General features: G+C 51.8%; 1 protein-coding gene across 1 annotated transcript; it reads left to right on the forward strand.

Annotated features, from left to right (window-relative positions):
* Positions 1–4,544: 4,544 nt before the first annotated feature.
* Positions 4,545–45,034, forward strand: SORL1 (sortilin related receptor 1). Its single transcript, XM_084301658.1, has 48 exons — positions 4,545–4,790; positions 11,275–11,391; positions 11,693–11,818; positions 12,087–12,248; positions 13,132–13,199; positions 13,840–14,020; positions 15,870–15,971; positions 16,097–16,266; positions 16,356–16,548; positions 16,627–16,744; positions 17,313–17,386; positions 19,117–19,205; positions 19,311–19,489; positions 20,049–20,235; positions 21,236–21,364; positions 21,555–21,640; positions 22,770–22,942; positions 23,149–23,280; positions 23,967–24,058; positions 24,542–24,788; positions 25,121–25,259; positions 25,436–25,609; positions 25,764–25,877; positions 26,258–26,380; positions 27,024–27,143; positions 29,324–29,446; positions 29,601–29,708; positions 29,953–30,084; positions 30,295–30,426; positions 31,082–31,216; positions 31,456–31,611; positions 31,826–31,975; positions 32,452–32,580; positions 33,103–33,229; positions 33,803–33,972; positions 34,170–34,282; positions 34,541–34,645; positions 35,617–35,689; positions 36,498–36,580; positions 36,847–36,943; positions 37,542–37,726; positions 37,989–38,108; positions 38,209–38,373; positions 38,832–39,006; positions 39,230–39,336; positions 40,013–40,205; positions 40,500–40,712; positions 41,135–45,034. The coding sequence occupies exons 1-48, from the start codon at positions 4,575–4,577 to the stop codon at positions 41,200–41,202; spliced, it is 6,570 nt and encodes a 2,189-aa protein (XP_084157784.1). The 5' UTR covers positions 4,545–4,574; the 3' UTR covers positions 41,203–45,034.
* The last annotated feature ends 25,477 nt before the right edge of the window (positions 45,035–70,511 follow it).

Genomic DNA, 70,511 nt, shown 5'->3' on the forward strand with positions numbered 1-70,511 from the left:
TTTTTAATCATTCTTTCCCCCATCAGAGGGCTCAGTGCCTTCGGGGAGCACCTGCCTGGGTCGGTGCCACGCGGGGTGACCGTATGGCACTTTGCTTCTTGGGGTGCTGTGGTGTGCAGGGACGTGGACAGACACCTGCACCCATTCTGGGACCAAATACCCCACTGATGGGCACCACAGTCCCTCTGCTCCCCAAACAACGTGTTTCCCTGCCCCCACAGCACGCTCCCATCTCCCTGCTCTCCCCTCCCCGCGCTTTCTCAATCCCCCCACGTGCACGCGAACTCTGCCCCTGCACAATTTGGAGTCCAGACAAGCACCAAGGGTCAAGGCAAAGCCTGGATCGAGCACAGGGACAACAGCACGGGGCTGGGCACGAAAGCTGGGGGGGCCCTCCTCCCTCGGGAAAAGCCTGGCACCCGTCTCCCTGCCCTAGCACGTGGCACCCCTGGGGATTTGCCACCCACTGGCCCCACCAGGCGTGGGTGGGTGTTCTTGCAAAGCAGGCTGCTGCTGATAAATCGGTGGGATGACCCATACCAACCCCCTTTGCATCCCTCGGGGCTCACACCCAGCAGCCTTGGCCCCAGACACCGAGTCCCAGCTCGTTAAAGGACCTCAGCTTTTCCCACCTGCTGCCACTCCATGGGCTGCGAGGGCTGAATAATGCCTCCTGGGCTGCTTCTTGGGGCTGAGATCTCCTAGCCAGTTAGTCAGCAATGCCTCTGGGGGTTTGTCAGGGGAAAAAATAACAGGAGCCTGTGGGAAAAAAACAATTACAGCAGAGCAACTTAATTGTGTTTGCAAGGGCAGCGCCTCTGCTGGTGTGGCTGCAAGGGTGGTGGGGTGGGGAGACATCAAGGGGTGATGATAAAAGTAATAATTACAATCAGCCAGCCTCATGCAAAGCACTGGGTCTATATGGATTTTGTGCGTTCCCCAACACATTCATTGCTACTCAACAGGAGGTGCAGACACAGGAGAGGGTGATACTGTGTGTGTTTCGTGTGCTTGGTCCTGCTGGGGAAAGGCTGCTGGAGAACGTGTGTCCCCCCCACCCTGGGATGCCACCTGCTTTGTTTTGAGCAGACAGCCCAGAAGTTGGCTGGGGGAAAAAAATAAAATAAAATAAAATATAAAATAAAATAAAATAAAATAAAATAAAATAAAATAAAATAAAATAAAATAAAATAAAATAAAATAAAATAAAATAAAATAAAATAAAATAAAATAATTAAAATAAAAGAGGGGACTATGGCATGGAGCACCCACATTTTCCTCCAGCTGAGCCTGGGATTGGTGCCACCTGCAAAACCAAGGGAAGAGCTCAAAGCCACGATGCTGTTACGATCACCACGAGGGTTACTGCCATAGCTATTCCCTGCAAAACAGCCCCACAACAGGCACCACGTCCCCTTGTCCCCCTACCCAGCTCCCAGCCCCTTTGGGGAGAGCCCCGGGGATGCGTGGCAGCATGCAAAGCCACTACAACCCGTGAGCCCGCCGGGGAACACAGCCCTGAGCTGGAACTCTCCACACAGCCAGGCCTGAAGGCTGTAGGAAATGATTTTTCCTCTGGGTTTCCAGCCAGGGATTCTTGGCGTGAGAGTGCAGAGAGGGGAGCGGAAAGGATTAGTGACCCGCAGGGCTCCGTCCGTGCCCCATTGAGAAGTCTGGCTCCCCGGCACAACAGCAGCTAATTCTTCATCTAAAAGCTAGGTGGCCTAGGAAATAGATGCAGAACTGACTGCTTGGGTCTGTACCTTGCAGGATTTCCCAAAGGACGGGCACTTTTCACAGTCCCCATGTGCCCACAGCACCCTGGCTGAGCACCAGGCTCAGCCCAAGCTTTACAGCGCGGCTCCTTGGGGTTCTGCTCTCTGGCCTGTGTGTAGGGATGGGATCGCTCTGCAAGGCTTGGGGTCTGCTCTCGAGTCCAGCAACATGCAAGGCATCCCTTAAATAACGGGGAGGAAGCAGGAGGCAGGGGCTCCTTACCTCCACTCGGCGTTCCCAGCCCCTGCTGCTGATGAACTCCAGATGTCCCTTAAAATAAACTCTGCTGCTCCCCCTCCCCTCGACAGCAGGGGACGGATCATTATGATTGTTATTATTTCAAAACCTTACCTTGGCAGAGGAGAACCCTATATTCCCTGCTGCAAAGAAAGGGCCATTCATCTGTTCCCAGTTACCAGCGCTCAGCCCCCTCGAGGGGTCCTCACTACTGCACGACACGGGGGCCGGGAGGACGAGGGGGAGCCCGATGCACACCCGTTTCCTTGCTTTGGAAACCGTGACCAAGCCAGTTCCTCATTTCCTACCTGTTCCTATTTCTTTATTATTTATTATTTTATCATGTTCAGCTGCTGCTTTGTCCGGGAATTCAGGGCAGCTCTTTCGGGATGGGCTCCCACAGCCTTTTGGGATTCCTCTCCAGCCAGAAACCCATTTTATGGGTTTGTTCAAAACCAGAATCTCCCGCAGTCTCTGCCCTTACCCCGGTGACCTGTGATCCTCCGGAGGCACATTACACGGAGTCAAGATAGCTAAAAGCTTTATTAGGAGGGCTTATAATTGTATCGACTCCGTAATTGAAACACGTTAACTAGGTTTCTAGGTGAAAGGTTCCTCAGGGAAAGCTCCGGGCAGCACTGCTGCTATTAAAGCCAGCGAGATGTGGGGGTCCCAGATTGCCTGGGGGCTGGTCGAGGGACTGATGAGCATTCCTCCCCGCATGGTTAGTCCACAGCCATGGGCTTTGAGGGTTTTCTCATGGCGTTAGGAATGGGGTTTAGGTGCCCTGCACCTAAAAACCCATCCAGCACAACATTGCCCATCAATATGGCCACACGAGCCCTTGGCAAGGACGAGTGGGATGCTATCTGGAAAGGATGCTCCAGAATTTCTCCTTGCAGCTTGCGGGCACCTCGAGTGAAATCCCCGCTCCCAAGAGCCAAATCCTTCTCCTGCACCAATAAATCCGGGTTGCTGCCACGGGCAGCAGCTCTGCACCATCCCCGTGTAGCTGTACATCATCTCTGCCACAGGGATGAGCTATGAGGGCCACGCAGGCACATCACCTGTGCCGAGTATTTTATGGGGGTGCGCACGGCCAGCTGGCTTGGCCCTGCACAGAAGGAGCTGCTCCGGCAGCACATCGTGCTGGAAACCTCCTGCTGGGGTGCTGAGGGGCTGGGGATGAGGAGGGGACCCAGGGCTGTGGCTCCTCATCGCACCCCCTCTGCATCCAGGACCTGCACCTATGCCACCGTGCGCCCTGCTGGCCCTTTCTCCTCGTGCCAGGGCCAACGGGTTCCCTACAAAACTGCTTGCCCCAAAAAGCCCCCAGCACAAGGATGGGGCTGGAGATAGGCGAGACACAAAGCTCTTCGGTTGGCAGACGAGGTAACCTCCACAACACACAGACGCTGCACGGCCTTCATAAATCTTCTGTTAACCCTCCCTACAGGTGGCACCAGTGACAGCCTGGGCCCAGCTCCCAGTAAACCACAGCCCAGATGCAAGCGGCACTGCCCACAGACACCGGGGTGCCCCAGGACCACATCCTGCTAGGGGTGGGCAGAGGAAATGTGCACCTCGTTTTTTTTTGGGGTGGTAGGGAAAACTTATGCACCCCCAGAGAGAAAACCCCGCAACCCTTTCTTTACACATAGATGTGTTTATTTATTTATCGCTGGTTCTTGGTTGTGGTTGTGATTGTATGTTTTTGATTGGGGTTTTGATTGTGCATTTTGATTGCTGGGCTCTTGATTGCTTATTCTTATCGAGTTCTTATTATTATTTTTCAGTGTGCATTTCTGACTGCTTATAATCTCTTGCTGCTTTCTGACCACTTTTTTCTCACCGCTTTCTGACCACTTAATTTTTACCACCCCTGTCTGACTGCTTATTTATTCTTGCAGCTTTCTGACCCCTTATTTTTTCTGTTTTTTTTTTTTTTTTTTTTTTTTCTTTTTTGACCCATTATTTTTTCTCTGTTTTTTGACCCATTATTTTTTCCGACCACTTTCTGACCCCTTATTTTCTCTCTGCTTTCTGCCTCCTTATTTTTTCTGACCTCTTTCTGCCCCCTTATTTTTTCTCTCCACTTTCTGCCCCTTTATTTTTTCTCACTACTTTCTGCCCCCTTATTTTTTTCTCACCGCTTTATGCCCCCTTACTTTTTCTCACCGCTTTCTGCCCTCTTATTTTTTCTCTCTGCTTTCTGACCGTTCCTTTTCTCTTGCCGCTTTCTGCCCAGCTCTCCTCACCACTTCCCACCCTCTTACTGATTTACCCTCACCTCTTTCTACCCCCTTATTATTCCCCACCTCTCTCCCCCCTCCGCGCACCCCTTACCACCTAGCTATTTAAATCCATTTTCACCGCTCCTTTTCGAGCATCCCCGGCCTGAAAGCCCCTCGGGCCGACCCCCGGATCCCCGAGCATCCCCGAGGGGGGCAGCGCTCCGGGGGCGGGGATGCGGAGCCCGTTGCACATTCTCTCCGGGCGGCGGCGCGGCGCTCCGCTCCTCCCGGCTCCGCACGGCTCCGCACGGCCCCGGCGGCACGAAGATGGCGACGGCGAGCAAAGCCGGGGCTCGCCGGGCCTGGGGGCTCCTCCTGCCGCTGCTGCTTCTCTTCACGACGCCGGGAAGCCGAGGGAACCGGGGGAACCGGGGGGGACCCGCGGCGCTGCTCCGCGCCCCGCCGCCCGCCGCCGCCGAAGCCCCGCGGAGCCGCCGCGCAGCGCAGCAGCGCCCGCCGGAGCCCATCCAGGTGTACGGACAGGTGAGCCCTGCTGACCCCCAGCCCCTCCCCGACACCCCCAACCCCACCCGGAGACCCCCACCCACACTTAAAAAAAATATATATTTAAAAAAAAAAAAAAAAGCGATTCAATGAACCAAGCGGCGGAGCGCCGCGTTACATCACCCCCTGCGCTCCCCCCCGCTGCCGGTGTCCCCGTCCCTCTGTACCCCCCCCCCGCATGTCCCCAGGCCTGGGGACACAACGCTCCCCCCCCTCACCTCCACCTTCCCCCCGCGTGATTTTTTCCCCGTGCTCTGGCCCCGGGGATCCCCCTGGAGCAGTGGGCACCCCCCCATGGGGACCACGACCACCCCCCTCCCCAGCCCAAGCCCTCCCCCCCCATGAGAAGGGGCTGGGACATGCTCGCAGGCAAAGCATCCCCACGCAAAATCATCTCCGTGCACGGGGTCTGCCCCGCTGAGAGAGGCCGGCAGCGAGATGCTGGGCGCTGTTGCCACCGATTTCCACCTCTCCTGTTGTTCTCAGCCACCTTGCCCTTCTCAGTGCATGCTCACGGGCTCCATCCCACCCAAATGAGCAGCAGGAGATGCTGGTGGCCAAGGGCAAGCAGCGGTGACACCGCCAGGTAGCCCCTTGGCTAGCGCACGGATGGGACAGCGAGGCCCTGGGGTGGGTGGCATCACCTAAACGTGCCCGTGTTAAACATCCTAACATGCAGAACCCAGGTGGAAGGGGTGACCTTTGATAGAAAACCTTGCTGTGTGATGCGCCGTGCCCTTCTCTGTAAGGATTTCGTGTTTCTGAGCCGTTCCCCGTGGCTTTTCTAAAAGAGGGGGAGAGGAGCTGCTCCTCAGCACAGCCCAGGAATTGCTGCTGCTGGAAGCGCCCCTGCTCGGGGCTCAGCTCCTTGGCAAGTTTTGCAACTGGGACCACAGCCCCCCTCCCCCTTTTTCCATCACTTGAGGGATGTGAAGGAATTACACCCAGCAGGCTGCCTGCCGCGGGAGGCTTCGGGCTGAAACAGCCCATCCTCTTTCTTGTTGTTTTTAATCTCCATACGTCAGACTAAATGATGTTGCCTCGTTTGACCCTCCTTGCTTCCGCTGCCCGTGTCCCACCACAGCCCCAAAAGACTGCCCTGGGGTGCACAGATGAGGCACGCTGCAGGTGAGGCTCCCTGTCCTCAGCCACATCTGTTTGCCTCCTTAGCTAGCACTTAACCTTCCCCAGACCCTATAATTTCCCCTTCTTCCTACTTCTAGGATAGGCAAGAGCCAGCCAGGGGGCAGGCCAGGCTCCAGAGGGGCACGAACAGTGCCTGTGCTGCTCCTAAAGCCCTGCTCCCTGATTTTCAGGCCAGGAAAGCAACTTCTACCCCCACCTTGAGCAATTCCTACCCCTCCTTGAAACCCTGCTTCGCCTCCTCTTGCCTCAACATTTGGCTGCTTTAAAAAATAAATAAATAAATAAAAATTTTGCGACCCTATTTCAGAAAGAAAAACATTATATTTGCCTCTCATTTTCAGTAAGAGGCATTTTCCCCCCAGCCTCCCCCCACCTGCATGGCTCGGGCATGAGCAGCCTTGACACATACAGCGAATTTGGGAGGCTGTGGTAAGCCCAGTGACACCCAGAATGGGACAGAGGGGAAGCAGTGGGAGCTACACATCAAAGTTTGCCTCCGTTGGGTGATTTCTTGTTGCTTTAAGCTTTCAGAAGGGATTTGCCTGGAGAATTAAGTTGCTCTCACCAGCAGTTTCATGTGCAGGTTGAATACCAAAATTTGCCCTTTTGCTGCTTTGGGGTAGGACGTGAAAATGTTAAAGCTTTGATACCGGACATCACTGAGTTTATTAGCTCAAGAAACCACTTTTGAGTGGTTTGGGATGCAGCCCCTCTCCCAGGCCGTGCAGTGCTTTAAATCGTGGTCTACTTTAGAAAAGAAAGGAGAAAGGGATGTGCAGTTATCACATCCCAGCACAGAAGAAAAAAAAAGCCTTGTACAACGATGCTCCTGCTTCATCACAAACACCACACGAGCCCCATCCCTCCCATGTCTCTGGTGCTCCTCTAATGCCAGAGGAAAATCGCGTGTTCAGACAAGCAGCCTGTAAAGGAGGGACACCAGCAAGGGGACAGTGCTTGGAGCGAGCCACCGACAGCACGGCAGGGGACCCTTATCTGGGGCGCATCCTGCTCCTGTGCGCTTGGCAGGTCGCTCGGCCATATGCTGCACCTTGGCTCCTGCCCCGAAGCTCCCTGCTCTGCCCCAGCCCCGAAGCAGCCTCGTGTGGAGGTGAAGGGCAGCGTGGTGTGAGGCTGGTGCTGCCTGTCACCGCTGCAGGTGACATGGCCAGGGGACCAGAGCAAGAGGGACGCACCGCGACAGCTAGAAACAAGGTGGAGAAAGCAGTCCAAAGCCCTCGTTGCTGCTCAGGAGCCAGACGCAGCTTGCTCAGCACCTTCAGGAACAGGCTCGGACACCTCTTGCCCTAAACGCCAACAAAGACAGAAGCACAATTCGTTATGTGGATTTCCCTCAGCTCACCACCAGCAGTCTCCTCCTCACCCAGGCTGCACACACGGCTACAAGCAAAAGCTTTCCAGCAGCTCAGCACCCTCAGGCCCCAACCCCTGGGACCTTCCAGGCTTCTCTCCAGCTTTTCTTACTCCAAAGCCTCAACTTTGTGCAGTGCAAGAACAAGAGGCAGAAGAAGCTGCAGCACCGGCTGCCTACCTGTGTGCTGGCTCCAAGCCTGCCGGGGTCTCAGCAGCAGCAGATGATGATGATGATGATGAGAAGTGGTGGGGCAGGATGTTAATTAACCCCATCTGCTAGTCCTGGGAGGCAAAGGAGAGGATCAGGGCTAGGGACAGCATTTCCCCTGCAACTCCAGCACAAACACACTTTGAGCGCTGAGCTGCAGAGCGCCCTTTCCTGTCTCGATGGGGTTTATCAGCCCTCCCTCACCAGAAGCAAGCAGAAACCTTTGCTGGAAGCCACGATGGGACATGAAACATCTCACCTAACCACAACTGCTCCACCACAGCCACTCGTGCTGCTTGCTGTCACCGCCAGGCCCCGTGCCTCTCCCCATGCTCCTGCAAGCCCCTGGCACCCCCTGCCCCTCTCCACAGCCATGGGGACCCCAAAGGACACCCTCAGCTGGTAGCACACATCCCTCCGACACACAGTGCTCTTACAGATCGCCAAGAATAACAGTTTTCCCTGGAGGGCAGCCTCCTCCCTGGCTGGAGGGACCTCTGGTGCCAGTGGGCAGAGCTGCATCGAGGTATCTGGAGCCCCTTGGTGCCTCCATGTCCTGATAACACGCAGCCAAAGTGGCCCCCGAGCACAGAGGGCGAGAGATTTTTTTTCTTCTGATGCCATTAGCACGTCCCTGAATGCGAGCTCACCTAGCCCCTGATGACCTGCAAAGTGCCAAAGAGCCGTTCTTCTTCCCGAGGACAGAGAAAAGTGCTTCGCAGGGTAAAGCCACCCAGCTATGTGAGCGGAGAAATCAATTGCACTACATCGGATTTGAACCGTACTTAATTTTGACCTAGATTGCTGGCCCTGCGGAGACCTTCCCGGATCAGACGGGGACCTTCTGGTGGCATCCAGGACAACACATCCTGGCACTGGTCCCCAGGCCCCCTGTCCCTTCCTTCCCAACCCCAATTTTCCCCCCTCCATTCCCCCTTTGCCTTTCTTTTAGGCACAGCAGCAAAAGGAGAGCTCTGTTGGTGGTAGCAGAGAGAAAACAGCTCTGCAAGCAGATGATTTCGGTATTAGCAGAATTAACATGGGCCTGGCACTCTCTGAAATGAGTCACCCGTGTTTCATATCAATGATTTCAGGCCCTGGCATTTTCAGTCCAAGCCACAAGCAGCGCCACGGCAGGCACAGAAGGTATTTTAAAATACCGTGGCAGGGATAGAAGCAGATGCTCGGGAGCCGAGCAGAAGGAACGGTAACGGAGCTTCAGGGGGAGCACACGAGGAGCTCAGCGTGCCGTGGATGCAGCAGGCACACGGGGTGGGTGCTGCCTTGTGGCTCCCCGTGATGCCAGACCATGGCACAAACCTTGCTGGGGGCACGGGGAGGGACAGGCTAGCACCAGCCCACTGCAGCTTCCAGCAAGCCGTGGGGCAAGAGGTGCAGATCCTACACTTTCAAAGCCCTGAGCTACCTGAGCAGCAGCTTTGCTTCTGATCCCACTTGCTGTGTCCCCATTTTACGGCTAACAGGAGCAAAATATTTAGCCAGGGCCTTTTCTGCAACCTTTGGCATTGCTCTCTGAGCACCCTAAGCAAGCAGTGGCTCATGGCTCATGGCCACAGCTTGCTGGGGGTTGCACAAAGGCTTCAGCCGAACCAGCAGAGCACCCACACCATGCCTGCAGGGCCATGTGAAGCTCGTGTCCCCCCTCCTGCCAAGAAACCTTGAAAGTTTCGGCAGCAGCTCAAAACCGCAGAGGCCAATGGCTCTCCAACGGGCTCGCTTATCAAGCCTATTAATTATTCAGAAATTTTCTAGGAACCGCATTTGTTTTTAAGCATCTCATTTTCATTACATAACAAGGACGGGGAAAAAAACATAACCCTAGGAGGCTTTTAGGCTTTTTTTTTTTTTTTTTTTTTTGCCTTGTGCAGCCCCATTTTTTCAGCACCGAGGGCTCGCACCACGTCACTTCTTCATGAAAAGCACGTGCTGAGGTCTGACACCAGCCAGGCCTGAGAAGCTCCTGCTCATACAAGGTGTCCGTGCTGTGGTCACGCATCCCATGGCAGTGCCACCCCCCTAGCACAGCCAGCACCTGAGCTCGGGGTCAGGCTCTGCCCTTCACACCCCAAGGAAGCTCCTGCCTGCTTGGCCAGACATCAGCTCCAAGGGATGCCCTCTTGTCCCTTCCCAGCTTCCACGTGTTGGGGGATGCTGTTAACAGGAGGAAAACCAAACGGGAGCAACTCTAGCAGCAGGAACTGCATTAACCGCACACCCAAGCGGCCTCCGTTGTGCTTTGGCTCCAGTTCTCCCCTCCCGGACTTCATCTGGCACCTCACGTACTGGGAGGACAAATTAGAATTTCATGCATATTTCATATACACTTAATCACTTGGCAGAGCCCAAAACACAGCCCCATTAAGAGGAAATTACGCTAAATGCTGCTTCCATTAGGCACCGGCCATTGCCTCCTTTTAGGATCGAGCAGCTCCTGGGGAAGGTTCCTGCACCAGGGGAGCCAGGGACTGTGACATCGGGGTCTGCTGAGTGAGTGTCACCCCTGCAAGCGGGGACAGGTTGCTCAGGGCAGGGATAAGAGATCTTATGCTATTTCACAGGACACATCCTGGTCAACCAGACACCAGGAGCTGTTAGCTTGGGGCACGAGGTGCTGCTGCTACCCAGAGAGCAAGGATGGGGGTCCTGGTTATCGCTGTCCTGAGTGTCACATCCCGACAGCAGGCCAGGCACCCCTCGGCTCTGCCTTGCCTTCAGGAGCAGGCACTGGACCCCTGCAGGGACCCTGCACCCACAGCCCCCCTCTCCCCAAACCCCGACAGCAATAAACCTCATCCTGGGCACAACTGGGAATCTGAACAAAATAACTAGAATAACCAAAATATACCAAAAAAAAAAAAAAAAATTAGATGTGATGTTTTGCTTTTAACAGGGAAAAAGGGGAGACCGGGGCTGTGCCGAGCTGAGCTGGGCACAGACCCTGGGGTGCTTCTCACTGCCCCCCCTGCATGGTTTTAATTTGTTTTTATTATTATTTCTCCCCCTTTGCACGAACCCATTATATAAGAGGGATTTGGAGACTTCTGTTCCACTCGCCTCCCCCCCCAGCAGAATAAACCCCTCGTTTTTCCCAAGCATTTATTTTCTGGTCGCTGGGGGGGGGGGGCAGGAGCTGCAAGGCATCAGCCCTAAGAAGGGCTTAGCCCCGTATTTTTGCAGCTTGCCTACAGACAGCGGGGTTGTGCAGAGCTCCTGCACCTTCAGCTCCTGCACCTTCAGCTCCTGCTGGAGTGGGGCTGCGATGGCATCCCCGGAGGGACCCTTCACAACCTGGGGGTCATTTTTGTTCTTGTCATCCCCCAAATCCTCTTTCACCGAGGAAAAATATGAGGAAAACGAACCCCTTCAGACACATAGGTTTCACCAGCATGTTCATAACAGATGCTCCTTTACCGCCTCCTCCCCGGGGAAGTCTTCTCGGTGCTTTAACCCTGTGGTAGCTTGCAGCGAGTGCTGAGCACCTGGCTGGTACTCACAATAAACGCATTCCCAGCCCCACTGAGCTCTGAGGAGCTGGGCACGAAGCCCCCAAGCTTATTGCCTTCAGGGTTTTCATCTCACGGTTCGAATGAGCTTCCCCAAGCCCCAGTTTGGAGGACTTTCCCCAAACCCCGTGCGTTTCCCGGGATGAGCCGGTGCCGGCAGCCTCCCCCGCAGCCCAGGCTGACGGCGGTGCCCTTCTCCTCCGCGCTGCAGGTCAGCCTCAACGACTCCCACAACCAGATGGTCGTTCACTGGGCAGGAGAGAAGAGCAACGTGATCGTGGCCTTGGCTAGAGACAGCCTGTCCTTGCTGGGTCCCAAAAACAGCGACGTAAGTACCGCAGCCTGCCCTTCCCGTGGCACCGGGCGAGCGTTCACAGCCTCCTGCTCCGTGCAGAGATGCTGGAGAGGCCCCCAGGTTTGCCCTGGGAGATAAGCATAGTGTGACAATGACCCCACACTATTTTGGGGTCAATTCTGGCACAGCAGACCCCCCAGCAGCACGCAGAGTGCTGTACCCCATGGTGATGCTGCCCGGCTCTGGCACGGGGTGGCTGCGGGTTCCTTCTTGCTTCACCTCTGCCTTGGCACCGTGTGGCCTCTGCCCGCTGTAACCCAGCGTGTTCCTCCAGGTCTACGTCTCCTACGACTACGGGAAGAGCTTTAAAAAGATTTCGGAGCGGTTCAGCTTCGGGGACGGCAACAGCAGCGCCGTGGCCATCTCCCAGTTCTACCACAGCCCAGCTGACAACCAGCGGGTGAGGAGGGACAAGTCCTTTGGGGAGGGAGGGACGAGGGCACCTTTCTCCCAGCTGAAGCTCTCATAAAGCGAGGTGGGAAGTCCTTGCCCTGCAGCAGCTGAGCTGCCACTCGCCATCCCCATGGATATTCCCCTCTCCACAGTTCAGCCACCCAAATGCTCCCCCAGGATCTGTCTCCCTCTCCCTGGTAGCTTGTGCCCTGCTCTGATCTCCAGGAGGCTGACTGCCTGTTTTTCTCCTTCCTTCCTACCCACTCTGTCCCCAGTATATCTTTGTGGATGCCTTCGTCCCCTACCTCTGGCTCACCACTGACTTCTGCAAGAGCATCCAGGGCTTCTCGATCCCCTTCAGGGCAGCAGACCTCCTCCTGCACAGCAGGAACCCTAACCTCGTCTTGGGCTTCGACAGGTCCCATCCCAACAAGCAGGTGAGAGCTTCTCCCCTGGCTTCACCCTGACCCCTTGGCCCCATCTCCCCGACTGCTGCAGTCCTAACCCACAGCTCAGCCAGGAACGGCCCCTGCAGCATTAAACGTGGGCATGTGGTTTGGCTTTGGGTCTTGCATAACAAATTGCTTCTCGAAAACAACCCCTTTTTATTATTTTTTTTTTCCCTGAAGACACAGGGTACAGTCTGTAAATAATTACATCACCTTCAGATACGCACACACGCATGGCATGTGTGAAATTTGGAGGTTGAGCAAGCATCCCCTAAACCATGAGCGGGGAGTGATGAGCGGGATGCGTGCACGGTCCCTGTGAGCACCCTGATGCCTTCCCGATGGGATGGAGCTGGCTGCGAGCAGAACCTATCCCGGGCAGGCTGCTGGGGCTGCAAGCAAAAAATAAAATGCAAAAATCCCAGCTCGGGAGCCACCACGGTGCTCAGAAAATTAAAAAAAAAATCAGGCAGCTTTCAGGGACAAGGGCCCTGTGGAGGCTGGGAGCTGCAGAGGGGCTGATGTGCCTGCGGGCGGGTGTGTTTATCGCTGCTGCTGCTCTTGCTGGCGCAATGCGAGATGCTATCTCTGCTCTTTCTGCTCGTGAACTTTGCCTTCCTTGCAGCCGCAGATGGGCAGTGATAGCGCGCTGCTGGGCTCGGTGCTGCAACCAGCCCCGAGAGGGTGGCGGCTCTACCCGGATATTTACCCGTTATTAAAAAAAAGAAAAGAAGTTATTTTTAATTCGGAGTTACTGGAAAACCAAGCAGCTCGGCAGGCAGGGGGAAATCCTCCTGGTGGGAGGGATTCCCTCTTGTGGGTTGCTGCAGGGTCCGCGTCCCCCTGGCATTTCTCACCTTTGTCATTGCAGCTCTGGAAATCGGATGATTTTGGCCAGACCTGGATCATGATTCAGGAACACGTCAAGTCCTTTTCTTGGTACGTGTCGTGGCTTTGTGTCCCATCCAGCTCCTGCCCTCTCCCCACTTTTTTGGGGGTGCCAAGGAGCATCCAACCCTGTCCCAGCACCCAGTGGCATCCCGGACACCGACTTTCTTCTTCCCTGGCCACCGCAGCTCCCTCCAGCAGGGCAGCACCGAGCCCTCCCGATCCTGATCCCCATCTCCGTAGTTTCACCACACGCCTCGCAGTATGCAAACGTGCCATTTAATCTAGATTTCCATCTCATCTCCTCGGGGTCACATCAGAAGGGACAGCACTTGACAAACAGGGCTGGCGAGGGCTCCGAACCCATCGTTCCTGGCCTAGAGCTTAACAAGGAAAATAGGAAACACAGAGCGCCGCGGTAACTTCAGGAGGCAAACACACCTGGGCAAACATTGCCGTTGCATTCCCTGAGCCGTGCCCGGTCCCTCTCCCTTTCATAGAGCTCCCGTGGGCACTGCAGAGCCTCCTCCTCCCTGAGCTCCCTGGGCTCTGCACCTTGGGTGCAGCCAGGGGTGCTCCAGCTCCCCCCACACTTTGCATGCTGAACGCTTCTCTGGGAAGGGCTGCGGCTCCTCGGTGCCTTTGGGAGCGCAGGAATGATAAAACCTCACTTTTTTGTTTTTAATTCCAGGGGCGTCGAGCCCTACGACAAGCCAAACACGGTGTACATCGAGCGGCACGAGCCTTCCGGGGCTTCGACTGTCATTCGCAGCACGGATTTCTTCCAAACCCGAGAAAACGAAGAGGTGATCCTGGAAGACGCCGAAGACTTCCAGCTCAGGGACAAATACCTGTTTGCCACCAAGTCTGTGGTACGTACCCTGTGAGCACCGTGCTTGTGACGTGCCGCTGTGGCCACAGAGGGCAGGGGCCGGGATCCTGAACAAAACAACCAGCAAATATTTATGTCTAAAGCATGGGGAGAGCATTTGCTAGGGATGCTGCTCCTTCCTGCTGCATCTGTAGCCTCTGGACCATCAGTAGCCTCTGGGCCAGCTTGCCACCAAGGCTCCCCATGGGCTATCGGCCACTACCTTCACTGCATGCCCTCGTGCTGCCGTGGATAAGGCAGTGCCGAGCAGCTCTGCTGTCTCCTACCCTCTTTTTCATCAAGCTGGGCAGAAGTAGGTCAGGCTGCCAAGTGCCGGGCCCCGGGAGTATGCACGGGATGCCTGCAGAGGCAGGAGGAGGGGGGCTGTGGCTCGGTGGCTGGAGGCCACGTGTCAGTGAGGATTATGCTCAAGCATGAGCTACGTCCAAGCAGCCTAACGTGCTCCAGGATGGTGAGAGAGCCGGGCTGTCACTTGGCTTTCCTAAGGGAAGGGGGTGGTGGTGGATGGCTGTGGTCCTTTTTTCCCCTGGCAGTCCAGTTCCCCTCTGGTTTTGAAGCTGTCAGCCAGTTTCAGACAAACCCAAAGGGAAGCCTGAAAGCATCAAGCTCCCTATCGGTGCTTTCACTGCTGGCAAATCCTTTACAAAGGAGCTACAACGCTTGTTCTCCCTCGAATTTAAGGAGCACCGTCCTTTTTACAAGATGCAAGCACTGCATCCCCCTTGCTGCTGCCACCGAGGCTGTTCCAGCAAGCGCTTTGTTTGCCCTTTGGGGGTGGCTCCTTGCACAACCACGCCGTGGTTCCTCAGCAGCGAGCAGCAAACACATCACCGTGCAGACGACAGCTCAGAGGAGGGCTTTCAGTTTCTCAGAAATCTCTCCTGCACCTCCTAGGGCCCAGCGCCTTGGCGCTGCGCCCGCCCTGCAGCCTGCAGATTTTATCTGGGTGCGCTGCTGGTGTCAGGGGAAGCGTGGGGACATGGAGGTGCCAGCCCGTCCTGCACAGCCTTCGGGTTCATGGGCAGCACCCTGACAGCTGGAGCTGGTTTGAGCCATGACATTTGGCAGCACGACCTCAATTCGGGGTTTCTTCAGGGTTGTTTCTGCTCCTGGAGAACTCCTGGGGTGCAGGGGCCACTGCCACGCTTTCTCCTGTACTGGCTGGTGCTGCACCAAATCACATTAAAATTACCTGTGCATGAGGACCAGTAGGACCTACTCTGGTGCAATCAGCCTGGCTGGGACCCCCTGGTTTGGCGATGGGGGTCCCATGCTCGGGATCTGGTCCCTGCACCAAACCTTGCCGTGGTGCAGGGGAGGAGAGCGGCCGCGTCTCGGGCGCGGAGGCGCGGGGACCTCCTGACTCCTGCTCCTCGCCATGGGAGCCGCGGTTGCTTAGCGATGCAGAGCCTGGGAAAAATCAGGCCGCTTATTTTTGGAGCCTAAATCTGGGTTTGGGTTCTTACCGTTGGCAACCCACGTGAAATGTGTTGCCCCCAGCTTTTGCTTTTTTGGCTCAGCGCTGGCGCCTTTCACTTGGTGCAAATCATTAAAAATAGGAAGGCGAGGACAGGCTGTTCTGCTCCAATCCAGCCTCCTTCCCTCCACCTGACCTGGCAGAAGGGGCAGCAGGAGGGATGCTCGTGTTCATCGCTGCTGCAGGGATGCTGTCACCATCCCTGCCTTGTAGGTTCGGGTTCAGGGAGGTGGGCAGTGGGTGCCAGCTCGCTCCCCAGCCACACCATCCATGGATTTGCCCGATTCAGCCAATTTCAGGGCATTTTCAGGGCTGAAATCTGCTCCTAATGTTTCCTTCTGCTCCACCACAGCGTTTGCTGGGTAGCTCGCAGCCGCCGTCGGTCCAGCTCTGGGTTTCCTTCAACCGCAAGCCAATGCGGGTGGCCCAGTTCGTTACCAAGCACCCAATTAAGGTAAGCGGTGCCGTCCAAGATGACCTCCCTGCTGCAGGGCAGGGGGAAGAGTGACTGCTAAGTGGAAAAGCCAAATTGCCCTACATGTAAATCCTGCTCGTAAGCCTCCCGTTCACATCCCGCAGGAGTATTACATCGCCGACGCATCGGAGGACCAGGTGTTCGTGTGCGTCAGCCACGACAACAACCGCACCAACCTCTACATCTCGGAGGCAGAGGGCCTGAAGTTCTCCCTGTCCTTAGAAAACGTGCTGTACTACAGCCCGGGAGGAGCTGGCAGTGACACCTTGGTCAGGTAGCGTGCTCTCCGGCCAAAATCTCAGTACTTGTCGGCTGCTTTTGGTCCCCAAAGGCTCTCGAGCTCCCCGTTGCCTCCCCTCGCAGGTATTTTGCCAACGAGCCCTTTGCGGACTTCCACCGCGTCGAGGGCGTGCGGGGCGTCTACATCGCCACGCTGATCAACGGCTCCTTCAGCGAGGAGAACATGCGCTCCGTCATCACCTTCGACAAGGGGGGCACCTGGGAGCCGCTGCAGCCCCCGGCGCAGACGCACTACGGGGAGAAGACGAACTGCGAGGTAGCGCCGGGCAGAGGGGGATCGCAGGACTCGGTGGGACGAGGGATGGATGCCCACTGATGCGCTTTGCTTTTCCAGCTCGCCCAGGGCTGCTCTCTCCACCTGGCCCAGCGCCTGAGCCAGCTGCTGAATTTCCAGCTGCGCAGGATGCCCATCCTCTCCAAAGAGTCGGCGCCGGGACTGATCATCGCCACCGGTACCGCTTCTCCTCCCCGGGGCTGCACGGGGAGGGCTCGGGGGCTCCCTGCTGTCAGGACACCAAAAACTTAGTGGCGTCTCGCTCCCAGATGCACCAGCAGGAGGGATTTTACACAATGGCAATTACGTTGTGCATTTTGCTGCCCTGTTCTCCCAGTAATTACAGCACGTCCGTGTCACTGCAGCACGGTGACATTAGAAACCTTGCCCACTTCGCTCTGTTCCTCCTTCCTGCCGCTGTCCAAGCGAAAGGGGGCTTGGACATGTAGAAATTGCTGTTTGCTTCAGTTTTTTCCCGTAGAAAACAAGTTATGGAACATTTGCAGAACTACAAGCACGTTTTGTTTGATCGTGTTTATAGCCATATGCTTTTCCCCAGCTGCTTTTAAAACTTGTAATGGTCCTTAAAATATTCGGTTTTAAAGCATTGGCTTCTATTGGGAAAAATCAGCTCCTCCATCACTGCCTATTGGCTCACGGACTGAAATAGTTTTTGAGGTGGCTGGCTTCATTTTAAGCAGTGCCTTTGTGTACCTGGAGAGGAATGATTTTTCTCATTCTCCTAGGCTCTGTCGGCAGGAACATGGGGAGGAAAACCAACGTCTACATCTCCAGCAGCGCCGGGGCAAGGTGGAGGGAGGTAAGGGCACCTGCTCACCAGCTCAGCCGCAGTGGCGGTGCAGCAGGCGGGATGTTGATAAGAGCCGTGCAGCCCCCAGGCACTAAAGGTGACCTCCGTGCATGCATCAAAGAGCTGGAGCTGGAAGATGCTGAATGCCCCGTGAGATCAAAGCAAAAAGGCTTTTTTTTTTTTTTTTTCTTTCTGTAGGATGTACATTTTGTAGGATGTAGATGTAGGATCAGGCACAGTGGAGGGGAGCCTCGTGGCCAAGGCAGCGCTTCATGTGCAGTAGAGCTCTCCTCTCTCTTTGTATTTATTCAGTTCGCAGGACGTGTCCTTGGCCCGGGTCATCTGGCCCCTTTTAGACGAGCCTGACAGCCAGGGCTTTTGCAAAGGGGCTGGAGAGGCTCCAGCATCCTCCAGAAACACGGGACGTTGCCCTCAGTTTACAGGGAGCTCGATGCTGTTTACTGAGTGGGTGTTCTGGTCTGCGGCAGTATTTGTGGTCTGCCCGCGCTCTCTGCTGCGAGTGTAATATGGTATTTCAACATCTGCAAGCTATTTAGTCCTGTGAATTAACCGGCCTCCTTTTCCTCCCCGTAAGTGCCGCGCGGTCTGGGTTAGCGTCTGGGCACACCGCGGCTCTGGCTGCTGCCACAGCACCCCTGGGGCTGGCAGCTCCAAAATCCGCCTGGGGACCCACGTGGGGATCCAAAGTTTCCCCTGGTGAGATCGTTGCAGTTCTGGGCAGGGAGAGTATGCGGAAAGCTGAGACTTTGGAGCGCTGTGCTCCCTCCTGGCTCGCAGGGCAATGAAAGCACGCTGAGGACAAGCAGAGCCGCGGCGCACAGCGCCGAGCTGCTGCACCACCCAGCCCCTTTGTGTCCCACGCAGAGGGGCAGAACGACCCCGTGCTGCTGTTTGCCAGCTGGAAGCACAACACAACCTTTGCTTCCTGGGTTTGGAGGCTGCTGGAAGGCTTTTGGCTCTGCAGATCCCTGGTTTGGTCTGAAAAAGCAGTAAAAAGGAGCCGGTGTGCTTGGTGCCCTTCATGGGATCATCCCCGAGCGCGTTAGTGCATACTGCGAGCAGAGTCGGGCACCTCCGTGCTTTCTGTTTTGAAGCCAAGCTCCCTGGGGAGGAAAGCAGAGTGGTTTTGTGCTGGGGCTCACTGTGCAGAGCAGGGGGGGGGAGCAGGAAGCACAACAAGTTTCTTCCTGGGGGCGGATGCGCAGACCATCTCCGGGGCTTGTTTTTGCCTGCCGCAGCTCCATTTCTTGTTCAGCTCTCAGGAAAGCTCTCAGCCCAAGAAGAAGCATTTCTCAGCTGCTGTAGGAGGGCAGCGAGGCCCTGCTGGGCTCTCGGGCATGGCACGGAGGTGGGGAGTAGGAGGGCGAGAGGTTTGGTGCAGGAGGAGGAGAGTCCAGGGTGCAGCACACAACTGTGTATTTAGGGAAATGAGGCCAACGGCAGGAGCTGGCCCGTAAGCAGCTGAATTTCTGGTGCCTCCAGACACTTGGAGACCCGAGGGGTTCGTGTGGGTCAGACAGCAGCCCTGACGTGTGCTTCCCAGCAAAGCTTTCCCCTTGATCCAACACAGCTCTGCTATGGGTGATCTCAGCATTAAGCCAGGGACATCCTAACATGCGTGAACGATTCAGGGTCTCGACACTGGGATATGCAAAATGCCCTGACGCCCTTTATCCCCATGCCCCGATGTTCTCCCTTCACCCCCGTTTCTCTTCCAGGCACTGTCGGGGCCCCATTATTACACCTGGGGTGACCACGGGGGCATTCTCGTGGCCATCGCACAAGGCACGGAGACCGACCAGCTCAAGTAAGGGAGGCACAGTGGAGGCTGGCCTCGGGCTGGGGCTAGAGGTTGCCCTGGGGCAGGCAAAGGCTTGCCCACTGCGGACATCCTGCTCCTTTTTTTCCACAGGTACAGCACCAACGAAGGGGAAACCTGGAAGACGTTCACCTTCTCGGAGAAGCCGGTGTTTGTGTACGGGCTGCTGACGGAGCCCGGGGAGAAGAGCACCATATTCACCATCTTCGGCTCCTACAAAGAGAACGGCCACAGCTGGCTGATCCTGCAGATCAACACCACCGACGTGCTGGGTAAGGGACACCACCAGGGCTGCAGCGGGTGCTCGAGAGCCATCCTGGCCCAGGTTGCTCAATTTAATAAAGCTCTCGCCAAACCCCGGCTGGTGCCCACACCGTGCACCCACCCCAAAACACCCATGTCCATGCAGACACGGCTGCTGGAGATGCTCGCACCCAAACCCCCTCCCTCGTCTCCGAGGGATTTGTTCAGCAGGAACAGAGAAGAGCAAACCTTCTGAAGGCTTGTGCCCATGAATGTTTTATAACCCGCTTCAGCTTTGATTGCGAGGCAGCGTTTTTAATCAAAGAGCAGTTTAAGCTTGGCAGAGGAATTTGCTCGACTAAAATCTGCAGCGGATTCCCTTGACGTTTTGTTAGAAGCGGAGCTGTCTGGCAACCAGAACGGCTCCACGAGGCATCACAACTTCACCTCCACCACCGTGGAGCTGGGGGCCGGGCGAGAGGCTGGGGTTGGCGCCTCCTCCCCGGGGACCCGGCACTCTCCTGCTCCCAATCCTTCGTTCTGGGATGCCTACGCAATTTTTTAAGCCAACCTTGTCCCTTCTCGTAGGGGTCCCGTGCACAGAGAACGACTACAAGCTGTGGTCGCCCTCCGACGAGCGAGGCAATGAATGCTTACTGGGGCATAAAACCGTTTTCAAAAGGAGGACTCCTCATGCGACGTGCTTCAATGGGGAGGATTTTGACAGGCCTGTCATGGTCTCCAACTGCTCTTGTACGAGGGAAGACTTTGAATGGTAAATACCAATTAATTTCTTTTAGTCTGGGTCGTAAGTCTGAGATAAATATCTGTGACCAATCGCTCAAAGTGGACAAACATCCAATTTACTTGGCTCTTTGTATTGCTGCTTGATTTTATAGCGAAGAGGAAACTAAATAGACTGAAAACATCCTTTCATTAATAATGGGGCATGAGACTTAATTAATGTCCCTAGAGCCTTTGGGGAGCCTCTGAAAGGTTCTTTAGAAGAGGAAAGTATTGTTAATCCATCACCTTCTTTCAAATGACGGCAGACAATTTGCCATCATGTAGAGATGCTCTGCTAAACAGCCCGCTGACCCTGAGCAGGAGCAGCTGGCCCTGCTTTATCATTTCATCTGCAGTGTGCTCGGCAATGCAACCGCACAGCTGTCGGGATTCGGAAATGGGCTCTGGCAATTGGATGCAAAGCTTTGGGGTTAGGAAGTGAACGGGGTTTTGTGGGCTGGGCTTTTAGCAGAGCTCGAAGCTGCTCAAATGCCTGGTACCTGCCTGCCCGGTGCCGAAATGGGACCGGAGGGGCAGCTGCCTTGTCACGGGCAAAAAATGTAGGGCTGGTGGGATCTGCTGCCTGCCTCGGAACCACGGCAAAATCAGAGCAATGTAACCTCCTCCACGGCATTTTCCAAACACACCTCAACTCCCATTTTACGGCCAGGAAAGCCGAGATGCAGACATCAGGCAGCTGGCACGGAGCAGGGGTGCGGAGCCTGGGGTGCTCTGGCTCCTCTCTGCCTTGCTGCCTGTCCCAGCCCAGGCTGCCCAGCCCTGGGGAGGCTTATTTGTGAGGTGTTTGTGAAATGCCCTGCTGAAAGAAGCTGTCTGGGCTGTATGGTATTGGTATACAGCCAAATATTGATAATACATGAGTGAGAGCTTAAAACTTCTTTGCAAAAATAGAGGGGAGTAATAGCACAGCGCAGTGACACTGGTTTCCTTCCCTCCCTTCCCTCCTCACCTCGTTTGTCTCCTTGCAGTGATTTTGGCTTTAAACTGAGTGAGGATTTATCATTAGAAGTCTGTGTCCCCGACCCTGAATTTGCTGGGAAGCCATACGACCCGCCGGTACCTTGCCCCGTTGGCTCAACTTACAAGAGGACTCGAGGGTACGTGTTGTGCTCGGGAGGGGAACCCGATCCTCTCAGCGCTGCCATTTATGCTGCTGGTGCTAAAACTGGTAAAACACACACACAAACACCCTGTAAGCAGCACTAAACGGATCGCATGCTCAGCCATACGTCACAACATCTAATTTGGAGCTAAGGACCATGAACTGCCTGGCTCTGTGTGTTGCAGCTACCGCAAGATCTCCGGAGACACGTGTACAGGAGGAGACATCGAGTCCCGGCTTGAAGGGGAGCTTGTACCATGCCCACTGGCTGGTGAGTTGCAGGACAGCCTCATTCAGACACCTTCAGCTCGTGCCTGAGGTGTAAATTAGCCACAAGTACTGGGGACCAGGGCAGAGGCTGCCCTTTTATCCTCACACATCCAGTAAGACATCACCTCCATCCCTGCGCTCTCTCCTCTCAAACCTATGATGCCCTGACACGGTTCCGTGCCTGCGTGCTGCCAGCTATTTGCATTCTGCTCCTCGCAGCTTTAATTTAATCTGCCATCACGCAGCAGCTCGAGAGTGATGGCTTTGCACAAGGCTGGCACCACGCTGCAGGCAGGGCGCACCCGGGGCCCTCACCACGTGTAGCTTTCCTCCTCGCCCAGCACCGATGTGATTTCCGCCCCTCCAAGCCCTCTGCAGCTATTTGGAAGCTGCTCTGGGCATGCTGTGACAGGCCCTGGTGATCAGAAAATAAATTTGTGGTCCCTTCCTGCCCCAGCTTTGCAGTGCCTTGTTCCCAGAGTGTTTGTTCATCGTCTTTGGATACGTGTTGGCTTGTGCCATGGTAACCCTTGGGTGTACGGTATCCATTTCCTATCTCCATATAATCTCATTAGGGGTGCAGAGCCAGAGCTACTCCCTGCCATCAGCCTCCCTCGTTAATAGCATTATCGGGCTTCGCTTGTAGTGTGCTAACACCCGGGAGACTTTGTCCTGGGCCGGGTTCCCACTGTGCACCACCCTGCACACATCAGGAACACAACCCCACGCTGGGATAGCTTCTGCAGGGAAGGTGTCCCCCGAGACAGCGCTCTCACCTTTTTTATGAGAATTTGGAGGAGCAGAGAGCAGCATTTTGTTCCTAATTACCAGCATGCTAACGTAGAATGGAAGCGGTCACAGCACTTTTTGCCATCCTTACCTCCTCCTTCAGCCCTCTGGATAAACAACGGCTGGAGGGTTTTCCTGGGGTGCGAGTGAATAAGGGGAGCGAGTAAGGCTATTAGTGGATCCTAATCAGCCTAATCCCACTGAGACAAGGGGCTTTGCCTACGTTATGCCATGGAGCCATAGCATGCAGGCAGGAGGGGGGAAGATAAAATGGCCTTGCACTCCTTGAGCATCCCCAAAGGGCCCGAGGTGCCCGGGTGATGAGCGCCCTGTCCCCACAGAGGAGAACGAGTTCATCCTGTACGCCACCCGCTACTCCATCCACCGCTACGACCTCTCCTCGGGCGTCAGCGAGGAGCTGCCGCTGGCCGGGCTGCGCGGGGCGGTCGCCCTCGATTTTGACTACGAGCACAACTGCTTATACTGGGCCGACGTCACCCTCGACATCATCCAGGTGAGCGGGGGGCTCCTGCTGCCAGGGCAGGACTGAGCTGAGAGCCTCATTTCAGGCGTTTCTCATCGCTCAGCTCTCTGTGTGGCTTGTCTTGCACGCCTGCCTCTGCTAATCTCGAGGCTGGGAATGTCCTTGCTTTTTATTAATGTTCATTTTTCTATTTCTTTGTCTTTTTTTCTTTTTTTTTTCTTTGTTTCTTTTCCCAGCGTCTTTGTCTCAATGGCAGCTCTGGGCAGGAAATAATCGTAAGCACCGGGCTGGAAACAGTGGAAGCCTTGGCCTTTGAACCTCTCAGTCGATTGCTGTACTGGGTCAACGCTGGGATTCCCAAAATCGAGGTATGGCCACATCACCCCTGCTGCAAAAAGGGGACTGCAGTAGGGCACCTTTGGGGCAGCTGGGCCCGAAAATACTGCTGGCTTGTTGTGACTGAGCCCCAGCCCTCACCAGCAGCACGGCATGATGCTGCTTTGGGTCTACAGGACCATCTAGGTTGGAAAAGACCTTCAAGATTATCAAGTCCAGCAGTCAACCTGACCTACCAAGTCCCACCACTAAACCGTGTCCCTTAGAGCCATGTCCACACATCTCCTAACTGGCTCCAGGGACTGGGCTTCCACCACTGCCCTGGGCAGCCCCTTGTGCGCCCTCTCCATGAAGAAGTTTATCCTAATAGCCAACCTGAACCTCCCCGGTGTAACCTTTTCCTTGCATCCTACACTCGTTGCCTGAGAACACGATAATATTCAGCCCTGCGGTCAGTTTGTGAGGCCAAAGAGGGGGAAAAAAAGCAACACCTACACCCAGCCAGGTGGGTTGCAAACAGAGCTCCTTCTGTGACACCAAACTGCCCCTAAATTCACCACCCCACCATCTGTTATCACCCACCTTACAGTACCTGCTCCTTGTGCCCGTGGCAGCTATTTTATTAGGATGCACTAATTAAACGCCCCAGGATTCACAAAGCTTTAGGGGGGCAGCAGCCCGCAGTAAGCACGGCCCTTCTCTTTCATCACGACTCCAGGTTGCCAATCCGGACGGAGACCTGCGTCTCACCGTCCTCAATTCCTCCATACTCGAGCGACCCAGAGCCCTCGCCCTGGTTCCCCGAGAAGGGTAAGAAAGAAACCATCCGCAGCAGCCACGTCCCTCGGTTCTCCTAGGTGGCACCAGGCAGACCAAGCTCTCTCCTTCACCACCACATTCACCCAAGCAGAACCCAAGGGAGGTGCTGCGGGCAAGGCTTGGGGGTGATGGGGAGGCACCGACAGAGCCTGGCTGCACTCCCATGGCTGGTTAGAGCACGAACACCACCCTGACAGCTGCGTTGGCACCTTGCAGTGCTCCCAGCTCTTAGACACAGCAGTTCACAGCTAGGTAACCTCCAGCTGCACTCATGCCCCAGAAACTGCAGCTAAATTAGCCTGCCTTCTGCTCGCAGATCTGCCGCTCGCGCTCATTTGACTTGCAAAGCGCTCCTTTCCCAAAGGCACGTCTTGCAAGAGACGGGGAATGTAAAGCACTCAAACAGCGCCTGATAACCTGTTCCCTCGCGACACGCTGGGTTGTTATTTTGGGTACGCTCTCTGCCTGTTGCAGGCTGATGTTCTGGACCGACTGGGGAGACTCCAGACCCGGCATTTACAGAAGTGACATGGACGGGTCCTCGGCCGGCTGCATCGTCTCGGAGGGCGTGCGGTGGCCCAACGGCATCTCGGTGGACGACCGCTGGATCTACTGGACCGAAGCCTACATGGACAGAATCGAGAGGGTGGATTTCAACGGGCTGCAGAGATCCGTGATCCTGGACAGCCTCCCGCACCCCTACGCTATCGCTGTGTTTAAGGTATCGCTGCAGCCTCTCATTTTGTACACGTTTCCATTGCACGCACACTGCGGCTGCTGCTTGCATTGGGCAGGTGGATGCAGAGCCTTTAGCACTTTGGGTTTGGTGGGAAGGAGCTAGCACGATGCTCAATCTCTTTATGCTCCGAGTGTGTTCCCACAGCCCCCTGAAGCTAGCAACGTCTGCTTCCACTCATGCTCAAATCCCAGTTCAGGTCTTCCTCATCTTCCTCCCCACGGGCTGGGGAGGGTTTGCACACTGCTACCCCGTGACCACAGGGTGCTCAGGTGCTGTAGTGCAAGGGGACACCGACAGCAGGGCCTGCGTTTCAGAATGAGATCTACTGGAACGACTGGTCGCAGCTGAGCATCTTCCGAGCATCCAAAACCAGCGGCTCCAGGATGGAGACTTTAGTCGGCCGGTTAAACGGGATCATGGACATGAAAATATTTTACAAAGGGAAAACAACAGGTAATGGACTGGCTTCTTCAGGTGGGCGTAGGATCTCCAGAGGGCTTTTCCCAGCCTGAAAGAGACAGAAAAAAACGGGGTGCGAACCTAAAGCTGGGTTCTGGGTGGGATAGAGCTTCCTGTGGGGTCTGAAGCCTCCTGCCCTCATGGTGTCCCCCACCTTCCCCCGGTGCCAGGGCAGAACGCCTGCATCACCCACCCCTGCAGCCTGCTCTGCCTGCCCAAGTCCAACAACGGCCGGAGCTGCAAGTGCCCCGAGGGGGTTTCCAGCTCCGTGCTGCCCACAGGGGAGGTGAGGTGCGACTGTCCTCGTGGCTACGTCATGAAGAACACCACTTGCCTGAAGGAAGGTAAAACCGAGCTCTGTTCCTGCCTTGCGAGGTGGCAGCTTCTATTTCAAAGCCTCTCCTGCTGCCCTTTGGGCGAGGAGGAGAGCAGCCCGCTGTCCCAAAATGCGGCGTCATGCCTCCTGCCGGCTTGTTTTTGTTTTCCCCTCTGCACCAGAAAACACGTGTCTGCCCAACCAGTACAGATGCTTCAATGGGAACTGCATCAACAGCATTTGGCAGTGTGACAATGACAATGACTGTGGGGACATGAGCGACGAGAAGAACTGCCGTGAGTGTCCTGCGCTGGCGTTCGCCCCTCCAAATTTAGATGTCTGCTGTGGCATCGCTGCACCTGAGCCGATTGCTTATACTCCCTGTGTAGTCAGGGGGAGCAAGAGGTGCTCCTGGGGGTGATATCCCAAGCTGGCTGGGCAACTGGTGCCCTGCAACATTTGCCCCTTGGCTTTTCTGCCCTGGCTTGCAAGCAGTGGGGCGGGATGACTTTCAGCCCCGTTCCCCAAAATTGACATCGACATCGAAGCGGTGCTTCAGGCTGCATTGAGCGAGGCTCTGCAGGATGCTTTCCCTCTCCTTCACGCATGCCCGTGGTGGCAGGATCTGTCCCCTCCCCACGACCCTGATCTCCTCCTCCTCTCCCTGCCACATCAGCCACCACGGTGTGCGACGCCGAGACCCAGTTCCGCTGCCGGGGCTCGGGGACCTGCATCCCGCTGTCCTACAAGTGCGACCTGGAGGATGACTGCGGAGATAACAGCGACGAAAGTCACTGCGGTGAGCTGCCTCCCGGCCTGAAATTGCCTCCCCTTTCCCTGTGCGAGGGATGAAACCCTGCTGTCGGGCAAGACAGTGCTGCCTCAGATCCCCTTGTGTTCACCCTGGCCCAAAACCACCTCCTCCCACCACGTTCTGGGCAGGAGATAAGGGATGGAAGAAGCCAGCGAGGCCGTGCAGTGATTCCCCCCTGGCTGCGGTCTGGCAGGGAGGCTTCTGTGCTGCTGTCATCCAGCTCTCCCGCTCTGCTCCTTGGGTTCCCCTGTAACTCGAAGCCAAATATTTGGGAGAGATTAAAGGCTGACCTTGGGCAGCTGCCCAGCAGACGCATGGGAGGCGTGGGTTGCTCGGTGTTCCCGTGTTTGCAGCCATCCATCTCCAGCTCAGTGATTCAGAGAGGTCAGTGCTGAACTGAAGGAGAAATGACGCTGGTAAACAGAGCAGGATGGGACCCCTGGGTCATCCAGGGCTAGGGACAAGGCAGGAAAAGCTGCTTTTAGGATGGCTCTGCTTTGCAGGGCTGCATGGACTGTTGCTTCTGAACCAGCAGCCTCCTCTCCTCGGTCCATAGCCTGTGTGAAGTTGTCCTCCTCCTCTCCCCTAGCCCCCAAAGCACCTGAAAAGTGTCTGTGCTTGTTTGCAGAGGCTCACCAGTGCAGAAGCGATGAGTTCAGCTGCAGCTCAGGGATGTGCATTCGCCTTTCCTGGATGTGTGATGGCGATAACGACTGCAGGGACTGGTCTGATGAAGCCAACTGCACAGGTAAGCACTTTGATGTCTTCAATAACCTGCTGCCATCACTCCTTAAGGGCTCCCAACCTCTCCAAACAGCATTCGAGGGGTTTCACTAGCATGGCTCTCGGTGAGGATGTTTTTACACCGTGCTTTGCACCACCACGGGCTGCTCCCAGCACATCCTCAGCAGCCCGAGGTGCTGCAGGGCGTTGTGCCACGGCGGCTGTGCCTTTGAAGGCGCACTGAATAGCGAAGCGGGGCCGTGGCCGCCGGGCAGCCAAAGGATACTTGTGTGCAAAATGGGCTCCTTTGTTGCAGCGAGGCAACAAACCGGGCAGTGTGCACTGATCTCCTTTCAGAGCTTGAACTCTGACCGGTTTCTTGCCGTTAAGCACGTTGCAGAAAACAAGAAAGCAATAAACTGCAGAGAGGCTGCAAAAGAGAGGCAGATTTGGTGGGGAAGCAGCTCCTCTTGTGAGCAGCCTTGCTGTTCTCCATGGCTTCAAAAATCTAACGTGGGTGGCAGAGCTATGGAGCCACAAGTGGCAGATCTGCTCTCTTTTTTGCTTATAACTCAAATTGATGCCACCTGGTTGCAAGAAAGGCTAGTCCTCACCCTGTGCATCATGCCCTGCACCTGGGAGCCTCATGCTCTGACAGTCACGGCACTCAACCACCCCCAACACCAGTGTAAAACTGACAGTGCTAAAGTCAACAGCCAGATAGAGCCTACTCCTCATCAGAAAAGCCAGCTGATAACAATGCATTGACCTTTTTCATTAAAAATAATAATAATACCAAAACAACAACACCCAAACAAATGTTTGCATGAGGAGAAGAGAGTTTTGAGAGTAGGCAGCGCTTCGTTCCAGCAGTGAAAGGCATGAGGTCACATCATAAAGCAATACACAGGAGAAACCAGGTAACAACCAGTGTCAGAACAGATGGGCTGATGGGGTGAGGGGAGCCCCGTGGGGCCCAGGAGAGCCCCCAGGGGATGGGAGCCACCGTGCTGAGCTCCTGCATCTCCCCCTGCAGTGCTGAACCTGCCTGGAGCACGCAGGGTTTGCGGTGATGCTCTGGGGACGAGGGTGGTTGATATTCCGTGTGCGTGGCTGCACGAGGAGGTTTAATTTATATTGGTAGCACTTATCTCTCCTATGAGTTTCTCCAGAGAGAATTGCTACAGGAACGGAACCTACTTCAAAACGCGTATCGGGTTTGTAAAGCCTAAAGTTGAAATTATCTAAGAGGATCACAATTATTTGAGAAACATTTCATCTGACTCCACTGGCTGCATTTATTGCTCTTATCTAAAATAATTACATTTCACACTGAATACCTAATAGAATATTACTGCCACAAAACTGTAGCATTCGGAAATATCTGCAAGGACACGTCACTAGCTAACCTGGAATTCACCAGCATGCAATTTAATTAAGTTGCACATTGCTTTTCTTCTCGATAATGACAAGTGCTCTCCTGGTTGAAGAGCGGCATTTGTCTTTAAAGCGACAATGTATGCTAGGCTTCAACCAGCATCCCCCACAGGCAGATACGTTTGCAACAGGACCCTAAAAAAGACCAAGGCCCCGATCCCCTTGAAACCCTGTCCTGGTTTCAGCTGGGATAGAGTTAATTTGTCTCCTCATTTTTAAGAGACTTGTATTTCTAGGTTGCTGTGGGAGCACAGAAAAGGCTTGCCTGCCTTAATTCCAGACCGTCCCCAATGCCCCTCGGTGTCACCCATCCCTGCTCACTGCCCCTATCCTAGGGTCCCTGAACAGGGACCCTGCCACCCTGCCAAAGTTTTGCTTGTTTGCTGTGACATTTCTTGCCATCTGCAGCAAGATGCAGCCACTGTCACCTGCACCCACACTCATCTAGGGTTAAGATCAAAGGGAAAGAGGCTCCCCATTTGGAGAGCATTAGGACCCCTCAGGAGCCTCTGAAAACCATCCCAGGGGCACAGTGGTCTTATGAGCAAATACAGCAGAGAGAGAAAAAGACATGGCATGGCCTGGGGAGACCCAGATTCCCAGCAATGTGTTGCATGAAGCCCTCTGGGTGTGAACTTGTGCTGCAGAGATGCGAATCCGTGCTGGGATCCAGCACGATGTGATGTGCTGATGCAAAGGGGATGGTGCAGGGCTGCGTGGTGCTGAGTGCCCCGTGCTCAGCACCGCTCCCTGCTCTGCTTCCAACAGTGTCCCACACCTGCGAGGCCTCCAGCTTCCAGTGCCTCAATGGCCACTGCATCCCGCAGCGCTGGGCGTGCGACGGTGACGCCGACTGCCAGGACGGCTCCGACGAGGACCCAGCCGACTGCGGTATGGCACGGGGACACTCCAGCAAACCCAGAGAGATGACTCCTATCCCTCCAAAAGAGGGCAAACACGGGGAAAAAGGGATTCGGGGCTGCGCTGCAGTTTTTTGTATGGGAAAGGAAACCAAGGAAATCCACCTCATTCTGCTTTTTTTCAGAAAAAAAGTGCAACGGCTTCCAGTGCCCCAATGGGACTTGCATCCCGACCAGCAAGCACTGCGATGGCATCACCGACTGCTCCGATGCCTCGGATGAGCAGCACTGTGGTGAGTACCCAGGGAAGCTGGTGGGACCTCGGCAGCAAGGGCTGCCGGGCTCAGGGCACGAGGGAAAGGGGATCGGGACATTATGGGGTGAGGGCAGTCTGTGCAGGGACGGTGCTCAGTCTGTTGGTCCTGAAAACTTTCTGTAGCTCTGTGAAATCTGGACGCTGCGCTTGGGTTTGTCCGAATCAGTGTCTGCCCTGCTGGCAATCCCTGCCGAGACCCCATCCCCTCCTTTTTTCCCCAGAACCCCTCTGTACCCGCTACATGGATTTCGTGTGCAAGAACCGGCAGCAGTGCTTGTTCCACTCCATGGTGTGCGACGGCATCGTCCAGTGCCGAGACGGATCAGATGAGGACGCCAACTATGCTGGATGCTGTAAGCGTGATATCGCGCATCTCAGGGCACTTTGCATGAGGAGGGCTGGAGACAGAAGGGAAAGGAGGCATGGGGAGGGTACCAAACCCTGCCAGGTCACCCAAACAGTGGCTTTGGACTCTAATACTTTGCTTTCCCAAGTCCAGATGCCCTCTGAGGGTACACCTTCCTTCCTCCTCCATGCTAACCCTCTGGTTTCCCTCCGTGCAGCCCAGGACCCCGAGTTCCACCGCACGTGCGACCAGTTCAGCTTCCAGTGCCAGAACGGCGTGTGCATCAGCCTGGTGTGGAAGTGCGACGGCATGGATGACTGCGGCGATTACTCGGACGAAGCAAACTGTGGTGAGCAGTACCTCGAGGTCCTTCATCACCCCCTTTGAATTTCGGGGCCCAGAAAACAGGCTTCTTCTGTTCTGTATACCCACACATGCATGCGTGCACCATCCCACTTGCACATTGCAGAGCATCTTGAATATAGATCAGTGTCATCTTCCCCTTATTGCAGGTAGATTAACTGGAGCACACTGAAAATCCGATGCGGCAGGCACACGTTGTGCTTGACTAAGTCTTGTGTGACCATATTTACTCCACAGCTTCCCAGCCCGAAGCAGACAGGCAGCTTACAGCCAAGCTCAATATTTATCAATGTTCCCTCGGTAGCTTTAGGAGCTGTGCGGAGCCAGACGAAGCAGCTGCGGCTTCGTTTCGGAGCGGCAGGGTTTGCTTCTCCCTTCCTGCCATGCTCTGGGTGAATTTCACTGTCAGCCCTGGTTTTGAGATCGTAGGTGCTGTCTGGCCATGGAGCACCCAGCATGCAGACACTGGGGTGGTGACACCAGGCCAGAGAGGGCTGGGAGGAATGGGGATGCTGGAGAAGAGAGGACCCACAGTTGTGCAGGGGGGATGCTGGGGTGATGCTCTCAGGGCTGGTATTCCCATGCCCCAAATCCATGCTGAAATGACACAGGGGCTCACGGGGCTCTCCTGTTCTCATCAGAAAACCCAACAGAGGCCCCGAACTGCTCCCGGTACTACCAGTTCCAGTGTGGGAACGGCCACTGCATCCCCAACCGGTGGAAGTGCGACGAGGAGAACGACTGTGGGGACTGGTCGGATGAGAAGGAATGCGAGGGTGAGGACCTGTGGTGCTCCGTGATGCTCTGCATACAGGGGCCCCACGGCCCCAAAATCCCCCTTCAACAGGCATTCTGCCTTGTCGAATCCCCTGATCATAAGCTGCGAGGCGACGATGCAGTTAAAACATGGGGCTTGCAATGCCTGGCTTGCTCCCTGCTCCCCCCTACCACGGGGGCTGGCTGGGTGCTGGGAGCAGCCCCCGAGAGCCTCTCCGTTCGTTCGGTGTCCTTTCAGGCTCCCCAGTAGTTCCTGTCACCGCAGCCGCCCCGCCGACGTGCCTGCCCAACCACTACCGCTGCAACAGCGGCGCCTGCATCGTGAACAGCTGGGTCTGCGACGGGTACAAGGACTGCACCGACGGCTCCGACGAGGACGCCTGCCCCACCTCCCGTAAGCTCTTCCTCACCCTCTTCCTCCTGAATGCCTGGTGGCATCCCTGCCTTGCACCCCAGCGATTTGCATTGCAAGTTTGGGCACCCCAACGGGAGCCATCCACCTGCTGGATGGGAAGACATTGCCATCTAGTGGAGTCGGGACCCGGGGACGGCTTTCGGTCCCTCCTGCTGGTGGCCCTGGGTGCTCTCCTCACTTCTTCTGCCCGCAGGTCCCAACGTGACGGCCACCTCCCCGGCGCCTCGGGGCCGCTGCAGCAGGTTTGAGTTCGAGTGCCAGCAGCTGCACAAGTGCATCCCCAACTGGAAGCGCTGCGATGGGCGGCGGGACTGCCAGGATGGCACGGACGAGAGGAACTGCCGTAAGTGCGGGGGCAAGAGGGGCTCGCCTGGCTCCTTCCCTTGGGATGCTCTTTGGGAGGACGGGAGGATTTATCGCTGGTGGAATCCACGCAGTAAAAACGGAAGGGAAAAAAAAAAAGCACCCAAAGCACTGGTGCCTGTTCCATCAGAAGTCCAGCTGTGGATTTCACGGAATGGATTTCATTTCATTTGGGTTGGAAATACCCGTCAGATCATCAAGTCCATCCATCACATAACAGTTCCAAACCATGTCCCTAAGTGCCACATCCACCCAACTCCGAGATCCCAAGATCTAAGGAGGTGACTCCACCACCTCCCCGGTGGCTTAAGCCCCAAGTTCTCCTGATGGTGGCCCTTTTGTCACGCCAAAACACTCTGCCAGAAAGCTCTTGCACCAGCACCTGGCATCGCACACAGCCCTGTGCCAGTGCGGGACCCTCGCGGTGCTGAGCCCTGCACCCTTTCTGCCTTGCAGCAACGCACAGCACCCTGCCGTGCCCTCAGGGCTACAAGTGCGAGGACGGCGAGGCCTGCCTGATGGTGGCAGAGCGCTGCGACGGGTACCTGGACTGCTCAGATGGCAGCGACGAGAGGAACTGTACGGGTAAGCTGCCGCCCACTCCCCTTTCTCCTGTAAACCCCATTTCCCAGCCATTTTCCATCGTCACCACCACCTCTTTTGGCCCTGTGGGGATGGGGGGATGTGTGCTGCAGCTGGCCCCGGGCAGAGAATTGCGATCGATTGCTGTCTCTGCCCAGCCACGAGATGCACCACGGTCCTACCGACCTGCTCGGGGCCTCGAGCATCAGTCAGGTTTTAGTTCTTTAATTAAATATTGATTGGGAGAGGCTGGTTGGTGCAGGGGGGAGGCACTGCGGAGATTCATGGGGAGTCTACACCCAGGGAAAACCATCTGTTTTCCTTTGGAAAGTTCATCTGGCCAGGCTCTCTTTTTGCCCCAACACATTGCTGTCCAGATTCCCAGCCTCAGCTTTGGTCCTTCCACTGAACACGAGATGGGACATGGGCAGCCCCACAGAGGGGCCCTGGGTGGCTCACAGTGACAGCACAGATCCAAAGGGCTTGTTTCCACCAGCAGACTGACTCCCCCTCTTGCTCTCCCAGACGACACGATCGTGTACAAAGTCCAGAACCTGCAGTGGACGGCCGATTTCTCCGGCGCTGTCACTCTGACATGGGCTCGGCCAAAGAGGATGTCCTCGACCTCCTGTGTCTACAACGTGTATTACAGGTACACCACTTACTGCATGACCCATGGGTGGTCGTGGCAAGGAAAGGACGGGAAAAACATGAGCAGAGGTAACAGCACACACGTCTTTGCAGCAAAGCACCGTACCAAATCGAGCCCCAGAGGATGGAGCTTTGCAGTGTATTTCTGTTTGGAAAATCTTCTAATGCTTCGTTGCAAAGCAGACCCAAAATAGCAGCAACTAGGGGACATTTGTGAAAAGCTGTCTTTGTTTCCTTCAAATTGTTTACTCGGACAGAAATGTGGGTATATTGGGTTTTCTGTTTCTGCTTGGGTCTCGTCTTTGTGGGGCTGCTAACAATGAGAACAAAGTCAAGAAATTAGAGCACAGCGGTTATAGCAAACCTCAGAGGACGGTGCTTAGGAGGCACTGAGCTATGTTTGGTTCAAGCTTTGAAACAGCAGCTTTTCAAGCTGGTGTCGTGGCTTTACTGAGCAGAAAACTAAGCAGCAAGCCCTTAAAACACAGAAAACTGATTTCATCCTTTGGGGCAAGCTGTGTCCCCCTGTGTTCCTGAACATATTCCTGACTGCAGGGGTCTGACTCTTGTGCAGGACTGTTGGTGAAAGCATCTGGAAGGTTTTGGAAACCCACAGCAACAAAACCAACAGCGTTTTGAAGGTCCTCAAGCCTGACTGCACCTACCAGGTGAAGGTCCAGGTGCAGTGCCTCAGCAGAGTCTACAACACCAACGACTTCATCACCCTGCGGGCACCCGAAGGATGTAAGCAGACCTGCCTGGCTCCTCTCAGTTCAAGCTGGAGGTCAGATTACGAAAGGGTTGATCAGGCCTTGGGACACAACTGCAGGAGATAACGTCTGCCCTCTCCCTTTCTAGGAGACCCCGATAACCTCCTGCTGTTCCCCAGAACTGGACACACCGCCTGTGACCATCACTAACACCTTTGTTTCTCTCCCCAGTACCAGATGCCCCCTTTAACCTTCAGCTGTCCCTAAAAAAAGAAGCTGAGGGGGTGGTGACAGGCTGCTGGAGCCCTCCTGTGAACGCCCATGGCCTCATACGGGAATTTATTGTGAGTCCTGCACCATGTTTTTTATTTTGCAATTTGAGGTGGAAATCCACTGAGAATGCTGGGCAAGATGGGAGAAGAAATGAAGAAATGGTGCAGGGCTGTAGGTAGCAACACAGTCCTCAGGTTTTGTTTCAGTCCATGGTTTTCAGTCCATGGTTTTGTTTCTGGCTTCCTTCCTTTGGTTGAGTAATAGAAAGACCTGTGGCCCTGTGGGACTGCTGACCATGGAGCCCTTACCCCTTGTTTTGGTCCTCCTAGGTGGAATACAGCCGGAGTGGATCCAAGGAGTGGTCCTCGCTCAGAACTACCAAGAACTACACTGAGATCAAGAACTTGCAGGTCAACGCGTTATACACGGTTCGAGTGAGTATTTTCAGAACTCTGTCTGCAGGAGCACTCTGCATGAGCTTGTTACTCTTTGCTAGGCAGTCCAAGTCCCACACAGTCAACTAATTGCTAAAAAAGTATGCAGTTAAAATTCTGCCCTTTAATGTCAGCCCTCAGCAGGGGCCTGGCATTTGTGCCAACAATGTGTATAGTTTTAAGCCCCGAATTATGGCCCTTGATTTGCTCCTCCTCCCAGGAGGCCAGGCTGTGTTATGAAATCTGTGCTGCCCATTCCAAGCTCACTGCAACTGCACCAGATCTGGGGCGGAGATAAATTTGGTCCTGACTCTTGCCAGGAAAAGAAGCAGATATGCATGTGGGGAAGGCGTGCACATGGGAGAAGCTGGGTAATTATAGGCAGAACTAATAAGGAGAGGAAATGAAAATCTGCACAGCCAACCTTGGGAAAAGTGTACTCTGCCCCTGTCCATCCTCCATGAGCAGGCTGAGCACGGGTACTTGTGGGAGCTCACTGGGAGCTGGGATAACCCCCCATGCATTAATGTCTTTCTCTGGGTCAGCTGAAGTGAGTCTTTCCTTCCATGTCTTTCCTTCCCATACTAACTTGTTTCCAAATAAATCTTTGGAACTGGATTCAGCTTTCGCATGGGCTCTGCAGGCACGAATCTTACCTACACCAGGGCTGATCGATTCCAAGGCTCCTTATCTTTATAGACTTTTTTATAAAGATCTCATCAGAGAGCGGTTATCTGCAGAGAGGATGCACCTCCCTCCTCTTAGATTCTTTTAATTGACTTAAAGTAGTCTGCTTTATCTCTGTAATAAGCATTTTATTGCCATGTAATTAAATTATTGCTTGCTTCAATGTCCTTTTCCCATGAGCTCCACCATGTCCATACCCTTGCTCTAACCTCGCTCTCTGTTTGCATTATGCAACGTTGGTGGCATACATTCATTCATATTAACTAACCGTCTTATTTGCAAAGGTTGCTGCAGTGACTAGTCGAGGAGTGGGAAACTGGAGCGATTCCAAATCCATAACCACCATCAAAGGCAAAGGTAAACGCTGTTTTGGTTTCAACCAACTTGGTCAACGCAGCAAAAATGCTGAATGTAAGCCCAAAGCGTTAGTATCAGCGCACATAACCACCTCCTCTTTCTTTACTTTTCCCTATTGAGCATCTGACATTTTTTAACAACTTTGCTGTACCTGCTCGCTTAACTGGAGCCACCTCAGAGTTCAGTGGCAAGTCTGAACAGGTTGTTGACTCTTCCTCTGAACTCTGTGGCACGCAGGATGCAAGTCCCTCTCTCCTGGACTGCAGGCTAGATTCTACCTTTGGATAAGCACGATACATTACCAGCAATTCCTTCAATACCGTTAGCTGAAAGGCTGCTTGCTCATTCTTCTCCCTCTTAGCTTATCACTATGATGGTTGCTGCATTTTGTGTCGGTTAGACTGCTAAAAAACCACGGAGGTTCCCAGAAACGATCACATCGTTGCAGGCTGACAGTAGATAAATCCAACCAACACGATAAATCATTTCCCTCTGAAATGTTTTTTGATAAGCCTTTTGAAATTGTTTGTATTCCTGGCAAGTTTTTTTTTCCAAGCCTATATTCTGATGTCAAAATTGTCTGCTATCTAATTTGTGAGATAAAAGTGCACCCTTGCTATGTTGACAAAGAAAGGAAAGAAAACACCGTGCTACTAAAAATGCAGGATTCTTTGTAGTATGGAGAGATGGGGATATTCTGGGTCTGGTTGGTGGCTGTCATAACGAAAGTCTGCATTTTGCCTGTCCTCTCCCTATATGTTTGGTTTTTTGGGGTTGCAGTAACAGCTGTTTCTCCCTTTCCTTCCAGTCATTCCTCCACCTGTCATACGTGTTGAGGGCTACACTGAGGACTCCATAAGTTTCAGCCTAAAAATGAATACTAATATCAAGGTAAAAATTTAACCTTTACTTCTGCAACTACAGTAAAAGAAAAGACCTGGGTTGGATATGGGATAAATACTGAATAAGATAAGCCAGCACCCATTTTAGTAGCACAATTGCTTTCGGAAACTAATTATCCCATGCCAATTTATTACTTGGTACTCATCAGCTGTCCCAGCTCTCTTAATTAGGATGGAAAATACAATTTGGAAACTTAAAATGGTGGCTCTTTTTCACTGAATACAAGAATAGCTCATGTAAGCTCATATTGACAGGTCAGCGGTTACGTTGTGAACATCTACTGGACATTTGATACGCACAGGCAGGAAAAAAGAACTCTGACCATAGAAGGAGAAAAGTCGATCCAGAAAGGTAAATTTAGATGTAAAATTCTGCTTAAATCACCTCCAAACAGAGTGTTTTTACTGAAAGCCACAGCTATTTTATTTTATTTCATTTTGTTTTATTGTAATGGCAGCTCAGTTCAGTACTTTCTGTTTAGGAAAGAGTAAATCCTGCAAGGACAAATCGGCAAATCCTTAGCCTCTATTCTTAGGACTTGGAGATTTCAAGGAGATTTGGGATTTATCCCCTAGAGCTGCACTAGCCTTTTCTCATCACGGGGATTTTGTTTGTGATTCCTTATCTACTCAGCAAAAGGTCAATGATTTCTTGGGCTGGTATACAGTACATGTCCCTGGTAATCAGATTATTTTCGGCTTTGGAGAAATAACTGGTGTGCACAGTCAAGATGCAGGAAAACATCCCAATACAGGCAAGCAACAAGCTGGGCTAGATACCCAGGTGTTTCTGTGTAAAAGAAGTTACTCAGAATGAATGAAAACACAAACCAAGGGAGAGAGGATCCTGGCTAAGATTATTTAACGATGCTGACCATTTCTTAAAGCTCTCACCCTGCCATTGCAGTGCTGGGCCTCACCTAACAGTGCAAATCTCTCCTCTTGCTCAGTGGCCAATTTGACGGCTCAGACACCCTACGAAATTTCTGCTTGGGCTAAGACGGAGTTGGGCGACAGTCCTCTGTCCTTTGTACACGTTATGACCGGTGGGACAAGACCAGCAGCACCAAGTCTCAAAGCCAGGGCCATCAACCAGACTGCAGTGGAGTGCAACTGGACTGGGCCGAGGAACGTGGTAAGGCACCGAGCCCTTTTCTCGCCACCCAGGATGGGGTCTAGCTTGGAACCTCAAAACACAAGAAATCTTTAAACAGGATTGTTTCTTGGGACTGAATTCCTCGGAAAAATATATGTCGTAAAAGTAGGAACAGTGCTTGCTGCCCCTGAAACGGAGTCTTTGCATCATGTCCCTAAAAAGCAACAGCACACGAAAGTTTGGGTGGGAGCTCCCTGCCATGACAAGCTTTGTACCGTCCCTGTCGTCTCCTCCTCTGTAGGTCTACGGCATCTTCTACGCCACATCCTTCCTCGAGCTGTACAGGAGCCCTCACAACACCACCACGACCTCCCACAACATCACCGTGATCGTGCAGCGGGACGAGCAGTACCTGTTCCTGGTAGGCTGCATTTCTGGCCCCTCTCCTACCCGCGCTACGGGCCGCAGTCCGGTACCAAAGCCCGAAGGCACCCTATTAACTGCTGGGCCGTCCCTTCGAGGTCCGTGTGATGTCTCCCTACCAAGGGCCACCGTCTGACTACGTCGTGGTGAAGATGATCCCTGACAACCGGCTGCCCCCCCGACACCTCCACTCGGTGCTCACCGGGAAGACGTTTGCCGTCATCAAGTGGGAATCGCCCTACGACTCGCCTGACCAGGACATGGTAATATCTCACAAAAACACTGGCTCACAGACAGATCCACTGAAGGAAATTCTTTTTCTCAGCAAGTTTTCCGCTCCTAATCTGGTCCCGAGGCTTTAACAGCAAAGCTTTAGGGGTATAAATCCCCCGACAACACTGCAGACTTTGACATGGCACAGGTTTGCATTGCATACCCATTGTTCATTAAGAAATACAACCTGAGGTCTTCCTCCTGCCCTCGTATGCCCCAGTAACTGCATTTTCTCTATCTGTAAGTAGTGATCTTGGGCAGGGATCCAGCTAATCCAGCAAGAGACCTGAAAACCAACTTCACTTTCCAGGTTTCTATAGAGTGCAGGCATGCTTTAATGTCAGTTTTGCCCCCCGGTCTGATGTCCTAATATATGAGTTTGCTAGCAAGTCTGCAGGAAAGTAAGGTCTCCTGTCATTCACCATGCGTGCCTTCCCTCCCCCTTCAGTTGTATGCTGTTGCAGTTAAAGATTTGGTAAGAAAAACAGATAAAATCTACAAAGTGAAAACGCGGAACAGCACGGTGGAGTACACCATTAAGAAACTCGAACCGGGAGGCAAATACCACGTGATTGTTCAACTGGGAAACATGAGCAAAGAATCCAGCATGAAGATTAACACAGGTAAAGGAGCAAGTATTCATACGAAATGCTGCCCTACCATAAAACCCACCATCAGACTCCAACCAGGTCACACCACAGCACCCTCCCCTTGTAAGCCATGCATTGGGCTGATCCCTAAAACCCACTACATTTCAGAAGTGGCCCCCGTGCTGTTTCTCAAATGGAAGAAAAGTGTTATCACTGTTAAAGCCTAACCTGCCTGCTGTTTTTTTCTCATTTGCAGTACCACTGTCTGCACCAGATGCCTTAAAAATTATAACAGAAAATGACCACATTCTGCTCTTTTGGAAGAGTTTAGCGTTAAAGGAAAGTAATTTCAATGAAAGCCGGGTAAGTGGCACTCTTTCCCCATCTTACAGGCAGCGTTTCAGTAAAAGCAAGAGCGGAGTCGCTTGCAGGGCTCCTTACACAGAGTCTTTAAGTACAACAGGAGGCTCTGCTCCCCTGGGAGTCCCTGATGAGCCCTCCACATAGAGCTCGCTTTAATTTGCATCACAACCACGGCACTAGTGCTGTTAGATCCAGCCGGTCACCTTTTAAGAACATAATTATCCTCTTGAAAAAGGTCAGCTATCATACTTGCACAGGACTGGGAGCAGGCCACTGCCCTACCATGCTGGGAAATGCATCGATAGCATCTGAGAATTGTTATTTAGGCTTTGATAGAAAATCTGCAATGTGCTCTCTGTTGGGGCATGAGAAAGTAGAAACGTACATCAGAAAAAAAACATCATGATCACTGGGCTCCATTTTTTGGATGGCCTCGGGTGGCTGCTAAGAACAGAGGGAACCAGAGGCCAAAATCTCCTCTCTGACCTAGCCAAGGTCAGTGCCTGCTGCCAGGCGTGCCTGGAGGAGGCTCCACTGTTGTTCTCCCCTGGCTGGTAGCCTGATGCACTTCATCACAAAGCTTCAGCAGGAAAAACAACTTTCAAAGGCCTGTCAGAAGCAGCAAAGCTGACCTCTGCAGCCAAGCGATTTGGGGTTTGTGTTTTTGTTTTCTTAGGGTTACGAGATTCACATGTTCGACAGCCTGATGAACAGCACGGCTTATCTCGGGAACACCACGGAAAACTTCTTCAAAGTTTCCAACCTGAAGATAGGTCACAACTATTCCTTCACAGTTCGGGCTAGATGCCTGTACAGCGGGCAGATGTGCGGGGAGCCAGCTACGCTTCTCTATGATGAGCTAGGAACCGGTAAGACACTAACATCATCCCCTCTTCATCAATTAACACTAATTAAAGCCTCAGAAGCTGACCCAAGGAGGAGTTAATACAATATTATACAGCCAATCACTTGGTGGCTTAGTGTCCTAGCAGGGCAGGATGGAAGAAACCATCCTGCGATTTTCAGATGTGAATATTGTGGCAATCTGGCCATGTTTGGTTGGGTTTGGTCCATTAACACCCCATTAGGGCACTGCACAAGTAGCATGGGGAGAAATGTGGCATTGGTTGCAAATAGTGCTTTCTACCCTCCCTGCTCTTTAGGTGAAGACTCTTCTGCATCAAAAACCGACAAATCCACAGATGTAGCTGCCATCGTGGTCCCGATCCTGTTTGTGCTGCTGGTCACCCTGGGCATTGGGTTCATCGTGCTCTACACGAGGCACCGCAGGCTGCAGAGCAGCTTCACCGCCTTTGCCAACAGCCACTATAGCTCCCGCCTGGGCTCAGCCATCTTCTCCTCAGGGGACGATTTAGGTACGTGGAATCTTGGCATCTTGATTGGAAATGATTTGGTCTGGAAAATACCCTTATGATCATCAACTCCAACCATCAACCTAACAGTAGCTCTTGGTGTCATGCCTTGGGATTGCAGGGCCTCCAAATCAGCACAAGACCTAAACCTCTTTCTCATGCTTTAGGCCATCCTGGGCATGAAAATCTCCATGGGTTTGATCTGGTTTTAGGAGGATAAGCCTGGCCTAGGATATATGTAATTAGTAACCTCACATAAACAACTCCCACTAACAATAATTGATTAAAACTTGGATATAACAAATACAACAACCAGCTAAGGGCCACACGCTGATGCATTAATTTGGGGGACAGTTTTGGGGCCAGTTTAGTTGTGCCCAATGAAACCAAGGGCAGCGTAACAGAGCTCTGGGTTTGTTTTCCAGGAGATGAGGATGACGAAGCTCCCATGATAACTGGATTTTCAGATGATGTCCCCATGGTCATCGCATGAAGCGCATTTCTGACTGTAAAAACCAAATGGTGTAAATATTTTATTTGATAAAAATAGTTGATTGTTTATTTTAAAAATGCACTTTGAGTTGCAATACGTTATTTTTATATGGGCCAAAAAATTTAAGAAACACTTTGTAGTAATCAACTGTGAATTGCAAACTAGGTTGGTTTAGTAACAAATTGCTTTGATTTAACATTGATTTAGTCTTACAAGGCTATGCTTGCTGGGCATGCTTTTAAGTCTGTGAGATATTTTCCGTTGACTAAATTGGCTACTCATTTTATTTTTCTAAGACAAGAATAAATTTATTTTAAAAAAATTCAGGAGATTATATATGTAGAGAGAGATAAGTAATATAATCCCTGAAGGTTTTGCTTTTACTTTAAAAAAAAATCCTTTGGACTTTGTTTTATATGAAAGTATTTTTGTTGTGTTAATTTATTGGGAAATCTGCTTAAGAACAGATTTCCGAAGTCGTCAGACATTGTACACATTATTGTGTAGAACATGTGCCACTTTATCTTGCAAGGCAGTAGTATTTTGGCATCCCCATCATTGTTCTCACCATGAGAATAAGAATCTTTATTTTTTACATATTTTTTCCCTCACTGAAAGACACAATCTTTCCTCAGTCATCCCTGGGCAAGCGCCCAGTTTATGCAATTTTGACCTCACGTGCAGGCAGAGCTGCCCACGCCGTGCTGCAGCCCCCCAACCATTGCCCAAATCCCTCCAACAATCACCAGCAGGTGCCAACCCGTTGGCCATGCCCTGGTCCGTAATTGATGTCAGTAATGTCACTGCAACAAATCGCCATCCCCTGACTTTGAAGCGCACACCTTAAAATGTAGCTTCCAGGAAACCTTGCCTCTGCAGAGCTGAGTGGAGATGCTAGGATGGTGTGGGACGGAAGGGGGAGCCTCCACTGTGTGCAACTGGAGAAGAGCTTCGCTTACAGATTCTCCACAGTCGTGCAGAGCTGTAATTACTGAGCAGCTCGATTCATCTGGTTTACAGCAGGGATTCGGTGCTCCTTCAGTAGAGTTTCCTAAAACTAGCTGTAGTCGCACCTTCAGCTTTAGAAGTAACATAGATGTAATATATTCCTATCACTCCTCATTTCACCTTTACTGTAGACATAATACTGGCTAACAGAGCTAAGCGGTAGAAATGTCTGCTTCCCATTGTCGAGGCTGTTTTTTTTGGTGATAGCAAAATGTGAATCTCACCACGAATCCCACTGCTCGCAAGCCCACGAGCATCAATACGAGTGGATGTCTGCGGCTCACACCTGGCCGCACTCTATATATGCAAAGCCCAGTAAAAATACAGCACACTGTCTTGTCATGCTATTTTCTTTGTTTAAGCCAGAAGTATTTTTGCTGTGTAAATTACATTATAATTGCAGTCTTCCTACAGATGAGATGAGAGAGGCCAACTATGTTTTGATACACAACTGATCCATTTAATTTCACTTGCAGAAAATGTTTAAAGAGATGAGGTTCTGTATGGTTTGATACGCTATAGAAATACTGACTCTATTTTTAATTATTGGTGTTCTCAATCCCGGTGACAGTTTATTCCCCCAAAGTTGGGACCAAACCATAACCAGATTTTATAAGTAGCAGCGAGCTTGCCAAGTTGCAATGTTTTTACCTTGTTAGTGGGTCAGGTGCTGTTCACAGATTAAAATGCTTATAATTCAACCTAGCACGTAGATCTCAATTTGTCTGGAGTAACAGCTACAGAGAGAGCAGAACCTGACCCAGAGGCAAAACTGTTCTAAAAGTGTAAAGCAGAAGATTTAACATATTTCTGCAGGGGACAGCCTGAAAGCAGAGGTAAAAAGCATTGCATTCCGTCCTTATTAAACAAATATTTCTGGCACAGGTAACTGAAAACTGCAGTATAGTATCCCAGAAGATGGTACCTCTCTGGTGAGAATTAATAGCAGTTAAATTCTGCTACTTTACTCCCCTAAGGGAAAACCCTGCTCAAATAAGGGGAACAGAAGTGAGCCCATCTCGTGCCTGTATGTGGAAGGCAGATGCCAAGGGGGAACCTCGAAACCACTTTATATTCTGCAGAAATCCCTTGGCTGGATGCTTTCAGCTGGGGACGGGTCACTTCTGGTCACTCTGAAAGGCTCCTTTGTGCCGCAGCAAAGCGACGCTCGCACGGTGCTGAGCCTGTTGCCAGCGAGGCATTTTGCTGGAATACTATATTCCGAAAATATTCCCAGCTAGCTGCGCCTCTCCAATGCAATGGGGGTGAGGGACACCTTGGCACTCGTTCTGCAGTCGTCCCTGCATTGCACGGGGCTCTGGGGCACTGCAGCCTGCAGTCCTTGTGCCAAGCTGCACGCACCAGGGCGCTTCTTGCAATGCACAGACGCTCCCTGCCCTCAGAGGCTTTCCCTTCAGGGCAAAAATCACCACTGTGCTCCCAGCAAAGCAACTTTACAGGGCTAGTGTATTTGTATTTTATATATAAATAGAGAAGTCTAAGCTCCAGGCGGGGAATAAGCAGGATAGATGCAGTTCTGGGTAAATTGTATATTTTTATGAACTTTTGAAGCACGGAATCTTGTTCACAGAGATGTATATGGGGTGGGAGGGTTGTGGTGTATATATGGTACATGGATGTGGATGCATATTTTGTTCTGGTTTTGTTTCAGTAGCCTGATGCAATGTGACATGAGTCCTTACCCGAATTTTTGGGAGGTGACTTGGGTTTACCTGGCAGTAACCCTGTGAGATGTTTGGACCCATAAGGAGAAAAGGAGTGGGGGAGGTACGTGGGCTAAGGAGGTGTTTCTGGTACCTCGTGTTTGAGCCCACCTCAGATGCCAGCTGGTATCTGAAGTCCATTTGAACAGAAGACTAAGGCTGAACTCTAAGATCGAGTGGGCGCAGCATCTGCCATGAGCACAAGCTTGTGGCTCATTAGCCACTCTGCCAGGGCTGGCACCCCAGGGACACACCAAGAGGAATTTCAGAGAAGGGTAAAGTGTTTTCTATTGACCATGGGGGAAAATTGTGCATGCAGATATTTAATGGCAGAATAACTGGCATGCTGCAGGTTCATGCCCCAGGTAAGCCTGCCCTAACTTGTTCCATCTTCTCCTGCCTTGCCACAGCGTTAGCAGCAGGGATGTGTGGGTCTAGTACTGGGAAGACAGTTCTCCTTGGGTCAAGATCAAGTTACTTATAGATATATATGGGTGCACACCCAGACAGAAAGAGGAGGAGAGCACACGAGAAGGATGGAGTACGTGCGGTGATGTTCTGGGTGCCGCTGCCATCCCGTGGCCTCGTGTGGCTCTAAAGGACCTCTGTGCCTGCAGGTCACCGTGGTGGTCACTAAATGTGACCACATGCTGCCAGTTTCTAGAAATCCTGGGAGAAGTGACCTGAGAGCCCCAGGCAGGGGCTTCAGCAATGTGCTGGTAAGAATGTAGAACTGCATTCAGGAAAGACCAAAAGAACGTTTTCCAAATTTCAAGTCTCCTTCAAATGGACTTCAGAACAGAAATGGTGCCACAGAGGTGGTTACTGTGGGTTCCAGAGAGAATCTTCATTTCTGGTACTAATTGTGATGTCAGTAATTAGTCTTGGGGCAGACTACGAGCAGCCAGTCTCTAATGAAGTTTTTAGACGTAGTGTCAACTTCTGATCGGGTTCCTTAATTGAAGTTTAATACTATTTGAATACCATTTGAATTGCTACTCTGTCTTTTTTTTTTTTTTTTTTTCCCCTCCATTCACTGATTTCTGCTGTGTTATTGTGTTATTCTTGCACAATTTTGAAGGAATTTTTGTCTGTCAATTTTTTTCCACTTAATAATGATAATAAAAACGGACTGGGTAAACAGAATGACTCCTGGTCTCCATAATTATTACCTAGTCCCCACGGCTCCCACGCCTCTTCTCCAAGGAGCCAGGCAGTGAGCACCACCCTCGGGGGCCAGAAAACCTGCGGAGCCTTTCTGAGTTTCACATCCGTGCTCACTGAGCACCATCACCAGCAATAACCCCATCTGGTGCCCGAACCACACGGTTTTCCCTGTGCTAGCACCCATCCCTTCAGCAATCCCATCCCTGCGCTGCATTCCCATCGCTGGCTGAAACACTGTATGTGCAAGTTCACCTGACACCCCAGCAGCTGAAAGCGAGCAGAATTACAGCTCCCAGAGAGGTAATGAGCAGGCAGCAGTCTCTTCACACGTACCTCATTTTTTAGCCTACATAATTGGAAAGGCAACATGTGAGCTTGGTGGACATAATTGAGGCATGCAAGCATCTTAAGTGTTGCACTTCATTAATGTTTAGCTTAAGGCAACGCTAACAAACAGCCATTCCTTCCTCCCGGTTGCCCCCTTCTTCATGAATGAAGCTGATTTTTCCCTATTGTTGCTGGAATAGATTGCTCTCCCTGGAGGTACGAGAAGCGACACCTCATTCCCATGCACCTACTTTCCTTCGGAGCAGTCTACGTGACTCTTCAGCCTCAGCGCCCAGCCTCACTGAGAAAATCCTGATGGAATAAAGGCTCGGCACAAAAGCGATCTGATTAGGCTTCCTAACAACATTTGCAAATTACTTTTTTTCTAAAGGAAAAATTTTACCCCTATTCATTTACTGCCTTCGCTGGAATGGTGCGGACCAAGTTACCTTGTGACCAACTGCAGAAAATATTGCTCTGAGAGCCCGAGACACAGCCTCTCCCACCCCAATTCCACTCCCAAACCTCCCCAGGCTGCCCAGGGACTTTTTGGCACGGTCCCGCTGGCTCTCACCTGACTCACATCTCCAGAGCATGGCCTGGAGAGCAGCAGCTACAGCTGCAGACTGCGCCCACCTGCCCGGGACATCTACACTGCGGGTTTTTCCTGTCCTTTCTCTGACTCTGCATCTCCCTCCTTTTGCTTTATGACCTTTCCATATTATCTCACCCTTAAATGCAACCAAGAGATTCTCACAGAGTATAGTACCCTTGCGAGTAGGTGTAGCTGTGCTCTCCAGCACTTCAGGGTTTAGTTTAATTAGGCAAAACTCCTGATGAACAATGGCACCTTCATAACTGCTAAGTGTGTTGCCAGTTCCAAAGAGATGTCCCAGCTTTGCTCATTACATGACCCTGAGACACCCAAAAACCACAAAGGAGAGGAGTCCCAGCCACCAGAGGAGCGCACTGAGCAAAGCCAGCCAGGTGTGCACGCGGCACGGCCAGGATTGCAAAAGCACTTCCCAGCGTGGGTTAAGCATTTCACAAAATAGATGTGCTCTGATCTTGAGAGAGCACAGCTGAAGGTCTGGCTCGCTGATCCTCTTTTGAGTAAGCAATCTGAGTTTCTTGTGCCAGACACCCGAGTGCTTGTGTTTAGCCTTTCTCTGCAGGAAAGATGAAATAACCGAGGATATTTCGCAGCAAAATGCAAGCTGGAATTTAGGATGGGGGAGCCAAGAGCTCCCAGATAGCCCAGCCCCTGGCTTAAGGAGGAAAGAGAAGGTCTGTGTGGGAAGGAAAGAGCCATGCTAACCATCACAGCCCTGGCTCCTGCCATGAGCCTCTCAACCTGCCAGAAGTGGGATGCAAGAGAAATGGCAGCCCAGGGCTCTTCCAGGACATGCGATTTCTTTCTTCCCTGTGAATTACAGGCGGCCAGAAGCCCACATTCCCCCAGATCCTCATCACTGAGCTTGCCTGATGCTCAGCAGCTTTGCTCTGCCCAGGCCCTGCAACAGAGCCGACCGTGTTCTCGGCACAAGCACCTGCCTGTGGCCAGGCTGGAAATCATCACACCACTTCCCAGACCAACTGAGGATGATGAGAACAAGGCAGCCACAAGGGGAGGAAGGCCAGGAGGCCAGGAAGATGGTCAGCAAATGGCGAGCGGGGCTGTGAGCTGAGCAGCAGTTAATGAAATACATCCTGAAACTGCTGACACAGTCTGTGCAGGAGGGGAACGTGGTATAGAGATGCAGGATTGGGGACAGAGACAGACAAAATACGACATTCCCGTCACCCTGCTTCATGGCTCCAGGGAGGCCCAGCCAAAGGAGAAAGCCAATTTCCCCTGGATCTTTCTGTGCCCCAGGGAGGGGAGCAGATGCCCTCCGAGGAGGAATTTGGAACCTGAACGTGCCATTCTCAAACCTTTTTGGCACTTTTTCATTCACCTCCCACTGCAAGAATGGCTGCTTGAACATTTCGTATTTCCCCAGCCCTGAGATCCCGAAGGGTAACAGCAAGGAGATGGAGAAGAGGTCGGGGGCTCCTCATGCCACAGCTCTACACAAGGGGCAGAATCCATCCCTGCCAGGCTGAGGGGGTCCCTCTGGGTCCCATCTGTGGCCAGGGCTGGGGCCCAGCAGTTCAGAGCGTGCCCTGCCCCAAGCAACCCACCGGGGCTCCGCCGGCACTGCGGCAGCGTGGCACGTCCTCGCCCAGCTTTGTGAAATCCCACGGCTTCCCTTTCCCCCGTCGTGGCTTTCTTGAGATCCTGCGGAAAGCCGGGAACAGAAGCCCAGAGGCCAATTCCCAGTTGTTTATTTTGTCACAAGAGCAGCTTTATTTTTAATCCAGTTCCACTTCGCAGTGGCTCTCTGCAGCTCATAGCCAGCATGCCTATGTACCCAGGAAATTACCACGGCAGGCTCTGAGCTAGTCAAGACAATAGTGCCTTTGGCTCCTCCATTTGGATCAGCACCATCTGAAATGTACTTTTCCTCCTAAACTTATTTAACCTCACAACCAAGAGCCGCAGCGATGGCGAGCTATTTGTTTCGAGACCAGATCTCCTGGGAGAACGGGCACAAAGAATAGCAGGCAGCCCGGAGAGATGGAAGAGAGAAAATTGAGAAAGGGATTCGAACGCATCGCCCTTGGAGACCGTGCCAATGACCTGCTCGGGTCCAGCCATCATAAATAAATAGACTCCGTTTATTGTCTCGCCAGGCCGGCGAGCACGGTAATGCTTGAGCTGGGTCCAGCGGGTGGGGCCACGGGCCGGCACCGTGCCTTCGTGCTGCGCTTGCTGAGACAAAACAGATGTCGGTCACCCAGCGCCGGTTTTGTCGTGTGATTTGCGACGCAGCCGCTCGCATGCGGCTGATGGGAGCTTTGTTAGCGCTCCCCCCCTGAAACCGGAGCCAAAAACGGCTCCCGTGGTGGTGAATCCTAAGCAAGTGGCAACAAAGCCTGGCGAGCGGGGTGAGGATGAAGCTCTGCGGGGATGGAAGCACCGCGTTGGGGTGCCTTCGGGGCAACCCGACCAGATGCTGCACGGTGCTTTGGGCAAGAGCGAGAGCCAGAGCCCAGGGCCAAGCGGGCGTGCAGAGCTTTGGGCATCTCCTTCCAAACCCCAACCCATCCCTCAGCATTTAACCTGTTCCGTGGCCAATTCAACCCAAAAGAGAGCGAATTCGTAGCTGGTCCTGCTGCCACCCACGTGCAGTAGATGGCAGCAGAAGCTTTAGTCACCGGCCACCAAACTCACCAGGATTCCTGCCCCCCCGCCCCCTATTTTTTTTTTTTTTTTTTTTTACTTTTTACTTTTGGTGGCCTCAAAAATTATTAGTTCCAGATGAGCTCCTGCCATTGTAATAGTCCATTTAACCCGATCTACTCTGCGCGGAGTCAGTGCGAGTTCAACTGCAGCGTTTGCACATGTAAACTATCCATCAGAGACATATTTCTGCACGGCTCTGGGCATTCCTCGTGCCGCCGAAAAGGGGAAAAGTAAGAGGTTAAAGCTCACACACGAACCCCCTGTCCTGGCCGTGGGCAGCACTGGCACCTTGTTTGCCTCCGAGCCGAACCAGGAACCTCAGCCCCATGCCTGCCTTTGAAGATTAGTGCTAATAAGCCAAACCGGTGGGTATTGGGTTTTATAAGGAAAGAGCGTTTCAAGTCACGTACGCTGCTATTGTTGGACACAAAACGTGTACTGTCTCTGCCTGCAGTGACTCTAGTAACCGCTCGGTGCTTGTCTTTTGCTGGGATTACCTTTATTTTTATACTATATTAAATTTACCTCCCTCCATCTTTCGGGCCTATTAAAATTGATGACGCTTCCCATGGCTAAGGAATGAAATTATACGCATATATAGTTAAAAAACCTATTTGTGCTATTTTACCATCTTATTCAAATTTTATTCCTTATGTGGATTACGTATTCAGAAATGATAATCAAAACTACCAGATTTCCCTCCCACTGGAATAATAAGCACATCCTATATAAACAGGCTACATACAAGAAGTACATTAAATGATTTGTTTCTCATAAATGAAGACAGCTATAGCAAAACATGTGCAAAATTTCACCTTGTTTGCTTTTGTAACTCACTGTACACACAGCCTTTAACCTGAGGATCTCTGAGCACTCAGCACAGTTTAATTAAGCCCCACAATGGCTGTGTTGGGGACTATATTAGTTGCTGTTCTGCTGATTCTTTACAGATGGGGATACTCAGAGACCAAACTCCCTTCTCCTTATTCTAGATCTCCTGAAAACTCTTCCGTGTGGCTTTTCCAAGGACAGACAGAGAATATACACACTAAAAACCCCAAACCACCAGGAAAACCCAGTCTCCCTTGAAGGCTGAGCCTTCCAATAGCATGTTGGTCCCTGCAAAGACCTCTGGTCATGCTCCATCACTGCCGGTGGAAATCTGTGCTCCTGCCACACGGAGCAGCACGATCCTAAATAATCTCTCATGGGTTTCACTGTCTGGTCAGCAATGTGTTAAAACCTAAGGCCTATTAAATGCCCTGGGTATTGAGAGCCAGACTCCATCCCAAACTTCAACTTGCCAGGCCCCAAAGCTGCTCTTCCACTGCAGAGCCCAGCTCTTGACTCCCGACCCCCCATTTTTCCAGTCTTCTCTCCTATAGGATCTGAACAGAAACCATGTGCACTGCTGATCCAAATGAGAGGGAATTCACCCTGCCCGTGACATCCATCGGGAGGCAGTGGTTTTTGTGGGGCAGGAACCACCCAGACCACCCAGCCCCTAACCCACCGCTTCCTTGATGGCCTTGGGAACGGGCTAGTGACCAGCTCTGGCCGAGGTATGAATAGGTGCTGAAGTAACTCAGCTTTTCCCAACATTGTTTCAGCTTTGGCCGCTTATCAGCTTTCCATCTCTCCCTTTTCCTTGTTCCGTCCCCCTCTCCTGTGCGAGCTCCTTTGTTCCCGTGTTTACAGTAGCATCGATTTGCTGTCAGAGAGCAGCGTGGCCTTGGAGTAAAAAAATGCTGCTTCTCCTCTCAGACATTGGGGAAGGGGATGTGGCTCCACGCAGAGCCATGCCTGCCCTTCTGCCGACTACATGGGTTTTATTGGGAATAAATCTACATGACCACAGGGCAGCCTTTTGGCTCCGGACCCACAAACCCTTGTGGCCCAGCAGGTGAGGCAGCTCACAGGCAGAGAAACTGAGGCAGAGAGAGATTAAGCACAAAGAAGTGAGCAGCAACATGGAAACTTGGTTTCCTACACTCTTATGGCCAAACCATGCCCTTTTGCTCCTCTTTCCTCTAGCCAAGACCTTTGGTCACGTTTTCCTGTTACAACTTGATAAAATTTCCTCCCTGCTGTCTAAACCAAAGCACGTGTTACAGTTTGCAGTGAGTGCTGGTTTGTCCCTGAGCTCTTCAAACACCCTGGCAATTGCTTTCTGACACAGAGCCCCTGGCACACTGGAACCTGGGCACAGCCCTGCACACCCGTGTCACTTGTAAAACCTTCCACATGGATTTTAGCAGCGAGGAACAGTGCCACAACATCAGCCCTGGCCCCAAATCCTCAGCGTGTTTGCAGAATTAACCCAACGCAAGCAGGGACAGGACAAAGCTCCCAGCAGTTGGGGCTGAAGCAGCAGCTCCCCAGGTCCTCCAGCAGCCTGGCACCCAGCCTGAGCATCACAGCATCCACAGTGCTGGTCCCAGCTGGGCTCTGCATCACCCCTACACACACCTCCAGCCCCCTCAAACCTCCCACAGCCACTGCCCTGGTGTGGGGCAGTTCTAGACCCCAGCAGGGTTTTCTTGGAGGGCAGAAGCCCACATTTTTGCTCTGGTTCCAGTTTCCAAATCCCCTCTCTCTCCCTGTCTCTGCTGCTTTCACATGCTTTTGTTCAGCCCTCCTGTGAGAGGAGGGGTTTGAAGGGGTGACAGGTCTGTAAATATATCGTATTATCTGCAGAAAAAAAAAAAAAGGTAGAGCAGGAAGAGTGATGGATATACTCTTCCCTCCCTGCACTTGGGACAGATGAAGGAAGATGGCAGATAATTGCTCTTTATTGTGCCCTGGGTTCACCTTAAGATGAAGGAAGTGATAAGATTTCAATTAATGTCATTTAAGATTCCCTGCAAGCTGTCCTGGCCCTTTCTTGGCTTCTTTCCTCCCCTGAAATGGTGGTCCCTCAATGCTGCTTTTGTAACCCCAGGGGACCGCCCTGGACGGGCCACGTCCTCACCTGGTGAGCACTGTCAAGGCGCCATCAACATCAGCGGAGCAATGCTAATCGAGACCAGATGACAATCCCCCTCCAAGCCCTCTCTCGATTTATTATAGGGCAGGGTAGATAAAATACTTCATTATACAGAGCAGGGATCATTTTGCAGCCTGCCCAGGACTGAACCGAGAAGCTTTCCTAATCAGTTTCACCCATCAAGATACCCTGGCGCAGGAACTGCCGTGCCCGGGTTTCGGTGCAGGACACCTTATGCAGAGCCTCGTGCTCTCCTCGCAACCCGCATCAAATTCCTCAGGATCACTTGCTTGGAAAGAGAGAACACAGCAATCCGTGGAGCACGGACCTGGCTCCTTGCTGAATAATACACACACCCTCGGGCAGAGTGAAATCTTCATTAAAAAAAAAATAATAATCAGGAAAAAAATACACTAAAATAAAAAAAAAAATGGTCAAAGCTACCTCTAAGAGTTTGCATAATAGAAACATCTTAGTTTGGATTTCATGTTATACAAAACCAGAAGAAATAATTGGATCACCAAGGTATTCCAGGACCAGACCCAAAATCTTGATAGTGCCCAAACTGATCACTTCAGCTTTTCAAAATGTCTCCTCGCAAATATCTGCTGACACGCATTCCTAACACCTTGCCTTGTTTCTGTGCCTTTATGGAAAAAAGCTAAAGTTTAACATCAAGAATGGCTCCTGGCTTTCACAGACTCGGTAATTCAAATAAATGATCTATTTCTTTTTTCTTTTTTTTTTTTTTTTTTTCTTTTATGAACACTAGTGAAGAAAACACCGACAAAAATCCCCCGGAGCAGCACAAATAGCTGAAATTCTTGTTTTTCCCCCCGCAGACACGCTAATGTTTATCGTCCCCGAGAGCATCCATTTTCGCTCCTCTCCTATATATACCCGCGTGACGTTTCCATATGTTCTTTAGCTTAGCTCCCTGGTAACGCAGCACCCTGCCGGGGAGGGGAGGCCGGGCACGGAGGGCTCGGCGCGGGAGGCCGGGAGCGGAGGTGAGGCTGGAGGCCACGAGCCAAGGTCCTGACACGCCACCGGCGCCACCATTTTCTTATGCCACAAAGCAGTGTGTGGCCCAGAGCCGTGGCTTCGTGTGGCAGTAGCCATCCTTGAGGTGTGAAATCATTTTTTTTTTTGTGGGGGGGGGGGAAGGTGGGGAGGGGGACAAGCATCCATGAACGCGATTAGAGGCTTAAAACATGCGAAGTCTTTTCAGGCTCAATGAACCAGCACGCTGCTTTCGTTTTGGCTGTGCATATTTTGCACCCTGATAGATGTTTATTTAGCCTAATTAATTGACTTTTCCGTCCTGCAAGGGGTCCCTGCTTGGCTCTCCCAGGTGTGAGCAATCCCTGCAGGCGCACAACCAAGGTGCTTCCTGCAGTACCTGGGCTGAAACCTCACCCGTGCTGACACTGCGCACTGGTAGGAAGAGGGGACGGGGCTGAGCTGAGACAAAAACATCATCTTCAATGGACTAAAAAGTCCTTTTTCTCCTCCCAGGTCAACACCGAGGCATTAGGTTTACCTGATCTGCTTTTAGAATTCACTCGGGGTGCAGAGCTATGCAAAAAGAGGAGATGGCTGTGTTGTAGTGGCCTCACCACTGAAGGGCAGGCTGGTGTATGGTATTTACACTTGACCTCTAGGATTTAAGTCCTCCAGCTAAATAGAGGCAAATAACAGGGCAAAAACAAAATAGGAGGGAATCCTTGAACAGCAGCAGTAACCATCCCAGCACACAGCCACCAGACAAGTGGCCAAGATTGTAATTTGGAAATGGAAAGGATGGAAAGGATGGCCTGACCATGGCTCAACTTGTGAGCAGAGACCCTACAGTACCCCTACAGGACCCCTACACACCCATACAGGAGACACTTTAACACAAAACACACTCAGGGCTTGAAACCTGGACTTGCACCGGGCAGCTAACGATCACGTTTTCCTGCCCTTGAAATTCTTCACCCAAACGTCAAACAGGATTTTTATTATTATTATTATGAGAAGTTTTTCAGGACAGGAAAACCGTTTCCTGTCCAGACCAGACACCGACTTCCTGAATGCTTTCAAGCAGATCATGTAATTTTACGCCCCTATTTGTAAAATGAAGATGATCAACTGCCTTTGTCTGTCTTGTCTATTTAAACTTACAAGCCCTAGTCCTTAATAGATGCACGTGGCCAGGCATAACTGTGCCCTGATCTCATATAGCACTGCGGCAACACTCATAAATAATGACAGAGTTACGAAAGTAGGATTTACAGTAATGCGTCAGAGCGGGGAATGACAAAATTGCATGGGTTTACTCTTGATTTACATCAGAATAAACAAGGCCAGACTTTTGCCCTAATTCTGCAGCAGGACTCCAGTTTGCGCGTCTACTTTTTTTCCCTTCTAACCCCTCCCTGCCCCCACCTCTTAGATGGAAATTCATTTATTTTAGAGTGGTGAAACTGCACACGAACGTTTCCCAAGCCAAGCGGCCCCACGGGCTCTGCTCAGGGGGACGGATGAGGACGGGATGAGGGGCACTGCAGGGGGAGCCTGGTGTGTGTCTGCCTGTGCATGGCCACGGGACAGCCCAATGAGTGCATCATCCCCTGGGGAAACCCACTGAAAATACCTTACTTCTGCTCTGGGGAGAGGAGCTGAAATGGTTAAACTGACTGCTTTTAGGATAAGCTCCGCTTACACAGAAATTTTAGGGAAAAAAATCTTTTTTTTTTTTTTTCTTCTTTTTTACTACTTTTTGGGCATGCGCCACAAATGCAAATGCTCTGAAACTGGAATTAGTGCTCCCAGGCTGGTATAAATAAAATGGCTGGTCTCGTAGCCGGCTTGAGGGCAGGAACACTTGGCGCGGTGGCACGGGGCACTGTCCTGTGTGCAGTGCAAGGGGGCTGATGGCAAAACCCCACAGCTTCCAGCCCCATCTGAAGCACAACGCATGCTGCCTTTGGTGGCATTGACTTCTCCATGGGCTCTGCAGAACCACCACGGTGACCTCCGTGAAGCCACGCACCGGTGCCCTCTCCATGCAGGGGTAACAGACGGGGCAGGCTGGGATGATGGGCAGGGTGATGGGCAGGCAAACCTGCTCCCTTGGGTGCTCCACCATCAGGCAAGCACTTCTAACAACTGAAATAGGAATGTTTTTTATAGCAGGGGGCTGAAACACCACAATCGGACTCAGTTGGGCTTTCTGAAGTGGTACTTTCTGCTTGGAGGTGTTTGCGGGGAGCAGGATCCCGCCGGCTCCTTGCCTTTGTGGGGGACACAGCACGAGGTGAAACTTTCCACCAGCCACTGGCCCCGCTCCTCTCCTTCCTCCTACGGGCACTCATCACAGCGTGGTGATACCTCGTTCTCTGCACACCATGGACCTAGATGGCAATAATCACCAAAACCAGAGGAAATCAGTTCTACCTGTTGTATTTCTGCAGGCAGAAGGTAATCAAAACCTGCTATAACCTACGTTGTCCGAGAGGAAAACCAGCCCCGCTCCGACCTGCCAACTCAAGCAGAAGGCAGCACGGCTGCTAATTGCCTCCGACCCAAGGCTGGTCCATTAGGGCAGCCTGCACGGGGGAAGATTTTTGGTCTAATTGCCCGCGCGCACTGCTCTGCGCCACAATTTGCTCCGACACCGCAACCACATTAATTGTCCCGGCCAGCGGCGCCTCTGCTCCTCATTTCTATGCCGACTGCTCCCTCCCCATTGGCTGCCCGAGAAATCCCCAGCAGCCAATGGGCAGCGCCTTCTCCATTCATGTCCTAGCAACAAGGCCTGTTCCAATCTCGCTCCGGCAAACTGACACCTGAAAAATGACATCATGAAGAATAGGAAGGCAGCAGGGCCAGGCCGCTCTTTTTTTTTTTTTTTTTTTTTTTTTTTTTTTTTTTCAGCTGTCTGCTGCAGAGTTCATTTGAGGTGTTTCAGTCTCGGTTCTTAAAGCTACACCACGCGAAATGCCGCCCGAGCTTCTCCCCTTTTTCCCGAGCCGGGGATGGAGGTTAACAACCCGCAGGAATTGCGTTTCATCCCTCTGCCCCTCCAACCTCTCCCAGCGCGATGCTGCCCATCACCGGTCCTGCTGCGACCAAAAGACAAACCCCAAATCCACCCCCATCCCCCAAATCCCTTGTAAATTCCCCCAAACTGCTCAGCATCGCATCTCCACTTCTCTCTTCGCCACCTCAATAAAGCAAACCGATGGGAATACCTCCGACAGCCCGCGTGAGATGGACACAAACCCCCGTGCAATATTTTCTCTATCCCTTTACTCCCTATCTCCTCCAATGCATTGTGCTTTTCCCGGGGAGGGAGGCAATATTTTCGGATACAGACAGCCCTCCGAGGCTGCGGCGTGCAAAAGGAACGCCGAAATCCGTCGCTGAAAGGGTTTAGCGGAGGCTGCACGCTGCTTCTCGACGCAAAGATCAAAACCTTTCGCTTGCTTTCCCTGCTATCATTTTTAATTAATGAAGGCAGAAATGCCTGCAGATACGGAACCGGGGAGAGAACGCCCTCCCTGTCTCTGCACTGTATTTTCTTTAGGGGGAGGAAAAAAAAAAAATGGCAGCGAAAAAATCGTGATCAGCAAAGATTGCAATCATACAGCAGCTCCAGGTGATTAACTGCAGCATTTGCTAATTTTTAGAGGAGCCGTGGGACACGGGGATGAGGGGGTTACGGCTCAGGACCAGTCTGCAATTTATGTAAAACATTTTAGCGCACCGGAAAATATACAGCAGAGAAAATCCAATTCCAGATGATTCAAAGGCACAAAGACAATGGAAGAAAAGGACTAAGTTCAGCTCATTTAAATGTTGTTAATTGTTCATTCCCATAGTGAGACGGCTTCTTCTGCAAATGAGAGAACAAACCCTTTAAGGATTTTTTTTTTTTTTTAAATTTTTATTTTTTATTAGCACCATGCCAGGACTGAAGTGAACCCAAATAATCTTAATCACTGAACAGTACTTGCTGTTTTATGGCTTTTTAAAGAAAGCAGGAGAAGAAAAAGAAGAAAAGCCACAGATAATGCACCACTGGCACAAAGAGCTGCGCGGAGGTTGGAAGTCACTGCAATATGCTCCCAGCCCTCTTGGAGGTCTCTAGCACCGCTAGAGAGGAGCAGAACGGGGAAAAAAACCCACCCACCCTTTGGGGGAACAAAGTTTCATTGATTGCTCACCGGTGAGGGCTGCAGCGGGGTGGCTGCACCTCCAGCTACAGGCTCCCGTTATGCTCTAGGTGTCCACCACTTCATTTATTTATTTTCCCGGGCGTTTACACAAACAGTGTCCCATGAGGCAGCAAATAGTTATATTACAGCCCCGGTCCGGACTAAATTTTCGGCTCTCGAGAGCAATCAGCACTGGCAGGGGAGGCTGGAGGCTCTGGCAGGCTGCCCTCGCGCCTTGAAGCCTCCCCTCTCCTGGCTATGTAAGGAGCGAGGAGGAAGAAGGAGAAATGTTGCACGTATAAATGCAAACACTTAGCAGAGGGAGAGAAAAACTCCTCAAAATGCTGCTTGTCACAGGCAGCGTGGGGCACGGGCTTGGCTTGCTGTAGCCTCCTGGGAGCAGGAAGGGCAGCAGCTCACAGCCCGGTCCCAACCAGGCTGCAGTAGCTCATAAATACACACCAGGTAAAGCAAATTTTCTAACAACAACAACGCTCCTACAAGGATGTGAAGCAGAGCAACACACCCCTTTGCCTTACAATTCCTGCCCTCACACCTCCTGTTTCAGCTCCAGGACGAAGCCCTGGGACCCAGCACCCCACTAGGGTGCAGCCCTGCTGGGACCCAGGCAGGGGATGGCAAGATCAGACTTCTGCCGGGGTCCTGAATTCCTAAAAGGCTGGCTGCACAAAGAAAAGAGCATCCATTTCCCCAGCAGGAACAATGCTAGAAGCGAGGAACACACTCGTAGTCGTATTCTCCCTGCCAGCATCAGTATCCCTGCCCAGTTAGGCTACGGCAGAGGTCAAGGCTCTGGCTCTTCGTTAGGGAACTGGCCAGCTCATTTAGATTTCCGCAGCTCAGTTTCTACCACTCCCCTGCAAAATGGAAATACATTCGATATTTGCAAATCGTCGGTGTCTCAGAGGAATCACTGTCATTAATAGCTCCATACATCACGGACAAACATTTGTTTTTGTCGTTAGAAAAGACGGGCTCCGTAAGCTGAAACACAACATCTCCGCCGCATGCCCGGCAGTGTTTGTGCCCTGATCCAAAGCACGCCGAGGGAAACGGCAGCCTTTCACTTCGTTTCAATGGAGTTTGGAACAGGCCCCTCATGCAATATGCATTTAGTCATATAGTGCTCGCAGAAAAGGATCCTGAATGAGACAAAATATCTAATCAACCGCATTTACCCCATGCTTCAGTCACCCACCTGCACCAGGATTATATTTGATAGCATGCAAACTGTACCAGAGTTTTCTCTATAGCATCAATCATGATATTATGCTGCCGCGTTCCGCATTGGTTAGAGGAGCAATTTATAATTTGAGATGACTTCAAGTTAGGAAGCAACTGATTACAGAACAAGAACTTTATAACTCCGCAGAATTATAAACCCACGACTCGAGTGAATCATGTGCAAATTTAAATGGTGCATCATTAAGATGGCTGCCGTATCCCCCTCTGGAGGTAGTAAAATATGCTAGCAAGAGCTGTGGTGGATCCTGAGATCTTTATGAATGAAAATGTCATCCTCAGTACATATGCGGTCCCATTGCTTGGGAGTGGAAGGGTGCTATTTAAAAACCTCAAAGTACTTCAGTCGTGCGGGGGTGGTCTCCTCTTTAAGGTGAGACATGGATCTGACAACAGAGCAGAGCTGGAAGGAGTCAGGAGAACTTCTGATTTTCCAGGTAGAAGCTACATTCCTCCCCCCGATGCTAAAAACCGCAAGATTTGGGGAAATCTTCGCATGGTGGGTGTCAAACAAACAGTTTTTTTCCTGATTCTATTCAGCATTTTCCATAATAACCTCGACGGAGATTATGTTCATTAAATTTGCAGACAACACAGAGAACGCCAGTGTATGGAAGGGCGGAATTAACCTTCAAAAATGGAGGAACCATCTGAAATAACTGGATGAAATCCAATAGGGCTATAAGGACAAGGTGCTGGGCACAGGCAGGAAAGGACAGAGGAGGCTGAGCCCATCAGCTGCCAGGCTGGGATGGAGATGCCTGGTGGGGCAGAGCCCTCCCAGTACACAGCCGGTGTTTCTGCCCTCCTCCTGGCCAGCACTCAGGTCCTGAGCTGGGAATAGCTTTAGGTGTGAGTTTACAGAGAGGTAGAGTCAGTGCAGAAAGTGCTCATCACCCTGGAAACCTCATATACAAGGAAAACTAGAGGTCCTTGGAGTTGTTTAGCCTGCAGAAGATCAAAAGTTGGTGGGAGGGATGGGACGGGATGCAAACACAAATACAAGAAGTAAATTTGTGACTTCTGGGCCAACCAGGCTGGGATAACTTGCCGCCCAGATGGGTCCATCTCCTGCTCCTGAGCTCAGCCTAGACTGCTGCCCCAAACCGATGCCCGGCTTCTGGAGCCATGCAGTGCAGAAATCGGGGTAATTCCTCTCTTACAGGTGCTGTATCACTCCTTGCAAAGCTCTCCAAGAATCCTCTTCCAACCTAACGTGTGCTCTGGCACTTTGGACACCCTCATTTCCTTATTATCCTAATTATCCTCACTTACTGGCAGATCACCTCCACGTTTCTGTTTCCTCCTCAGGAGGGTAAAACCGTACTTGCACAGGTATACAAAGCCACGCAGGTTTTATTTCTGCTGGCATGTTCAGGCACTACCCTGGATTTGCACATAATGGACAAATCCTTCAGGGCTGCGGCTTCCAGGAGGCAGGGAGTGCCTTTATTTCCAAAGACTCACTTGATTTCTAAAGAAAATCTTCTCTGGCCCAATATTGGGCCTTTCCATGTACTGGTATTGCAGGTATAAGACACAAAATGGCAAATCCCCGATAGCCACAGCTGGGTATCAGAGAACTGCACTCACATTTCCCAATTCCACAAGCATTTTAATGGCTTTGGGGGCCAAATTAATGTGAGATCTGTTTTTTCTCAAGGCATCACCATCACCTCAGAAGTGAAATACCGTGAGGAGATCATAAATGTGTCCTTGAGGTGTAAAGGAAAGGCAATGAAAAAATATGAGCACAAATAAAAACACTGGCTCAGGCTGCACACCCTGAATATTAATATTTTTCAAAAATACTGCCTTCCTTTTAAGCTTAAGGATATATTGCTTTATAGCTAACTGTTAACCTGACACTGACTGATAAAAGCAATCATAACTTGAGGTTATTCTCTTCCAGAGAATGCTTTAATAGCAACTATATTAATAAAGAGAAATCACAGGGATTTTCCTGGGGGTGATGCCACTATGCCCCCCGGTAGCTGGGCTCACACCAGCTTCTGTACCCACAAGCCATCAGCAGCCTGGGCTCCTGCTTTTTGCACAGGTGGCCCAGGACTTTGTCAGGAGTGCATTATTTGGCTGCAAATTCAAATATTTCATAGCCAGGCGTGCCAAAAATCAAACTGCCCATTCAATGCTGCTCACCTCCCTTTGTGCCCGTGCATCACCACGTGAGCTGTCTTTGCAGGGCTGCAGAAGGAGAAGCGTCAGGCAGGCTGGATGATGAATTAACCATCATTATTGTAACCCTGCCCAAAATGCACTGAGGACTGCACTCAACCTATCCATACTCTTCATGTACTTATTTTTCATTTATGTGTCAGAAAGCATGGTGCACAAAATGCAAAGCCAAACCTGAGCCAAACGGTGCAAACCCCACGCCGGCGGAGCCCTGCCTGCGGGGACTCCACGGGCAGCGACCGCCAAGGAGGTGGGGGAATCATGAGGAGTCCCCTGGCCAAATTTACATCTGGGGAGGTATAAAGGGAGCCTGCAGTTAGCAAGCCCAGCAGAGGCTGGGAGAGCTCTCTGCAGTCGAGTATGCAAAAGGAGCAGAGGGAAGGCACTGTAATTTTGTGTTTTCCTTTTTTTTTTTTTTTCTTCCCTTTTCTCTTTTCTCACAGAGTGAAAAAAGCCTGGCCTAGCTGCCCGTGCCAGAGCCTGCCTCGAGTTTCTGTGTCCCCCCACTATTCATCAGTGATTACATGCCCCCCGAACACCTGCGAGAGCAACTCATAAAGCCAGCATTCATGGGTCCTGGCAGCACCAGCATGGGAACTGCAGGCTACAGGGCGACAGTCATTGTATCTCCAGATAAAAACATTCTCTTAGCAAGGCCTCTGAAAATAGAAGCTGGCTGCAATTTCAGTTCGGCACCACAGGGTATTTAAAAAAAAAAATAAGAAAGAAAGAAGGGTTCCTTCACCTCGGTCCCTTTTAAAGTCAGTGGAGAGCATGGCTGCAGTGCTGTCGGGAGTCCTCTGTGCAGGAAGGCTCCCGAGCTCTTTGCTGGTGGGAGCGGAGAGCCACGGAGCTGTTGTTGCCCTCGCAGAGCCGAGCAAGCTGCCCTGGCTCAGATGGGGGCTGCTAAGGTGATCCCACTGGAAATATCAGCGAACTTACAGAAAACTGAAGGAGCATTTAAAAAAAAAAAAAAAAAAAAAAAAAAAAAAGCGTCCACAACTCTTTAATAATAACATGCACAAGAGGTAGAAATAGCAAATGCAGACCTATGCTTCTGGGCATTTATCTGCCATGCAGTGCTCAGTGCACGCCATGCCCGAAGCATGCACACACCATCCAGCCCGAGTTCAAACCCTGCCTGAAAAGCCCCTGCTCAGTCCCCTACGCTGGACCCCTGAAGAGCAATGGAGCTGAAAAATGCTTCGTTGCAGGTTTTGCCATCAGCAATACCAAGCTGCTCACCACTCCCAGTTATCCAGAGCAAAGCACTGCATAAAGGGAGAGGTGAGCTCCTCAGGAGTACCTCTGCTGCCGAAATACAGCAGTCTCCAGGGGTGGGGAGGCTGCTGGGCGAGCCTGTGGCATCGCTCAAAGCCACAAGAGGAGCAAGAAGAGGCTGCGAGGGCACCTGGAGCCTCACAGCAGTGACCAGGGTGGAGCTGAGCTCTGGTGTAAGAGGGACAGCATCCCTTGCCCACAGCAGAATGCAGCAGTGCAACGTATGTGGGAGATGACTAAGGATGACAACAGCTTTTGGGTGGGAAGATTGGGTTATGCCACGTGATGGCAGGGCTTACTAAATTATCCCATGCCCAGGGTAAACCCTAAAGCTGCCATGGTTGTGAGACTGAGCTGCACATACTCAGAGCCAGGTCCCTTACAAATGTGTAGCTCCCCTCCCATCCTGCCCTGGGGATGCCACCTGTACGAAATGCAATGCCAAAACCCCCAAAGAGACCACCAAGTAGTTCTTGTATGCTGTTCCCCAGCCTGATGGATAGCTTAACAGTTGTGATTCCTGAAAACGCATTGAAAACATCTGCATTTTTAAAAAATCTGTTCACAGATCCACTTGACACTGACTTCCCAAGCAGCCAGCCTGGGGTTCACCTCATCTAATATTTATCCACCTAAAAAATTCAGCCTCTCATCTGAAGCAGCTATTAAACTCCCTCCCTAGTCAATGGAGAGCCTCCAGAGGGCTGTTCCTCCCATTAAGACCTCCTAACCACAGGAGGAGAGCAGCAAATAGTCACACACTGGAAATGCATCAGAACTAACAGTTAAATGAGCTCAAGACAGGAGCACCAGAGGGATCTTCAGTGGTTGCACGAGGGCAGAAAGCTAATTCTGCACCTTGAGCAGGAGGGGAAAAAAAGCTTTGGCAACATCTCACTGGTTGAAGCCACCCAAACCAAGTCCCCCGTGATTTTTCAACCATGATGCTTTTGAGCTATTTGGATTTTCCCTGTTTGCAGCAGATTTTTAGGGCTTTTAGACCCTGCATGCAGGCAGAAGGATGCACCGAGAAGAGAGCAGGACAGACCTGAGCTGTCAGAGGGGGACCGAGGGGCATCCCCCAATGTGAAGAACCATGCTGCAGGAGCAGAGCAAGCTGCCCAAGGAAAACCCCAAACCCCAGGTGGGACAAACCCTTCTCCAGCACAGAACTGAGGGCTCAGCAGCACTGCATGACCAGCACTCTGTTTTAGGAAGGGCTGATCCACGAGGTGCACCCTGTGCCGTCCCAGGTCATTATTTCATCCTGGGGTCCTTTTTGCAGAGGGGGAGGAGGATGCCTGCAGACAGGTATCTCCACGATCAGTAAATTACACCCTACATCCCGAGCTGTCTCCAAATTCTGCCATTTCAATTCGCCTGCAATTCAAGAAAGTGAAGAAAACATCTTCTTTCAAAGAAAGAAAAAAGGGGAGGAAAATATGCAGCAAACTCTCCTGTGTGTGTTTTTGACTTACTAATATCTGTAGCCAATTTTCCCAAGAGACACAAACAAACACATGCCGAACCAGAATATCAATGAGGTCTTTTTTAGAGCAGGCACATTAAAATGCAAAACAGGAGATAATGAGATAAAGCAGCGAGTTACAGGTTTCTTAATTCCAGATTTTTAAAGCCCACGAAGTAGGCTCTCGGAAGAGAACTGGCTTAAGCCTGGCGGAGGGCTTGGCCGGGGGGCAGCACCTCCAGCTCGTGATGCCGAAGGAGCAAATGGATGAGGGGCAGAAAAGAGGGGCAGAGAGTAGGGAAGGGGTGCCAGGGACCCCCAGGATGGAGCAGCTCTCAGCTGCAGGTTAGCAGGGTCTCCAGGTGTGCAGCAAGCATGCACGTGCCCAGGATGGGGAGATGAAATGAGCCCCGTTTTTGTTGCCTTGCTGAAGCCTCTGAGGCTTTCCTGGGCTCACTGTGGCCGGGCTGAGAGGCAGAAAGGTGGTTTTGTTTCTCCCCGCAGAGCTCTGTCCCCACTGAATAAGAACTGCATTTTTTCCCATCCGCCTGCCTGCCCGTGCTCCCGCAGCCCTGTAGGTGACACTGTAAAATTCAGGGTCACTTTGAGGAGGTGACATTTTGGATCCTGGTGCCAAAAAGATCATGAAAGGAAAATTAAAAGAAGAATGAATGAGAGGAAATGGAGAGAGGGGGAAAGTATAAGAAAGAGCCATTATTTAACCAGACCTGGCCAAGGGTAAAGGTTTTAATTCTTTCCAAGTGCCATATGTGGTTGCCTGTGGGGGAAAGGCAAAGCCATATTTATCTGACTGAACCAATAATTCATATCTGTTTCAGAAGCCGACTTTGGTGGATTGTAGATCTACAGCTGTTCCTAGTCTAGGTCCAGACTTTCCCGGTGGGAATCACTGTAGCAACACGTCTGACTTATAGGATTCATATGGAGGGGGATAGGAGACCCAGAACTGTAAATTCAAACCGTGTGTACATTACTTCTATGTATTCAATTCAAAAGCATTTAGAGCTTTTCAAAACAGCCCTTTCACTACAGGAAAACTCCCCCACACTCACAATTTAAAGGAAACAGATCTTTCATGTTTACCCTTCCTGTTTCTTGTAGGAGGTCTCGAAATAAAGGTAAGAATGCAAAGCCGTTTTATATTTTTCCAATAAAATGCCGAGCAGTTGCCCTGGTGCGGAGGGGGTGTGTGCGTGCACGCGTGTGTAGGGGGATGGGGGTGTTACATGCTGCTGGGGGAAATTCACAGCGCGGCGATTAAACAAAGAAGGCTCATGAAATATTTTGACTTCCCTAATTTCGCTAAACGCCCTTTCAACATCGAATTTCTTGCCGGGTTTGTTTTCCAGCACACGCACCCCATGCAGCCTACCCCAGGTCCAAGAGCCATAAGCGTGTTCGGTAGGGACCAAGTTCACTTCAGTCCATAGAGCTCTAATATCTTTGGCCATACAAAAGGCTTGGTATATCCTTTTACCTGGACTCAGGAGGACCCCATTTCTCCCTGGGGAGGCTCAGCAGACCGCCAGAGCCCCCCCTGTGCCTGCTGAAACAGCGGCTGTGCTCCTCCCTGGGGGCAGGGGCTTTGCTCCTTGCTGAGGTGAGCAAATATTTCTCCCTTCCTTCCTTCAGCTGGGCACTGGGAGGGTCATGGATTGAGTCTTGTTTCCTACAACAGGCTTTGGGATCCTGCGTTGAAGGTGCAGGAGGAACGTGGATGTTATTGCTGCGAGCAGTGGTACATGAGTGGTGGGTTGCCCTGGACTGCTGCGTATCCCACGCATTTGATCTCATTTCTGTTTGCTTTATGTCTTTTTGCTTGTTTCATGTATTATGTATGAATACCATGTTAGGTCTCATTTCTCGTTAAGCCAAAGAAAATAAAGAATTTTGAACTCAGAACGCTCTGCTGTTCTCCAGATCCCCAAAATGACAGAAACCTCCCCAAACCAGGGATGCCGTGCTCCTTTTACACCACCTGTGGGTTCAGCTCATCTGCTCCTTCACTCCTGCCCTTCCTCTTGCTGAATCACCATGCCTGTGGCCGTTCACCCACTTCACGAGATACCAAACAAACACCAGATTAAAAAAGATGCCGTCAGTTCCAGACATTTTACAATCCAAATTCAAGTTAGACACCTTGCACGCTGCAGAGGAACACCAGAGAAAAATGGTTTCATTGGGTTCCTCTTCTCCTTCTCCTAAACCCTTAAGCGGGTTGGACTTTGTTCTCCACCACACTCTGCAGCATAGACTGAGTAGTGCAGGACGAGGTGCTGGCACCCTGCAGCATGCCCGGCAGCCTCTCACCTGCTGCTGCAAAGGGTTTTGCTCACACTTTAGCAACGCTGCATTTGGAGGCAGGAGTTATTTTGGCTGCAGGTGAGACAGGCACTTCCAGCAAAGCAAGAGATAAGAGCAGATATCTACACAGCATGAGTGAGAGATGCGAGATGGGCCAAGGGTGCTGAGTGCCTTGGGATGAGCATCGCCAGGCTGAGCTCCCTACGGAGGTAAAAAAAATCTAAAAGGGGCCTTAGACAATCAGCCAGAAAATGATGTTTATAACGATGTTCAGACAGGTACGAGAGGGGCAAGATGGTAACTGCCGAGGGGGAGGTTAATGCTGGGGGATTTTAAACCTGAAGGTAACTGAACTGCGGTGCAGTTTTGATCCAGATGTCAAATCTCTGTTTCCTGTAATATTCGTTGCCTACAGTCTTTGGCCTGGAGAAGCATGTGGTTTACTTGAAACCATATGACAGCACTGTTTTACTCCTGGAACCAAATGTTTAAAAATGTAATATATCAGGGATAATATAGATGCATTTTAACAGAGGCATGGAACTTATATAGCTGCAACATATTCATTATCAGTCCAAGCCCTCACTTAGGCTGAGCAGTGCTAACATCAGCCAGCCAAAGAAATACCTGGGCAAGCAGGACTGGGAAGTATTTAGGATATTTTAGCTGCAGCAGTCCTAGCAATGGATGAACATTTTGTTTTACTGCTCCTACTCCCTCCCCTCCTGACAATATCAAGGAAGGGCTGCTGCTCAGTACCAATAACTCTTCCTTCGTGTGTCATCGAGGGCAGGGGGGAGAGTCGGCAGGACAGCTCAGATGCTTGGCCTGAGATGAAAGCTGGGCGAGGGGCAATATTTCAGTCCTCAACCCTCTGTAAAGCCAAAATCCAGTGGTACTGCTGGCCCTGGAAGGGAAGGGTGGATGAGGGTAGAGAAAGAGGGGAAACAATTATAACTGCAGTTTTGGCCCAGCACTCTTCCAAGGGAAATGTCCCATTACATCCTATAAAAGAGGTTTTCATCAAGAAATACAGCCAGTTAAAGTCCTGTTTTCAAAGCCTTTCTCGCTCTTTATTGGCAAATTGAAGCAGACAGCAAACTGCTTCTTTTTGAATTTTCCCTGGCCGAGGAGTCACGTTGCGCTCCGTGATAGATGGGACCAGGAATGACAAGTCCTGGCAATTACGGGATCAGCGCTGGCTGATTCTGAAGGAGGAAGCTCTCAACAAGAGTTTCTTTCCTCTACATGTTGCTGGAAGGCTGGAGTAAGCAAAACTCAGAAGTCAGAGTTGTCAATAGCAGTCCTCAGCACCCACATCGGGCTGGCCATGTGCACCGAGCGGTGCCTTCATCCCCACATGAGCTTGCTGCAGCTGACTCTGTGTTGTACAGTGATAAAAGGAAAAAAGGAGAAAAAGGGTGGCAAAAGGAGATTTTCCCACCTGCTCTGGCTCCTATAGCACAGTAATTTCCTAGGATCAAACTGCCCATCCCCTGTATGGCACAACAAAGAGGGTGCCGGAGGTAGGAGCTAGATAAATGCCACAGGATCTAATGTCACTTTGGGTCACTGAGCCAGGATTTTGTGCCCGTCTGGAGGTATATTCTAGAACATGCATTTGAGGACACACACATGTCCAAAAGAACAACTGAAGTTGTGGGGACAACACCCTCTTTTATGCTATCTGCCTTTCAGCTTGGTCTCTGGTAGGGCCAGGTTTCAGTACCAGCACTAGTACCAGTGGCTGGTGTGGGGCTTACACATCCCCTGAGCCTTGAACAAAGCATCCAGGCAGTGCCCCTCTCTCTGGACAGAACCCCAAAAATAGCTCCCGGTAGGCATATCTTTCCACCATTCTCTCTCTGTTTTCCTGTGTCCAGCATTATCTTTGCTAAATATATTCTTGCAACATTTTATTTATTTCGGGTCTAGAGCTCGGAGACCTCCAAGGGTCTCCTCCTTCTTGAGGAATTTTACGAATAAATCCCTGGCAGAGAGCTGGAAAAACATGTTTATGCTCTTCATATGGGAGGTGATTTCCTTCAGATCCCGGGCTGTGCATATGCTCTCCATCATACAGATCACAGGGGGATTTGCTCAGAGTATCTCGACAATTGCAGCTGGTGTCAGCCCTCCCTGTGGGAGCTCCGAGCAGCTTGTGAAACAGGGGGCAAGGCGAGGAATTCCGCGAGATGACACTTGCACCACCTCAAACAGGGAGGGTGTCCAGATTTGCACCCTCCATTACAGTAGCCTCCAAAAGCGCCTCTCAACACAAACATCACCGCCGTGCTTGCGGTCTCTGCGGCTCCAAGGGCTTGCAAGCACCGTGGCCGTGTACCCAGCAGCGATGCTGGGAGGCCTGCCTCAGTTTCCACCTCACCATTACACCCCAAATGGTTGGGCCTTGCTATGCGGCACCCCTGGATATTGGTGGGTGAGAGGTGCTAAATAATATTTCTATGGAATAAGGAAGCAAATCCCACTACGCAGCTTCTGTCCTCATGCTGAATGCAGGGAGGGCTCCCACTGAGGTCCCCATCAGTGGACCAGTCCCTCTGGTTGAACTGGACCCAGCAAGGACCAGCCCTGATTGCACACCCAGGCATTCTAGATGTGGCCGGACCAGCACATCACTAATCCCACTTGCTTTTGGGTTTTGTAGGGACCCCCTCTTCCCTTCTGCAGATCTGCTGCCCTAATGCAGAGCTGCACAGCACAGGAGTTGACCCTGAGTGTCTACAATCCTCTAATGCCGTAAATTAAAAATAATAATAATTAAAAAAAAAAAAAAAAAAGGTTGGGGAGGGGGGAATTTAATAGTTTCCTTTCCTTTCCTTCACCCAGCTCGGCTACTCCCCACCCCCTCCAGAACGGGTCCTGGAAGTGGTTTTTGCCTTTTCTCAGGTGATGGGGGAGGGATCTTGCCGTGGACCCGGAGGCCCCAAACCCTGCTCTGACTTTGCTGCCTGAAGCCCAGAGCTCTTAGAAAACACAGATGAAAGGGAAGCTGGGGGAGGGCTTCAGGCTGGGAGAAACAACCCTCGTGGCAGGTCCTTTGGCAGGGGTCAGGCTGCAGGACACAGAGGAGATATATTAAAAGGGGAAACTGGAGGAATCTAAATAATCAGGCTCCCCACCGGATAATGCCTTGACAAGAGGAGATGCTGTGAGAGCCAACGAAAACGGACTTGCACAGAGGGGCAGAAAAGCAAGACGCCCTCTCCAAGGGGCTGGCGAAGCAGGGGGAGATTTGGGCAGCGAGGGGAAGGGCTGAAATCTGGAAGGAAATTAAATAATAGCCTGGAATTCCCAGGTGAGGAACAATGGAATTAAAAACAGAGAGGCCCCCAAGAGATGAACAAATCAGGAGCGGGAGGTGAAACGCAGGGAAGGAGGCTGGGAGGCTGTGATGAAGCCCACGGTGGTGGCCAAATTCTAGGCTCCTTCCCCCCATTGCCACTGAGCTGGTTCCTGGTACTGCCAAGCACCCTGAAATCTCCCGAGAGATGCCAGGTGCTTACTCCAAACCTTCTTACAACCCACACCCACAAAAACAAATTAAAAAATATCAATTATCCCCATGTGACAGTTGCAGTGCTGAGATTAAAACTCACTCTCAAACACCATCGCTTTTTACCCTATTGCATTCATCTAAAAGGACTTTTAGGACTATCTAAGATGCCCCTTCATGCTGTTTTTGCTGGGGCTCACACAACATGAAGCCTCCCTGTCATCACATCATCCCTAGAGCCTTTGCCATCATTTCGTGTGGCTCAGCTGAGTGGCAGCAACAGTTATGCTGTAAATATGGAAATGGTGCGTACAAGTCCCGAGTAAAAGCAGAAATGCTGGCTTTGTGCACAGACCTTTGGGGAGTTTGCAGAAAGATAAGGAATTAAATCTATGCCTGGGAAGCCCAGGAAACAGCCCTGAGTGTGCAGGCCATTCAAAAGGCATATTTCATGGACTATCCATCAGGAAACAGGTTGGGAAACAAAGATCGGTGGAACAGCTTAGATAAACTTCTGACATAGGTGTTACAAACTGATGGAGCTATGCTGACTTCAACAGATGTGTTTTGCTTGAGGACATGGTCCTTAGGGGGTCAGAAATTATTGACTTGGAATGAAACCACGGATTTTTTGGCAATTCTGTGCTGTTTTAAAAATTCATGGACGAGCCCTGAAAGCACTTCACCAATAACCATTAATATTCCCAGAGGAGAAACTGAGGCTCATGGAGTGGGACGTACTGAGCCACAAAGTGACACAATGCCAGAAGAAGGCAAAGAACCCAAAGAGCTTCCAACATCTCCTTGTTCTCCGTACTCACAACATCCACATAGTGCCCAGTGCCCGAGGAGCCCCACCACGTTAATACAGAACCTGCTTTGCTCACTGCCCTGCAGGAGGAATAAAACACCTGGACAGCCTGCCCCATGCTCTTTAGGAAGTGGGGATGCAGATCTAAATTTCTGATTTCAACTACTCCCAAATATTTAATCATCTTTCTTCCTGAAAGAGAACAGGGCTGTCAGCAAACCCCTGCATTCTTCTAACACTTGTCCAGTTTGTGTTCAAAAGCCTTTTCTATTTCCTCTCCTAGTGCCACATGCTGCTGTGTCAACATAATACAGGGTCTTCCTAAACAAAGGAATGTGTGTCTAGAAACCATCCACACAGAATGATAGCCAGAACCCTGCCAGCAGAAAAAAAGGAGGTCCCACACTCCTTTTTACAGCACAGCTTAAATGGGGAGAGGAGCACAGGGATGCAATTCCTGTGTCCCCTATGCAGTAGGTAGCACCGGTCCATAACACCAGGTAACTGCAGCCAGACCCATAACGTGTTTAGTTCTGGGGTCTGACATCAAGAGCACTAAGCCAGTCCTCCCTCCCCGTATCAAGGTGAAACAAAGGACATGGTTTGCAGCTGCTGACATATTTCAGATGCAGGATGGGTGCCTGATTACATGGCTGGGAATGTCCAGCACCCCAAAAACTGTTTCCAGGCAGGAGCCTAGGGATCATCTCTGACCTGTACAACACTTCAATATTCACAGGGGA

The sequence above is a fragment of the Netta rufina genome (assembly GCF_964035555.1).
Source record: "Netta rufina genome assembly, chromosome: 25".
NCBI classification, from domain to species: Eukaryota; Metazoa; Chordata; class Aves; order Anseriformes; family Anatidae; genus Netta; species Netta rufina.

What these genes read in the sequence shown, in the direction of transcription:
- SORL1 (XM_084301658.1), top strand. Translation starts at nt 4,575, where the DNA reads ATGGCGACGGCGAGCAAAGCCGGGGCTCGCCGGGCCTGGGGGCTCCTC. An exon ending in GGGACTGATCATCGCCACCG is followed by an intron (nt 16,745 to 17,312) that starts GTACCGCTTCTC and finishes TCATTCTCCTAG; the next exon opens with GCTCTGTCGGCAGGAACATG. An exon ending in CAGCGACGAAAGTCACTGCG is followed by an intron (nt 26,381 to 27,023) that starts GTGAGCTGCCTC and finishes GCTTGTTTGCAG; the next exon opens with AGGCTCACCAGTGCAGAAGC.